A 72,089-nucleotide genomic window follows, 5' to 3' on the forward strand; every position below is an offset into this window, starting at 1 on the left:
TGCTACCTAAAAGGTATGACTTTTATTCATGAGTAAAAGCTTGTGTCCACCCACTCTTATATCATGTAGACCTGTATATTTGAAGTGCTAAAATCAGACTCTAGTACCTCTCAAACCCCATCGCTGGAAGTATCAAAGCCTTCCCACTGCTTGTAACCCCCTTCCCACCACAAGCACCCTCCTCTGGTACATTTCAGCACTCCCGTTGATGAAGATGTCATTGCTGGTTCCATCTCCCACAGACAAGGAGCTTGGTACGAACTCCCCAAAGCCAAGAGGTGACTTGAACTAGAAATAGACAGCAAATAACTGTGTTCACCCGGGATCATCCTCTCACTCTGTGTTTCCACCCTGGAAGCCTTCAGGGGAGTTGTGAAGACAGAAACACCCCGGGCTGCTTACCTACCAAGGATTTCAGGTTCTTGTGGGTTGGAAGAGAGTGTGGTGATGAAATACAGCGTCAGATTCTTCTCCGAGCAACAACAGACATAACAAGGCTCTCGGGTAGGTAGACATGACCATCTTCCAACTGTCTCCCATTTCATTTTCTGCCAGCTGAGATGTATCACAGGTAGGGAGTGATACTTAGTATTTATGTGGTGACTTTCTCCTGAACAGAACAGGGCCTGTCATGCCGACGCCTTGCACAGGGAATGTGCAGTGTGGACAGGGAAGTGGGTCTCCAAGAGACACGCTGTGAAGTGATTCTCATACCATTTGGGGCAGGCACTACGGAGAACGAGGCGTTGCTCTGTGTGTAATGAGGCAAAGCTGCTTCGGGTGGGGAAAGGGATAATCAGACAGAATGGAGGAACCAAATGCCACATTTTCCATCCTTCCCAATTTCCTCAAAGAGCAATCCCAGACCATGAGACGCAGAGTGCAGGAAACGGTCCTGACGTCAGCAGCAGTGTGGGGACAGGGGAGCAGCCCCTGTTGGCAGGAGCTGCACACCGTCTGCAGTTCCCCCGTGTGAGCAAGAACTTTCTGACTGCTCCCCTAGGAGTGGTGGACCTCGGCTGTAGGACCCGTGTCAGTCCTCGCACGTGGAGACACAGAAGGGGGTGCAGCTGTAGTGAGGTAACTATGGGAGAGTGCTCCATTTAACCTCTCTCCCTCTCCCTCTTTCTCTCTTTCTTCTCTGTCTCTGTCTTGCTCTGTCTCTCTCGTACACACACACACACACACACACACACATGCACATGCACTTGTGTATATGTCAATCAACCAGCCCCCACACAGCAACATCCCCCACTCACGGACACCCCTGTGTCACACACACAGCAATTACAAAAGAAAAATCCAGGCAACCCAGGGATACTCTTTTTTCTCTCTCTTCTCTCTCATTTTTTCCCCTAAAAAAGGCCTTCTTAAAAAATATATTAAACCAGGTAAATTTTTACTCAGATATTCAGGTGGCTGGAGAAGATTGACAAGGAAAACAATCACAAAATAAATAATTTTGTTTTCTTTTTTTAAAAAAAGAACATTTTCCTACACAGTGTCTCTCTCTAACTTGACAGAGCTGCTTTCTTGGACAGGTGGCTGCTGTCGGAAGAGGAGCCCTGAATGGACTGCAAGGGGAACTTGGAACAAGCCGGGGCCCTGGGACCCGGAGACCAGGGGAGCTGGGGGTGGAGAGGGAGAGTGAGGAGGGTGCGAGGAGGCGGCTGCCTGCCCCTGGTGCCTGCCCTGCTGGCTGAGCTGCTCGGGGTGGATTCCACGTTCCCCAGGGGGGGCTCCAGGCACAGTCAGCATGCAGTGCATGGGGTGCACAGAGGGGGCTGTGTACAAAAGTAAGAACCAACGTGGAGATTCACAAAACAAGGGCGTTTTAAGAAATCTGGTTAAAAAGAATACAAAAGTGACCCCACCGAGGGGGAGGAAGAGCTCCCACCCCTCCCACTTTTGTCCCCTCTTGTTTTCTTGAATGATAAGAATCACTTTTGAGGATTTTTGTTTGTTTCATGGTTTGGCTGGTTCTTTTCCTTAATCTCTTCCTGGGCTCCTCTCCTTCACCTCCATGCATTTCACAAAGCACCGACTTTACAACCTGGGGCTGCTGAGTCGTAGCCTCCCCGTGCAACTGTGTGTGTGTGTGTGTGTGTGTGTGTGTGTGTGTGTGCGCACAACGGTGCGCATGTGCAGTGGCTGATTCTTTCTCTCCTGCCTGCTTCAGTCCAAGCCTCGAGGTCCCATCTGCTGGGTGGGGCAAGTCTCATGGGAGTACCCTGTTGGCACTAAAGTGAGGGCTTGGATTATCCTTGTACCTCAGGTCCATGGGCCCCCTCTCTGCCCAGAGCTGGAGCAGGACGCCCATTAGCTACAGAGTTTGCCCGTCTCATACTCCACAGGGTTTGGCAGCTTAGAATTGAAAGCCCTCAGGGAGGACTGGATCCTGCCCACCTCATTGTTGGCCAGCTTGAGCCGATGCCGGAGCAAGCAGGAGAAAAGGTCAAGACGGACTTTGCCAGGTGGAGAAAGCTGGTTCACCCGGTCCCTGAGCTCAATGAGCTGCAAGAGTGCAGAGTCCTGGGAACCTTGAGTATATGGGTAGTCCAACTGCAGAATTAAGTCCCGGATAGCATCTGGGTCAAAGGGCAGGCTGTACCCAAACACCTGCAAGGTGTTGATTTTCATGTAGCCCAAATTCTTGGAGGGATCAGTAATTTCCAGGGGCTCATAGTAGATTGTCTCATTGGAGCTGTCATCCAGGGACTTGATTCGGCTCCGAAGGTAAACATGGACTGTTTCAAAGAAGGTCTTCCACCTGTTCCCCAAGGTGATAGTCCAGTTTTGGCACTGGGCAGCTGCATCCACGTTAGTCCTTTCCCAGTCAGGGAAGCTGCCCTCGTTTACGGGCATGAACCAGCTCTCGGAGTGGCTTCCCCCAAAGGGGTTGACGTAGATGGCCATGACAGGCTCCAGGGTGCTATTCTTGGTGAGGCAGATCTGCAAGGACAAAGCCAGCATCACATGCACCAGCCCAGGCTTGTACTTGTTGCTCTTCAGGGTGAGAAGCATGCGCTTCCTCCAGGAAGGGTCAAACCAGCTGCCCAAACGCATGTCGTTGCTGATGAAGATGGAGTGTACCTCAATGCGGCTGTCCCACTTCTGCAGCAGGTACTTCAGCTCCAGGTCCTGCAGGTCTGTCTCCAGCCCAAGAAAGTTCTCCAGGGACTCGGCCACCTCTGGCCGGCACAGCCCTTGGGCCAGCACATAGCCTGGGTTGCAGCTCCCACAGCGCGTGCTGTTGTCTGGAGCACAGTGGGCACACGCAGGCCCTTCACCCAAGGCACATGGGATGGGGCCCTGGCAGGAAGACTGGTCATAGGGGCAGGTGCAGCTGTGGGTCTGTTCCAGGAAGGTGCCAGGGAAGGTGCTTTCTCCACAGTAGAGAAGGGACTGGATTCGGTTCCACCAGTAGGACAAGGACCTTGCAGAGGGGAGATAAAAATGAAGCAAGAGTCAAAGGAAGCCACATACTGTCATCATCCCTAAGGGATGCAGGATATTGACTAATAGGCAGGGAAGGCAGTGAGGAAGACAAAAGCCCCAAGTTCTCAAACCCTACTGTGCCACTTTGGCCTGATGGCGCAAAGCCCGAAGCTCTGTCTGATGGATCAGCACCAGAAACATTTGACCATCAAATTTGTACTTGAAGCAGCCAGGCTCATCTCTTCCAAGTAGTGCCTCATTTCCTTATATTCAAAAGCCTACAGAGAATCTCCAACATCCCTTGTATCAAATCCAAGTTTTTGGCCTTCTAAATAAGTTGCCTTTCTAAACATTCCAACTTCTTGCCAATTTTATTTCTACCTCAAGGTCTCCACGTCCTTTCTATTCTCTCTGCTTCCATCACTCCTCCCTCAAGAGTAGTGTATGGTAAGCTTTTAAAAATTATGTATTGAAAGACAATAAATAAATCCCTGTCAAAAACCCCTGTAGGCCTGTCCTGTCCTCTCCACTCCTGCTTCCCTTCTTCCCCAGGCCTCAGTTAGAGCCACACCTCTGGGTTGCTGTGAGAGCAGCTCCCCTTGCCCAGAATACTGTCCCCCCTGTGTGGACCAGGCCACTTCCATCCCTTGCTGCACAGTCTGGCCAGGATGTCTTTCTGCAAGGAAGCCATCCTCTCAGGTCTTTGCCTCTGGGAGACTATGGCTTTGATCTATGACCGCCACCATGAACTTAAGTGGCTGCCACATAGTTATCATGTTCCAGTTTTTATGTTTTTGTATGTTTGTTACATCTTTCCAATCTACTAATATCTCCTATAGCTTAATAGTAGAGCATACGATAGAGACTTAATACAAAAACTTGTTGAATACATAAATCAATGAGCGAGTGAACAAGGGGAAGCCTATGACAACACAGCCCCACTCTGACCCTAATGGGGTGGGGTCTCAGCGTTCACCTCCTGTGATTCAGAGCACTCGTTTGATACAATCTAATGGGTGTATTTCTCATCATAGGCAATTGGTGTATGAGCTTTAACACCATCTCTTTCTTTTCTAAAAGGCTTATTAAAATGGAAATGAGTAAATGAGAATTAGAGTATTAGAATAGCACTTGAATCTACTATAATTTGGATAAAAGTAAATTAGCCTCTCTTTGTTTCTCTCTTTAGACTCAACTCACAATTGGGAATGACACATGTCAGTAGGTCAACATAACGGGAAGGCTACGTGCTGGTCACCACTCCAGATCCCAAACACTGGACGGAGGGTCCTCTGTGGCCTCAGCGGCTGTCAGGGGGCAGAGCTGAGCACTGGCTCTGTGTCTAGGGGTCTCACCTCTCCTTGGGCAGGCGGAACCGAGGCTGCCGGTGGCAGCGCTTGCACAGGTTGAAGAGCCGGCGGACAATCCGATGGGTCTTCTTGAATAGCACTTGCAGGCTGGCCCCCAGCTGCTGGTAGCGGTGCTGAAGGCTGGTGTCCACGGCCCAGAACTGGGAGATAGCTGTGGAGTTCAGGAACCGGTCCTCAGGCAGCCTTTTGAGCAGGGCCTGGAATTCTTCTGTGGAAAAGAACAGAAGGACTGAGCTAAGGGGCAGCTGCGCAGAGCCCTGGGAGAGGCCGGTGGGCCCTCCCCAGACCCAGGCCGTTCGAAGTTACTGCATGAGGAAGCAGCCTTCACATCCACTCTCCTGAGTTCCTTTTTTAATTAACAGCTTTATTGAAAAATAATTAACAGGTCATAAAATATGGCTTCAGGATTTTTTCCCATCCTTTCTATCCCTATTATGTTTCTGAATTTCAAAAGAGTTCTCTGCCACCATCAGAGGGTACAGAGGTCCTGCTTTTGCTAATGATCCTGGATGCATCTCTTTCCCCCATTATACCTCCTTCTAAGTCACCCATGGCACTGTCTCAAGGCCATCTGCTTCAATGGTAGCACAATAGCCTTCTGGAAGACATGAGGCTCTCGTGATGGCAGGTGTGCTCCCAGACTGGCAAATGTGGGCACAGAGAAGGAAGAGCACCCAGCTCAGAAATCTTTTCAGAAACCTTTCAGTCTCTGAGACCAGCATCTTCCCTTCACATGCTTTTCTCTGACTCTCTATGATACTCTCCCCCTCTTTTCACTTCAACTCTTGGCCCGATACCCATTCTTCTCTGTAGCTAATCTAGAAACAACAGAACAGTTTCCTGGTTCTGAGCTCCTGCTGTGTCTAAGTTCTCCTTGGTAGAATTTCTCCTTGGCACACCATTTTTCCTGAACTTGTGATCAGGTCTCTGTCCATTACTCTGCTTTTACTTGTGACCTGCAGCCACTCTGCCTCCTCGTGGGGGTCTGCACAGCCCTCATGCATTCATTGGCAGTAACTCACAGTGCTGATGGCCTGAAATCATGCTATGGAACATATCCCAACATCACAGTCCAAAGCATGGGGGTGGAGAGCTGGAATTGAAATTCTCGGTAGCTACTAAATATCTTGTCTAGCACTTACAATGGCACCCCCTGGGGACTCTGCCCATTTTGATTGCCCATGCACCTGGTTCCTCATCCCCTCAGAAGAGTGGACAATCATGCCTCTTGATGGCACTAACAACTAGCATGCGCATAGTTAAAATATGTAAGCATACAAAACAGTACAGAGAGCAAAAAGATAAACTCCCATGTGCCTGCCACCTAGCTTTTGCTCTTTTGCCATATTAGTTTCAGATTTTTTTTTCTCTTTTAAGAAATAAGGCAAACTAAATATACTGTACTTGAAGGCCCTAAACTTTCCTTCTTCTCTATCCAGATGTAACCACTCTCTTGGATGTTTTCTTTATATTATCACATATTTTCATGTTTTTTACAAATGTGTTTATCCATAAAAAATATTATGTTTTGGCAAGCATGTTTGTAAACATTATATAAATAGTATTAAATGTGTATTATATTTAATAAATTATTATTATAGTATTATATATAAACATATAAATAGGTATATAACACATAACCTTTTTCATCTTGCTTTGTTTTATCCAAAATTATGTTTTTGAGATATATCCCTGTAACTATCATTCATTTAGTACTGAAATATGTAAACATACCATGCAGAGTTCTTTATACATTAACTTCATCTACATCATCCCACGTGAGCCTTCCGTCCACCCATTGTTGTCACTTTCCCTCTTTAATAGATGAAGAAACCGAGGCATTGAGAAGCTGCATGGCTAATCCAAGGTCGTCAAGCTTGTCAGTAATAAGGCAAGGATGCAAAACTAGTTCCTCTGAATCTAGGTCTCAAGATAACATTGATATTAGTTATTACAGCAGCAAGCGACAACTAGCTTGTACTGGGTGCCATCCGGAGTTATTCCACAGACTTTATTTATTCAACAAATGTTTATTGTTCACCTTACGTGCAAGCATTGCACTTGGCACTGTGGAATCAGTAGCAAGACACTCAAGGTCTATGCCCTCAATTATGTTTATCTTAGCCTACTAAGTCCTTGAAACGTACCTCTTAGGTAGGTATTACGTCCATTTACATATATAAAAACCCCAAAGCTCTTGAGACTCAAGGTGTTGATATAACCTGCTTGAGGTCACAGAGACAGGAAGTGGCCAAGTCAGGATCCAAGTCGAGTTCCCCACCGTGTCCTTGCTCCTCTGCACCTCGCAGCCCTGCTCACTGACAGGAAGGAATTCTGGCCAGCTGGCTGCTCACCTGACTCCTCAAACTGCCGGTTGTGAGTGGCCCAGGAGTCCTGGATCTGCAGCAGGCTGTCCTCCATGGCCTGGACGTCGGCGTCGGGGCAGTTGCACTCCGGGAAGGTGGGGCTGCACTTGCACCAGCAGTCATTCTCCTTGCAGACAAGCTCACCCTCAGAGCTGCACGTGATATAGCTGAGTGCTGCAGCCACAAAGCGCTCACGCAGGTACTCGGGCAGCAGCACCTGCAGGCCTGGGGAAGGGATGTATCAAGGAATCACTGAGCAGAACCAGTGGAGACTCAGTTTCCCACACCCAAGGCTGCAGGGACCCCAGCTGGGGTTCTGCTGACTTGTGCATTCTGGGCCCAAGAAAGGTCACCCCAGAGCCTGAACCGGCTAAGCTGATGGGGAGAGAGGGCTACTGCTTCCCCAGTGACAGATGGGGGAGGATCTGAAAATGCAGACGAGGAACATCAAAGCCCAAGGCTTAGCCAAACCCCTCACATCAGCCAAATTGAGAGCATGCATCTCATAAGAACAGGCTTATTGGCTACACATCAGCATTTCTAGGATGGAAATGGGATGATGTTTCAGATAAAAGAGGAGCTTACAGCCCTCATGGGGGAGAAATCAAGGCTTGATGGGCTTTTTGCTCTGCCTCCTATAGCCATCCTGTTTCTAATTTAACTGAGATTAGCAGTAAGCATCCTAGGACATTACTGGATGCCGCCCTCCTTGGCCTCCCACACTAGCCCTGATGAACAAGGAAGCTGTCCTGGCTAGGAGGTAGGGACAGGTATTGTGGACACACAGTGATACGATTGTAAATAACACTCATGTGCATACTGGCATCCTTATCAGTAAGGAATTCCAAGCCCAAAGACCACAGTGACCTGCCCAAGTCACAGCATTCACAGAGTCTGCTTGGTGTCAGATCCTGTCCTTGTCCCATCAGGTCATAGTGTGTAACTGGGACTGGCTGCCCCATCTTAGTATTATTTAACTCTCAGCGAGATTTGAAGGTAGGATGGTGGTCAATGCCCCAAGATCAGTCATGCCTGGATAGACGTGAATGGCTCTCAGCTCTCTTTTCCAGCTAGCTTCTAATCTTGGATATAATGCACTAAATTGCTCCAAACTTCAGTTTTCTTACCCATTTGTGGCGACTATCAGGTTTACCTGTAGCAGAAATGTACTCCTAGTTGGTTTCACAATAAGGCAGCTGTTGGAGTCTTACCAAGGGCTGAACAAAGGACAGGCGTGCCTTTGGACACAATCTGGGCCTTGTTCGAGGTCAGCCCTGCAGGAGGCTCCCCAGTAGGTACCTAGTGAGACCTCATGCCAAGAGAGTGAGGAATATGAGGACTTCTAGATATGATGAGCTCCTCTTTCCTCAAATGTCTGCCAGCTCTTTATTTTTACACCCTTGACCTTGTCCTTGGCAGGAAATCAGAGAGCCCAAAGCGTATATCCTAGTCTTGTCAGACCTCAAAATATAACTTAAAATTGCCAGGAGCAGTGTGTGTTTGTTGATCTTGCTTGAGGTCTCCAATTCTGAACTGCTCCTAAATCTTCCTTTCTTGGCACTGTGCCCACCGTGGCCCTCGAGCAGCCCTCCCCACACCCTTTCACATGCTCGCTTTCAACACTCACCAAGTCCTTCCCTTCCTTTCCCCCACCAACTCCCCCTCCTCACTGGAACATCTCCCATTGCTATAAAGTAAGTGCCTGAGAAATGTCTGCACGAGTGATGGGCTATGAAATTAAATGGCACAAACTACTCCAAATGAACAACCAGACATTTTGAACTTCACTCATCTCTAATTTCCAGACACGAACCCAGCCCAACAAAGAATGTGGGAGAAGAGGGATGCTAATTGCCTTAGGTAGCTCTAAATAAAGGAGTTATTTACTCCTCTTTGTTATATATTTCTTGATTCCTAAAGTATTGATGGGTTGCATGGGAGTCAGGTTGCCTGGAATTTGTAATTGTAGATCCTGGATGTGGGCTATTGATTTTGTAATGCTGAGACAATAATATCTTAAACAGAGTCCAATTCAGTTGGCCTTAAGACAAAGTTTTCCCACTGAGTCAGTGTGTGCAGCCCGCCCCAGGATGCTCAGGGAACAGGGAGCAGGAGACGCACACCTCTCCTCAGTTCCCGACCTCCAAACCCCTCCCTTTCCTTTTTTTTTTTATTTCAGCTTATCATTGTGGGGGAACAAAAGTTCAGGCCACATGCACTGCCCGTGTCCCGCCCATACCCGTGAGTCAGAACTTCAAGAGTGTCCATTCCCCAGACAGTGCGCATTGCACTCATCATGTAGTTATACCCCCATCCCCTCCCCCCATCCTCCATCCCCCCGAGTCAGAACATTCAAGCATGACCATTGCTCAGATGGTGCGCAATGTACTTGCTTTCCCACTTTTGCTTGTTCTGTCTCCAATCAAAAGGCTCCCATTCTTCTCAAACTCACCTCCAGGCTTTAGCTCTCGCATGGAAGACCACAGACTAAGAACAGAAAGCAGGGGCCATGCTCAGGCTGTGGTTACGGTAACCAGTGGCCCCATAGTCTGTATAGCTCTTAACTGAGCTAGAGATGGTTGTCTTATAACCACTCTGCAAAAGTCAGCTATTCCTCAATGTGTCCTTAGGATAACGTAGATGGGTTTCTGCACAACAACGGAGTTCATTGAACTATGCCAAAGCTTATAAGGATGGATGTGCTGTTTCTTATAGAACAGTGACATAGATCTCAAGAAGGACTATGAAGTGGGAGGATTTAGGTGCCCAGTGGCATAAGCAATGGGTCTTGGGAGTAGGGAAAACCAGATCAGAAGTTTCACTGAAAGAATGATGGGGATTGTTCAATACATGTCCCAAAACTTGTGGTAGTTCTTATCTTAAGAAGGGTTACCCCAATGGGGCAGGCAGGATTTTTTTCCTGCTCTTTGGTGAACCAGGTTTTTCACCGGGTGTGAAAGGTGTGAAACCAGCACAATGCTGCTTACCTAGTAACTGCACTTTGTTCTCTGGGCTCTGCACCAGGACAGAGCTGACTGAGTCCAGATTATCATAGTTGCTGCAGCCCAGGGGACCAGTCCTGGTCTCTGTGACCTAGAGAAGGAAGAAGGGTGTGGACTTAGATAACAAGCAGAGGATTTCTCCTCTTACTTCCCTTCTCCAGTTGTCCAATCTCAGCCTCCATATGCTGTTTTCCTGTTTTTGATCAGCCAAAAAATGACACGTGCCTTTTCCTACCCCCAGAGCATAAAGTCACTTTTCTTCCTTGTCCTGAGATAGTTAGCATCTGTTATATGGGGTTGGCAGCAGCAGGTATACAGAAGTGGGAGGCCTTCAGAGAGGGCTAGAGGAAATTTATGTCTCAGAAGAGAAAATTCAGTGTGAGCAGAGAAACCTGGGGAAGGAACGAGACCTTTAAGCCAGAATCGCCCCTTCTCCTCCCCCAGAGGAAGGTGGGGGGGCCATCTGTGGCCCCCGTCAGCCTGCTCGAGAGCCCAGCTGCATCCACTCGATGTGGTGCTCACAGGCTTAGGGATCCTGGAGATGAAACACACTGGAGAAATATGAGTTATGAGTATTAGTATTAGTATTAAACATTTAGCTCCCACCTCGGCACTGAGACGTCCTTAGAGAAAATCAGCCATGGGCTTACTGCATATTTTAATAAGTATATTAAATATACATAAGCTCTTATAGCCATGTAATATTCCAAAACACCATAGAGTCATTTTAAAATATTATAAAGTTGGCCCATCAGTTTTCCCTGAAGTTTAAAGTATAAGATGAAAAATGGGAGCTTTAAATACACTGAAATAATTATGTACTAAGAATGATGGGGACCCGAGGCCCTTTCTTCTCAGGATCTCTGCAGGCTTTGCCAACAATCAATCAACCAATCAACAAGTATTTATTGAGCAGCCACTGTTCAATTCCATACAATCCATCAAACATTCATAGAGCGCCTTTCCCGGAGTTCCTCGGGGAAATCCACCCTGATACCTCTGACCTCCTTTTCTGGCTGCGGCACCTCTGCTTTGCAGCAGGCGCGGGAGCTGTAGTTTTACACCCTTTTCTGCAAGTACGCAATCTGTGTCTGGGCCCCACGCACCATGAGCTCAGAGAGCAAAGCTCATGTTTATCTTGCTCGCCATGTGGTTGGCAGCTGTCAGCACAGTGTCTGGCACATAGCAGGTGCCCGACAGTAGAAGAATGTGTGAACTATATGTTCCAGGCTCTGGCAGGTGGGAGGTATGCCCAAAGATGAGCAAGTCGTGCACTGCGTTCTCCAAGAAGAGGTCACAACCTGTGGGGAAGGCAGGCACATGCACATCTGCACCACAGACATCCAAGTCACAGCAGAGCCACGTGGCACAGTGAGCTCTGAGGAAGCACCACTTTAAACAAAGAGCAACAAGGGGGGAAGTAGCAGAGGAAGCACTCTCTGAGCCGGTCCCTTAGGAGAAGTATGGAGAAGGCAGGTGGGCAGGGAGGGAAATGTACATGAGGAAAAGAAGGGGCAGCGTGACCTGCAGCACAAGGGCTCGGAGGTGCACAGTGCATGTGGCCAGCACCCTGTACATTACCACGGTGAATGCCAAAGTGTAAGTGACAACTTTAAAGGGATTTTAGTAGACCTAGGCTTAAAAAACACACATGGAACAGCGTATTCAAGTGAGAGATGGTGTGGTGTGGGCCAAAGGCACAGTCAAGAGAGAGATGGGAGAGATCCTGGTAGCTTGAAATAGTCTGAGAAAGCTTTATGGACGAGGTAAGTCATGCACTGGTCTTGGAAGATGAGTAGGGGCTGGAGGGAAGGGGGAGGGTGTTGAAGAAAGAAAGGTAACTCCAAAGACCAAGGGCCAGTAACAGACACAGGGCTCAGCCTGAACAAAGAATGGGGATGAGACCACAACAGGTGCAGGAACAACTTCTCTCCAGACTTCCAAGTTCCTCCCCCACGATCATCCCCTTTAACCTTCACAGGTGTTCTCTGGGACAAATCTCATTACCGTCACTCTCCAAAGGAGGAAACCAAGGTTCACAGAATTACAGTGCCCGAGACCACAGAGCGTGGTGTGGCGGGAGCGGGACTTTAGCTTTGGAGTCCTCAGGCTTCAGTTCAGCACCTTTTTGTCTCCTTAGCCGGCAGGTCGAAGGCGTGCATCTCAACCCCTGCACGTGCCGCCACTCTTCAAGACAAGGATTCTAAGCAGACTGGTCCACCCAATGTATTTTAGGGATTTGTCCTCTCCTCAGAGTGTTGACATTGGGCAAAACAAATCCTATCCACTTGAGCTCAGTTCCATTATCCCATAATACAGACTAGGAAGCCAAGGCCCAGACAAGCTGAATGGCTCATTCAAGGCCACACAGCCAGCTGCAGGTTGGATTCAGTTGACTCGCTCATTGACTCTTTTTTTTCACTCATTCATTCATTTCACAAATATTCAAGGAGCATTCGCAGCTCACAGATGACTGAGACACAGTCATCACTAGTCAGGAGCTCACGGACAAGAGGAAATACGTTTGTGTGGCCCCACTGTTCTGCCTGTGACACCTGGGCCTGCCTCCCTCCACACGTGGACAGGCGTGCTGAGTGACGTGTCCTCACGGAGGGAGTGGGTGATTGGCTAGCTGTCAGATAGGACTGGGAAAGCAGAGCCAGCCTCATTTCAAGGTCAAGTCTTCTCTCTCATGTGCTGTGAAAGTCCCCGTAAGAAGCGCCACAGCCAAGAACTGGCCCAGCCGTTGTGCAGAAGCTTTCTCCTCTCGGATGAAGTGGGCTGAAGGGCAGAGGTGGGACAGTGGGGTATAGCATTTGGAGACTTTCTGGTCCCTGCCTATAGGTAAACTGCCCACCCCATTGTCACTTGGTGTTTCACTGCCTTTTCTATGCACTCATGCCTGACTTGGCCACTCACTAACCAGGTCCAGGCAGGCAGAGAGCTAACAGGCCTCACGTAGGAATAGGATGTGACCCAAAGAGGAGGACAGGCCAGAGGACAGCCACAGTAGGAGCTTTCCTTCCCTCCCCCCAGCCCCACCCCTATTCTCACTTCCCACCAATCCAGCTGCCTCCCTACCATCACCATCTTGTTCGTCATTCTGGGCTGTCTGTGATGCTATTTTCTGACATTCACTCTGCTGTTTCCAAAGGTTGGTTCCACAAAAGGACAATCAATTAGGTAAGTCATTGAAAGGGTGTGAGTAGCTTCACTTTGTTAATTGTGGCAAAAGGATGGGAGTGAGGACAGACAAAGACCGTGACCCCCATGTGCACCTCCTGTTAGAGGGAGGGACCCAGAGCCAGATGTCCACGAGTGAGGAAGGCTCACTCAGGTTTCAGCTGGTCGCAATGTCGTAGCTCTTTTCATTGGCATTGTGCTCTGAGACTCTCTCTCGCCTTCCTAGAGAAGTAAGGGGGTTGGGGGAGGAAAGAGTAGAAGGACCTGAACAGGGACCCCTTGCAGACATTGCCGAGTGCTGACTTGAGCAACCAGGATGGCCTGAGACACACCCCTCCCTTTGCCCCAACATGATGAAAGCCCCAGAGTCTCTGGAGGTTTCAAGAGAATCCCACGCCTTTTTCTGTAGAAGAGGCAGGCAGCTTCAGCAGATTATAAAGGGGGGTTATGGAGGTAACGGAAGTGCAGTTCGCTCCGGCACACACACACATTCAATGCCTCAGATAAGCTTTCAGAAAGGGAAAATAATTGTGTGCTAATTGGTCTGTTGACAGAGACCATCCTGCCTTCAGAAAACCCTGATGGATCTCAGGTTCATTAGCACATCCAATTTTCCATAAATACCAGATCATGCAAACCCTCATTCCAGCCAGCCTGCTCTCCTCCCCACCCACCCTCTACTTCCTTGTCCTACCTAAGGGGACACCTGCAACACTCAGAGTGGAGTAAAATGGGCTTCTAATTGTGAGCCACGGGGAGGGGTCTGGAGAGCAGAGCTGATGGTGTGTGCTTAAAAGAGCTGCAAATTGCATCCCTGGCTGCTACAGTAAGGAATCTGAACAAGTCGAAAGGATGCTTTATGAGAAACCTCTCTTTTGCCATCGTGGGGTCCACCTGAACTTTTGAGTGAGCTCCCTTCAGTCAGCTCGTGAGCATGTCCAGCCCTTGCCACCAAGCCCTTCCTCAGCCTCAGACTGAGTAGAGGGTGAGCTGTAACTAAGAACAGGCCCCTTCCTCCTCTGTGGCCCTGATCCCTTTTGGGAAACTATGGACAGGATGACAGGATGACTACATACACAAGCCTTCACAGCTGGCAGTGTTTTCGTGTGGACTATATCATCTTGTGGCACCCAACCCTATGGTGGAGTCAGGGGTGATACTCACAGTGTATGCCAGCAGGTAGAATAGGAGCACACTGACTCATCAGAGGAGATGCCAGCCTTAGTGCCAAGGCAGGGTTCTGAGGCCTCCTGAGGAGTGTTCACCCTTTCGCTGCTATCAAAGGACAGTCTGGGGACTCTGGGAGGAGCAAAGGTGGTTGGGGTCACACTGGGGTTGGAGTGAAGACTATTTACCAGCTGTATAGGAGTATTTCAACATTTTAAAAACTGGTGTCCGTATTTCAGCTGAATGTAAGCTCTGTGCACAGGTGAGTCAAATAGTTGGTAGCTCATGTCATGGCAGAGAGAAATGGAGTTCAATGACTTCTCAAGGTCAAAGAAATAGCAAGCAGCAAGGCTAAAACCCAACCCCAAGTCTTCTTCCTTGAGTAAGTTTGTTTCTCACTAACCCACATGGTCTGCCTCCACCTCTCAAGCATTTTATTGTCTCGCCACCTGCCAGATGCTCTAAAGGGACCTGGAGCTGTGTGTATGCTTCAGAGTCTCTACTGCTTTAAAATCTTCTGTCGTGGTGGGTGTGGGGAGCGGGGAAATAGGCATGTAAACAGCCACAGTGTGATATGACAAATCCTATAATAGAGGTGTGTGCTGATCAGGGCAAACCTTGTAACAGAGGGGGATGTTCAGTGGGGCCTTGGAGGAAGGTATTAGACAAACCAGAGGGGGCATACCTCCATGTTAGTGCAAGGAAGCTGCGCAGAAAGGGTTAAAAGTAAGCATGCAGCTGCTTACAGAAACAAGAAACAGGCAGATACGATGGAGGATTTTTTCTTTCACTAAGGTAGAGTAGGTGAGCAGAGCCCCCCACCCTACCCATCTCCATCAAGAGTAATGACTGTGTTCCTACCTAAGGGGACGCCTGCCACACCTGCAACACTAAGCTTGTACGTACTATACATACCTGCATGTACTTGCACATGCATTGAGCCGCAGCATCCAGCCTGTGTGGAAAATGCCATGTCCAGTGACTCATTCATTTGTTCACTCAACAGCCCTTCACTCATTACCTACAATGTGGCAAACTCTGTACTCTTATTGGGAATCACACTTGAAAAAGACTCGGTCTCTTCCACAAGGACCTCATGGTCTCATGTGGAGATCCTCATGTTAGCTGGCAATTATAATTCAAATAAGCCCTACAAAAAAGGTATATGCTTGAAACACTAAAGAGGGGCATTTAACTGCCCCAAGGGTTAGGAAAGGCTTCACAAAATAGTCACTTGTTTGAGCTAAGCAAAGAAGGGTGAGGAATAGCCGCTCAGGTGAACAGAAAAGCATCGCAAGTAAATCAAACAGCAAGTACCAGGAGGGTGAGATATGAGAACACGGCATATTTGGGTAGAGCCTGATATTTAGGTATGACTGGATTACACAATAGGAATGGCGGGTGAAAGGTGGACAGGGGACCATGGGGATGGGGACAAGTAGCAAAGGACTGTTTAGAGACGAAATTAGAAAGACAGCAGAGACAGACCTTCAACGGTAGTACAGCTTTGTTAAGAAGAGGCATTAGTCTTTTTCCAGCTCCAGTGGTGCCATGGTTCATCTATCTATACATTTCCTTAATAAACCTCATGGAAAACTTCAAGACATACATTGTTCTAACTGTTCAACAATTTTACGATGAGCAAACTGAAGTTCTGAAAAGTTTGGCAACTTGCTCAAAACCCCATTCATGAGTAGTGGCAGAGATCAGCCTCATGGGTTGCAGCCTGTGCTCTTTCCACTGCATCACATGCACTGCCACCCGGGCTGGGGGACAGTGGTGTGGGCTCTGTCCCATGTACAGTCTGGAGCCATTGGAGAATTTTAAGCAGGGAATGACACGATGTGATGATTTGAGCTTGTGGTAGCTGCACAGAGGGTGAATTGCGGGGAAGAGATGAGAATGGAAAATCAGGTAACAGTTGATGAAGTCCTAGATTAAGGGCATGGCGGGGGCGTGAAGAGGCAGTGACGGGCAGGTTGCAAACATATGCAAGAGAGTGATTATAGTGATGGATCAGGAGTTTAAGTTAGGCAAAGGGGAAATGAAGCCATTAAAGGGTGATAGAAGTGTAAAGTTAGTCATGTCGAGGGACAGGAAGGAACATTATTACTGGGATCTTTAAGTTGTTGATCCAATGTCTACCTTTCATTTCCTAATAAGACTAATTTTTCTCCAACTTTGACACAGCCCACTATAGTGCTGAATGGGGCCAGGGGCTTCCATGGAGTTCTATCTTCTTGACAAAACCTACTGCATGCTACTAATAGTGTTTTTCCATCATTTTAAGCTACCTAAGATACCAGTCTCCCAAATGTACCCTACATCCCTGTTAATGGAAAGTCATTCTCACCTCTCAGACGCTCACTCAGACCTGGTACATCCCCTAATCTCCTAATCTGATCTCTTCTCTTCAGCTGACTCCCACTGTGCTGTGTGGATATGATGATCAGTTCTCAGTAAAACCCCTGCAATCTCAACCTCTTCTCAAGATTCTACTTGGCCTTTTTGCTCAAACCACAACCCCACTGGCCCTGAGGACATAGTTTCCCCTGTAGCTGTCTCTAGCAATGGCTGTTTTCTTTTCCACAACTCATGCTCCTGGGCGTGGAAGTGACGTGGGTTCTCCACTGTGAAATCCTGGACACTGTTCCTCCTTCCTTTCTGACCATCTTTGGTTCCTTTGAAGCCAGAAGCCTGTCACCCATTACCCCTCCTCATTACAATTTATTTTTCATGTTACTTCCCCTCACTCACTGCCGCTAAGAGATTATAGAGGGAATGCAGTTACCAATAAAACTAGGTTGCAGGGCATAGCATTTCTTTATGGTCTCAATATCAACCATTATCCACTCATACTTGCCCTAGTCTCTTTCTTTTAATTAATCATCAAACTTTCTTAGACATCCAATCTTTGGACCTGACCAACTTTTCACTTTCTATCACCCCTCAACGGCCTCTTTTCACTCCTTGCCTGACTTAGATTCCCTGGTCTGTCACTACAATCACTCCTTTGTGTATATTCTCAACTCTCTTTCCTCTTTCTTCCATCTTGTACACACACACACACACACACACACACACACACACACACACTCACACAGCTTGGTTAAATCCAACTCTCCATCTGTTCCAAGACTGCCTGTATGCGAACTGCTAAATGTAGCTGATAAAACTTACAACTATGCTGACTGGTCTCATGTTATAATTATGACCATGAGTCTCAAGCAGGCCCTCAGTGCTACCCAGGGATCTACTACATTTATCTAGTCAACAGACACTCTGGGAAGCTTCATGCATGAATTCCCTGCATTCTTTTCTCAACAATTCCCTCATTATCCTTTTAGCCAAGGACTCTGCCTCTTGTTTCACCTAGAAAATAGAATTAATGGGGAGAGAACACTTGCATCTTCTTACTACCATGTCAACACCCTCCCACATTTGCCCTGTGCAAGTTGTGTTGCCTCCTGTTATGGGGCATGGAGTGCCCACGTGCCTATGTGGGAGCAGAGCCTCTGCTCATGCTGGAATACCAACCCCTCTCACTGCCCCAAGGGCTTTGCCCCAGCAACTGTTCCCTGTCTTTCCTGCATCACCACTTGCTCCCTCTCTACTAAATTATTTTAACCAACAGGCCAATATGCTGGAATATCTTCCATCTTAAAAACAAAAGCACAATCTCCCTTGACCCCACATCACTCTCCAGTTGTCACCCATTTTTCTGTTTGCCTTTATAGAAAAAGCACTATTTCTACTCATATCTGATTGTTCACTTTGCTTCCTCTCTTGAGTCTTCTCCACTCAGCCTTTTGTACCCTTCCTGCCATGGAACTACTCTTCTCCACGTTACCAGCTATGCCTACATTGCACAATAGAAGGTCCACTCTCAATCTTCACTTCCGGGACCTCTTCACAGCTTTTAACACAATTGCTGCTTTCTTCACACGGCTTTGTGATCCCACTTTGGTTCTCTTCATAACTTTCTGTTCTGTCTCAGTCTTCTTGGTTGTAACCTCCTCCTCTTCCCCACCTCTGAATACTAGGGTGGTTCACAGCTCAGCCCTAGGACCATTTTACCTTGAGTGATCTCACCTCATCCTTTCCCATAGTTTAAATACCAACTACACGTGTATATATTTGTATGCGAAATTTCTATCTTCAGTCATGACCTTTCTCTTGAAATCCTGGTGTTTATGACCAATTGACTGCTAGATATCTCTACTTGGATGTCCAATAGGAATATTAAATTCAACACGTCTAAAACCAAATTCTTGATTTATTTCTTTCAGATCTGTACCTCCTCCCTGTGTTATCCTTCTCAGTAAACAGAATCACTGTTCATTCAGTTGCTCTGGCCAAAATACCTCACGATAAATCTTAGCTCCTTTCTTTCAATCCAGTACCTAATTTTGTAGGCTCTGCCATCAAAATATATTCTGAATCTGCCAACTTCTCACCACCTCCGTGTCATCAGCTTTGTCTAAGCCACCATTATGTCTCACCCTGACCACTGCAATAGCCACTGCACTGATCTCCAGGTCCCCTTTCTTCTCTACTCCGAATCAGGAAGGCCCTCATGCTCTGGCCCCTGCAGGCTCGGTAGCCTCACCTCTCACTTCACTCCTCTCTTGACTCCATGCCAGCGACACTACTTTCCTTGGTGTTCTTGTATCACACCAAGTACTCCTCCCCCTTAGGGCACTTGTGCTTGCTCTTCCCTCGTCTGGAATATTCTCACTCAAGATACCCACATGGTTCACTCCCTTACTTCATGCATGTCTCTGCTTAAGTGTCATTCCTTCAGACAGGTATTCCCTGAAGTCCATGTCCCCATTACTCCATATGCTCTTACTTGGATTCATTTCTCCAAAGTATTAATCACCACTTGACATTATACAGGCATACCTTGGAGACACTGTGGGTTAAGTTCCAGACCACTGCAATAAAGAGAATATCACAATAAAGTGAGTCACACAAATTTTTTGGATTTCCAGTGCCTATAAAAGTTATGTTTATACTACCCTGTTGTCTATTAAGTGTGCAACAGCATTATGTCTAGAAAAAAAACAATGCACATACCTTAATTAAAAGCATATGTTATTGCTAGAAAATGCTAACAATCATCTGAGCCTTCTGCAAGTCATCCCATTTTTGCTGATGGAGGGTCTTGTCTCAGTGCTGATGGCTACTGACTTATCAGAGTGGTGGTAGCTGAAGGTTGGGATGGCTGTGGCAATTTCTTAAAGTAAGACAACAATAAAGTTTGCTACATCAATTGACTCTTCCTTTCAAAGATCCCTCCATAGCATGCATGCTGTTTGATAGCATTTTACTCACAGTAGAACCTCTTTGAAAACTGGAGTTAATTCTCTCAAACCCTGCTACTGCTTTATCAACTAAGTTTAGGTAATATTCTAAATACTTTGTTGTCATTTCACCAATGCTCACAGCATCTTTCCTGGGAGCAGATTCCATCTTAAGAAACCACTTTCTTTGTTCATTCATAAGAAGCAACTCTTCATCCATCCAAGTTTAAACATAAGATTGCAGCAATTCAGCCACATCTTCAGGCTCCACTTGTAATTCTACTTCTCTTGCTATTTCCACCACATCTGCAGTGACTTCCTCCACTGAAGTTTTGAACCCCTCAAAGTCATCCATGAGGGTTGGAATCAACCTCTTCCAAACTCCTGTTAATGTTGATATTTGATCTCCTCCTATGAATCACAATATTCTTAGTGGCATCTAGAATGGTGAATCCTTTCCAGAAGGTTTTCAATTTACTTTTCCCAGATCCATTAGAGAAATCACTATCTATGGCAGCTATAGTTATGCAAAATATATTTCTTAAATAATATTTCAAAGTCAAAACTTCTCCTTGATCTATGGGCTACAGAGTGGATGTTGTATCAGCAGACATGAAGACAACACTCATTTCCTTGTACATCTTCACCAGAGCTCTTGGGTGCTCAGGAGCACTGTCAAAGTGCATTAATATTTTGAAAGGAGTCTTTTCTTCTGAGCAGTAGTTCTCAACAGTGGGCTTAAAATATTTAGTAAACCATGTTGTAAATAGATGTGCTGTCATCCTGGCTTTGTTGTTCCATTTGTAAAGCACAGGCAGAGTAGATTTAGCATAATTCCTCAGGTCCCTAGGATTTTCAGAATGATAAATGGGCATTGGCTTCCAACTTAAAGTCACCAGCTGCATTAACCTCTAACAAGAGAGTCAGCCGCTCCTTTGAAGCTCTGAAGGCAGGCATTGACTTCTCTCTCACCATAAAATTCTTAGTTGGCATCTGCTTCCAATAGAAGGCTATTGTGTCTACATTGAAAGTCTGTTGTTTAGTGTAGCCATCTTCATGGATGATCTTAGCTAGATCTGGCTAACTTGCCACAACTTCTACATCAGCACTTGCAGTGTCATCTTGCACTTTTATATTATGGAAATGACTTCTTTCCTTAAACTTCATGAACAACCAACCTCTGCTAGCATCAAAGTTTTTTTGTTTTTCTTTTCTGTAGCTTCCTCACCTCTCTCAGCCTTCACAGAACCGAAGAGAGTTAGGGCTTTGTTCTGAATTAGGCTTTGGCTTAAGGGAATGTTGTGGCTGGTTTGATCTTCTATTCAGACGACTGAAATTTTCCCCACTTCAGCAATAAGGACGTTTTGCTTTCTTACCATTCATATGTTCACTAGAGGAACACTTTTAATTCCTTTCAAGAGCTTTTCCTTTGCATTCAAAACTTAGCTGTTTATCACAGGAGGCCTTGCTTTTGGTCTGTCTTGGCTTTTGACACACCTTTCTCACTAAGCTTAATCATCTCTAGGTTTTGATTTAAATCAAGTGATGCACAACCTTCCTGTCACTTGAACACTTAAAGGCCATTGTAGGGTTATTAATGGGCCTAATTTCAATATTTTTGTGTCTCAAGAAATAGAGAGGCCTGAAGAGAGCAAGAGAGATGGGAGAATGGCTGATCAGTGCAATCAGAACACACATGACATTTGTCAATGAAGTTTGCTCTCTTATATGGGCATTGTTCACGGTGCCCCAAAACAATTGCAATAGTGACATCAAAGATCACTAATCATAGACCACCATAACAGATATAATAATAATGAAAAAGTTTGAAATATTACGAGAGTTACCAAAATGTGATACAGAGACACAAAGTGAGCACAGGCCATTGGTAAATGGTGCCAACAGACTTATTCAACTCAAGTTTGCCACAAACCTTCAATTTGTAAAAAACATAATATCTGCAAAGCACAATGAAGCAAGTACAAAAAATGAGGTATTCCTATATATGTATTTAATTATGTCTCTGCTATTTGAATTTAAGCTTCATGAGGGCAGGGACTTTATGTTTTGTTTGCTCTTATATTCTCAGGACCCAAAACAGTGCCTGACACATAGCAGGTGCTCAATAAATATTTATTGAATGAATGAATAAATACACAGAATTTCCTTATGAGTTTCAGATGAGAAAAAAGCAGGACATAAGACAAATTTGGTATCTGTTCACAACCTTAACTTTATACTTAGAATTTTTTAAAAAACTGCATTCTCAAGTACAGTACTTTCACTAGTATTCCCTAAAACAATATGAACTCTACCAGAAATCTCCTCGATGTAAGTAGAGAAGATATGATTAAGGTTATACTTATTTAAGTCATAATAACTATTGATCTTTTAAAAACACACATAAGATCATGTCACTCCCCTGGTAAAACTCTCCAGTGGTTTTTCATTGCACTTTGACTTATATTAAAATTCCTTTTCATGGCTATGTTATCTGGCTTCAGCCTATTTCCAAATCTCATCTTGTACCAATGTCTTTCTCACTCACTCTTCTCTGTGTTGCAATGAGGCACCAGCTGGTTCCTACCTCAGGGCCTTAGCACTTACCATTCCCTCTGCCTGAACACGCTTCGCCCAGTTCTACACATGGTTGGTTTCTTATCATTCAGACCTTGGCCTCGCAGTCTGAACTCCAGCGTGCCCTTCCCTAGCAATCTAACACGAGCTGCTCCCTCGCCGCACCCCAGGAGTCTGTACCTTATGACTGTCTTTTCTTTATAACATTATCAGAAACTATTTTGTCACTTTTCACTTGTTACCTTCATGCCCCCCTGGAGGCCAACATCTGTGAGAGCAGGGACATCATCTGCCACCCGCAGCCCAGCCCCTGCTGCAGCCCGCCTCAGAGTGGTTCTCCGCGAGTGTTTGCTGTGGGACGATGACCGGGCCGTGTCTGGGGACTGGCTGTGCCTCGGTCAGAAGCCCCGGAGCACGTTAAGGCTCCGCGCCGTTTCTCTTTGTCTGCCCCACCCCGTCCCTCTCAGGCCTACCTTGATGGCCCCCGTGGCTATCTGGATGTGGTGCAGCCGGCGAAGCGTGCTCTCTCTGTCGATGAAGTAGGAGGCCGCCAGCTGGTGCAGGGTCTCCAGGGACACGGCGGAGCTGTTTCCACTGCCCCCCGCTACAGAGGCAGTCCCGGTTGTCTCTGTCTTTCTGCTCAGTCTCCGCTTGTCCACAAAAATAGTCAGGGACTCTTCTCCTGCGGCAAACAACACGGGTTCGTCGGTGAGGCTTTCTGCCCCCGAGTGCCCTACCAGCAAGAACACGAAACCTCCGCCCGGGCAGACAGAGAGGAGAGGGGGCGCGGTCCCTGCTGCCAACCTCTTCTCCCCATCCTTGGCACAGCCTCATCCGACGGTGCCAGGGCCAACAGGCCTCGCTGCCTGAGAGCCCCTCCTTTCTCTTAGCTCTTTAAATCTCTCAAAGCTCACTCCCTGCCCCCGTGTATCCATTTAACATCCTACTGATCTCTGTCTCGAGCAGTCTACCTCCGTGGGGGAGATAAAATTTTCTCTCAAGTTGTTCACGGTAAGTCGCCATGGCTATTTCTGCTCCCTCAGAATGGGCAACAGCCTCGAAGCTCTACCTGCCTCCTCCCCGTCGAACACTCAGCATCTACCACATGCGGTAGCTGGCCTGCGCCCTTGGAGAGCTTCTTTTTTTGGCCATGGCACAGTGAGCTGAATGTCATAACGAATCCTGCCTCCTTCTCCCAGGGCAGAGAAAACTCTGCCTCCCAGAGCTGTTGGTTCTGCCTGGGTCCCGGCACGTGTTGCTCTCTGCCCGCGCCCACCGGCACCCCTGCTGGGATGAGTCACCAGCCCAGAATCACTGGCATCGTTTTAACCAGTTACCAGTCTTTACAGAGATGAAGCAGGGGTCAGGCACTCCAGGGACTTGTACCTCTTTGCCTGTGGGTCTGACCATTGAAGCCACAGCCAACAAAGGGGAGAAGCCTCGGGTTAGATGGCTCAGTCAAACGCAAATTGGGGGCGCCCCCTGCCGGCCCGTGCTTAGTAGGAGCCTGTCTGTCCGGCAACGTCCTTACTTAGGACTTTTAGCAAATAGAAAAGGGCTGGGGTGAACTGGGACGTCAGGAGACTACATTGTTCTCAAATGCACCAAAAAGAAAACATTTCTCAGGCAGCAAAAGGCCAGGAAGAACAAAAGATCCAGGCTGACTGTTGGAGCTATACTCAATGGATTTTAAAGCTGTTTTCAATGGTCTGGCAACCAATTAGCTTGGGACTGTGATGTTGCTTACCTCCAAGGGTGGCGGAAAGTAAGAAATGAGTGCCGTACTTTTTGATCAGGTTTTCGGTAACCTGTTGCAGGTTGGGTCTCCTTCCGAGAAGGCGGATGTTCCGGATAAACTCTGGGGCGAGAGGCAATGGCAAACTGAAGAAGTCTTTCCTTTCTAGAGCCAAGTTGTTCACTTTCCAACGGGCAAATTCCCTAGAGGAAAGCCAAGAGGTACAGAAAAGCTCACTGTATTTCAGAACAGGCATGAAATTTGAAGTAGGCAACGATCTTCTTCCACCTGCACCCCCTCATCTCCTCTCAGCCCACGTCTCCGGAGCTACAGGCCCCCACAGCCTGGAAAAGGCCACTTAGGCTCTTACCTGGCCTGTCATTCCCGGGCTGTGAGAAAGCCCCATCTCCACGGACCTCCATCACAGCCTCTCCCACCCACCTTTCTCACTGGGGAGCAGTTGATCAGCTTATTCACGTGAAGGTAGTCATGGTTAATGATGTAGAGCAGTAGAAAAAACAAACATTGAAACAGTGGTTTGCAGACCTGTGATCTAGTCACAATTGTCACACAGTAGATGAGTCATATCACCTTTTGTGGCCTCTGCTACCCATTCATAAAGTCAAGAAGATCGCTCTAGAACAACAGTCCTCAAACATTTTGATCTCAGATTCCTGTCACAATCTTAAAAATGATTGGATCCCCCATATTTGCTTATGTGACTTATATCTGCTGATATTTACTATTTTAGAAATTAACACTGAGAAAATTAATTTACTTATTATTTCATTTAAAGATAACAGTAATAAACCCATTATTATGACATAAATAATATTTTTATGACAACTATGTGTTCTGAAACAAAACAGATTTAGCAAGAAGAGTGGCATGGCTTTTTCTTTAATATCAGGCTTAGCAGAAGCGAGCTGAATTCTCATATTTGTTTCTTCATTCAATCTGTTGTCATGTTGTAGATTTTCATCTTTGGTACCACAATAAACTAAACAGGTGGTAGTTTCTTGAAGGTTTGTTACAGTATGGAATCTGAAACCATATCAATTAACTTTTTGTACTCTGTTACATTAAAACCCTGTGTTCTATATTATAATTTGAGTGGATCTTTTTAGCCTGCATGATTTTGAACATCATGTGTTGGTCATCTGGAAAATATCAGATCACTGAGTTATGCAGATCTTCCACATTTTGACACTTTTCATTATATAATATCAAAACATCACATGAGTTAATATCACCACCAATATCTTCAGAAAAGTCTTTAAATATTAGGAAGCTGTCAAACTCATGATGATGAATACAAGTTTTCCAAAATTCTAATTTTTGTTTGAAAGCTCTAGTTTCATTATTGGTAACAAATACTGTCAGTTATTTTCCTTGCAGAGGCTGGCTTAATTCATTTATTTTTTTGAGAAAATGTCTGCCAAACACTCAAGCCTGAATAACCATAGTTTGTCTGTTGCTTGTGCTCTCAAGAAAAATGGAGCTCCATGGAAAAAGTGGCTAGTTCAGCTGGCAACTCAATCAAGAAAGTATTTTTCCCTGAAACACCATAGTACTTCAGTAGCCTTACATGTACTTTATGTGTACTTCCCCTTTCCTCATATAGAACAAAAAGAGACATGTACTTAAGTGTCAAGATTCAATAAAATCAATAAATGTAACTGTTTTAAAGACATTCTTAAGTGAAATGTGTGTGTGTGTGTGTGTGTGTGTGTGTGTGTGTGTGTGTGTGTTAGGTGCAAGTGTATGACAGTAAAGAACACGTGACTACTAGTGTCATTCAGTGTGACTCCCTTTATTCAAATTAAGATGCCAGCAATTTTATTCATCGTTGCTTTTACACTTTCAGCACAAATGTCAACATGGACACTCTGAAAGGGACCAAGAGAACCCACATTTTAGGAAGCTCTATTCTAGAAGAGGGCAAAGTTGTCTCTTTCTAGTCCCAGTCAGGATTTTAATTTTCAAGCTTTGCTTCTCACTAAAATGTCTGCATTTTAAAGGGGACAGATTTCCAAGAGGGAACCTTTATCCTGGGATGAGATTTAAAAGATGGTATCCATTAAAAAAGGAGCATTCCATTGTCTCCCAAATTCTACTGGTAAGGACCAGCTCAAATCCTTAGAAAGCAACAAAATATAAAGTCTTCACAACCTCCTCACCCTTCTCAACCCTTCTCATCATACAGTGCTAAACCTTGGTCTAACCTTCCTCAAAAATTCATGGAGTGCAAATGATAGGGCTGCATAAAAATTAAAAAATTAAAAATAAATAGATTTTCAACAGAGGTGCCAAGAACACATATTGGGGAAAGGTCAGTCTCTTCAATAAATGGTACTGGGAAAACTGGATATTCACATGCAGAAGAATGAAAAGTAGACCCCTATTTTCACCAAATACAAAAATAAATCCAAAATGGATTAATGAATTAAATGCAAGACTCTAAACTATAAAATCACTAGAAGAAAACACAGTAGAAATACTTCATGACATTGGTCTGGGCAAGAATTTTTTGGCTAAGACCACAAAAGCACAGGAAACAAAAGCAAAAATAGACAAGTAGAATTACATCAAACTAAAAAGCTTATGCACAGCAAAACAAACACTCGACACAGCAAGGAAACAGCCTAGAGAGTGGAAAAAAATATTTGCAACTGTTCATCCAACAAATGGTTAATATCTAGAATATATAAGAAACCCAAATAACTCAATAGCTAAAAAAAACACAGACAAAAAAATAAATAAAAAATGAGCAAATGACTTCAATAGACATTTCTGCAACGAAGACATAGAAATGGCCAGCAGGTATATAACAAAATGCTCAATATCACTAATTGTCAAGGCAACGTAAATCAAATCCACAATGAGATATCATCTCACACCACACAATGATATAACATTTCACACCAGTTAGAATGGTTATTATCAAAAAGACAAAAAATAACAAATGCTGGTGAAGATGCTGTTGGTGGGAACATAAATTAGTACAGACATTATAGAAAACAGTATGCAGGTTCCTCAAAAAATTAAAAATAGAACTACCATATGACTCAGAAATCCCACTACTTGGTGTATATACAAAAGAATTGAAATCAGTGTGTCAAAGAGACGTCTGCATTCCCATGTTCACTGCAGCACTAGTCACAACAGCCAAGACATGGAATCAACCTAAACATCCACCCACAGACAAATGGATAAAGGAAGAGTGGTATGTATACACAAATGGAATACTATTCAGCTATAAAACAGAATGAAACCTGTCATTTGTGGCAACATGGATGAACCTGAAGGACATGTGTTAAATGAAATAAGCCAGGCATAGAAAGACAAATACCACATGATCTTATTCATATATGAAATCTAAAAAAGTTGATCTCATAGAATTAGAAAGTAGAACAATGGTTACCAGAGGCCAGGGAAAGGAGCAAGGAGGGGAGATGGGAAGAGCTTGGGCAATGGATACGAAATTACAATCAGGAAGAACAACTATTAGTGTTCTATCATATGGTAGAGTGACTTTACCTAATAACAGTGTATTATGGATTTCAAGATAGCTGTAAAAGAGAGTCTTTAAAGTTATTACCACAAAAAAATGATCAATGTTTGAGGTGATGAATATGCTAACCACCCTGATTTCATCATTATACAGTGATACACATGTTGAATCATCACACTATACCAATAAAGAAGTACAATTATGTGTAAATTATAAACAAAATTTTAAAAATTAAAATTAAAAATTAAAAAATAAATAAAAATCCATGCCCAATTTGAGGCAATAGAATCCCACCATCTAACTCTAGAGACTAGGACAGGGAGGATGAGCATGTGCCAAACATTACTAGGGGCACAAAGGAAAATGAGTGACTAATGATTCGTGGTTCCAATAAAATCTTTAAAAATTTCCACTGTATGGCTTTATTTATCTAAACAGGTAAGTTCATAATAATACATTATAAGTTATTTTCTTTGTGCAGGAAATGCTAAACTTTAATTTAAAGTACAGGGTATTTGTTGAAAGCATTTTCTATCCCAAATTCCACTACAAGGTAAAGAACAGTTGCTTGATTCATTTCCACTTAGCTGGATAGGAACTTCTATCTTCTCGTTAACTAATTGATAATTACATAAAGTCAGATTACTAAAAATAGAAACAAAGATAAACTTAGGGTCATCAAATCCAGCCCCCCCCTGCTTTGGGGTAGAGCACACCTAGACTTCATTAGTAATTTCTATCCTATTATTTTTTTATTATTTTATTATTTTTCTAAATTGCTAGGGGAAGAAAGGCATTCTTTCATTTTCTGTAATTTTTTACAATGGTCAAACCACCTCACTGAAAGGAAATGCCACCTTAGCATAGTGGGCCCCACCTTAATTAAGTCTAATAAATAAAATTTGGTACTCACATGGCTTGCCCAGTCACTTCATTTAGGACTGCCAAATATTATATCCTCTGAGAAGCTTTCCCTGACTGTCCTATGCCAAAGAACATCTTCCCTCACTCTTGCCTCTGCTCTGTGTTTCTTTTGAGTACTTATCACTACCTGATATAATCTATTTTTTATTCTCTTTCTCTCCCATTAGAACATAAGCTTTATGGGGGCAGAATTTTTGTGTCTCATTCAATCGGTACCTCCAGCAATAGAACAATGCTAGATGCTCTAACAACAGAACAATAGTAGACGTTCAACATATTTTTGTTGAATAATTGAATAAGAGATTCTCTAAGTCACTTATTTTGTGTCACAGCTCTCCTAATACTTCAGTTTTTTGAAAATTATTGACAACTTGATTAAAAAAAACAAGTTACAGAGTAAGAATACATGGATGCAACAACCAATTAGTGATTGATCTGAAATGAAATAAAGCATTCTAAGTGTGTATACATATCAATGAGAAAATTAGATTTGATTTATAAAGATGCAATAGGCATAATTTTGTACATTTTAAAAATATAAATCAAGGCAATGCTGACATATTCTTTTGCTTTGCTAAACTGAGTCTGGGTCCTCTTACATTGTCTTCAGTGGACATGGATAGCTTGCAATGACTGTACACACACTCCAAAGTCCATTGAGTAAAAAACACTTTTCATCAGCCTGCATGCTGCTTTATGCCCAAATGTTAATGATCAACATCTCCATTTCTCTAAAATGGATCTGACAATAATTTCTGTACACTCACTGCATTAAAGATTATCAAAAGAAGCAACAACCTTAAAGTTTTGCACTTTTACTTAGTCTTCATCTATGTCTGACATCAGACTTGGAAAATCACATATTTGATTCAAACCAAAAAGTAGTTTTGAGAATAGATACTTAAATGAGGAAATCAAAGTTCAGAGAGTTAAATAATTTGCTTGATGTCACACAACTACCAGGAAGAAAGACTGGGCTATTAGTACTGGAAGAAAATTAAAATAGTATTTGCCAGTATTTGCACATTATTGTGTATAGGGAAAGTGAAGCATTGGAGTAGATTAGGTTGCAATGGATGAGTCCGCTCAGACCAGAGGAGCCCAATGCAGGCAGCCCTGTCACCCCAGACCTTGCCCAGTTACCCCCAGGACTGAAGGCGTCAATATACAGACATACTGTAGTCCATTTGCAGCACACCTCCAGGTACCGGCATGCACACCGATTAAGAAGGTCTATTCTAACTCTGTCACGTAGGGGAAAACCATGACACAGAGAGTCAGGTGGTTTATATAAAGCAATATAACCAGCTGGTGGCAGAACATGAACAGAAAGCTAGTGTCCTGACCCTCCCTCAGTGCTACTAACAGTTATGATGATGATGACGATAGCAACAACTGAGACCCAAAGAGGCTAAGAAAGTAACTTGGATAAAGTTACACAGTAAGCAACTGTCAGAGTTGTGTTTAAAACCCAGGTCAGTAGCATATTGCTGTTTCTACAATACTGTTTTTCTTTGTGTAGATGAGGTTAAATGCATTTTATTGAATCTAATTCTTTTTAAATGTTTATTGTCTTTTAACACAAATATTTTCATTTCCCAGAACATTCCATTCCTTTAATTATCTACACAAGACATGAATTTACCATATATCCAAAACACAATGCAACGTTTACACCTCAGCAAAACCTTTCTGGATTAAGGTGGTTTTACTATGCCCAGGCAGAGAAATTGAGACCCTCCCCAACCCCCGACAAAAGTCAAATCCATACACAGGGTCCCACAGGAAGAATCAGAGATACGGGTCTGAATCCAGCTCCCACGCCTGCTCAGGAAACCATAACACAGAATAACAAATGACCTACAAAAATGAATGATACTGTCTTAGGAAGCTTTTTATGAGCAAACAATAAAAAATAATGGCTAACATTTAATGAATTTTTAGTATGTGCTGGGCATTCCAACCATCTTACAAGGATTAGCTAATATAATATTCAAAACATCCCTGTAAGGGGGAAAATATAATTATCTTCATTTTGTAGATGATGAAATTGAGGTACAAGTAAGCTAATTTGCCCAGTGGGTAACAGCCAACAGGTGGCAAGGTCAGCATTTAAACACAGGCTGGCTCCAGGAGGCACAGTCTTTACCACTAAGCTGTGCCACTGCCACCTGTGAAACTCAGAGGGACGATCGCCACACTGCCGGTGGAAGTCTGAGCATGTGGGGAGAGTTTCATTGGAGAAGGAAAGCATAAAGATAGGGACTATATTTGGAGAATGTCACTGGAGAAAGAACCCATAAGAATGCATATAAGAGCCTACTATTAACAAAAAATAAAAAAACAAAGCAAAATAAACGCCGCTTCCATAGAAAACTACAGTGGGGTGTCAGCTCTGAATTAGGCATAAGGCCTCAGCCATAGGAAGGTTCAGACTCCAAGAGCTCCAGTGGTTTTCTCTTCTACTCCAGTAAGTTTCTCCCCTGCCCTTTGGGGCCTTCATTGAATCAAAATAATGGGGAAACATCTGTGAATGGAGTTTGAGCCAGCAAGTGGTAAAAATGTACTTACAGAACTTATTAACATGGTTCTTTCCAACATCTGGAAACTTAGAAGCCAATACTGGTAGGCAGCCTGAGCTATTCTAAAGAAGAAATGTTCATTTCCGATTTTTCATTTAGCAGGGGTTTTTTTTTCCCAGTAATAAAATAATCAAGGCTCTTTTTTTCCCTAGGAAAAGGATGTTTTCTATATATCAATTATATTAACACATACTGCTTCAATTAAGCCATCATCTTTGTTTCAATTAAGACATCAAGTAAATCTCCATTTCAATTTAGCCATCTCTCTGAAAATCTTCTCCCACTGTGTTTGTTGCACAGTAAATAGTCTGAGAAAGCAAACATTTCCCACAGTGCTGCGCCCCCACGTAAAGTGCCTTTGGAGCAGCGGAGGCCGCTACACACAGGGCTCAGAGGTCGAGCCAAAGGACGCGCAGAGCTCTTCGTGCGACTTTGCCTGGAACAGGCATCCACACGGCGCTCGAGCTTCAGTAAGCTGCTCTCGTTGACAGAAGTTAGTTCATTTTCCATCTCCCTCTGGTATATTGTAGGTTATCCTAGACAGAACAATATGTGTTTCTGTCAAAGGGTTAACATACCCATAAAATCGTTAATAAAAACCAAAATGTCTAAGAAAGGGTTAACATACCCATAAAATCGTTAATAAAAACCAAAATGTCTAAGAAAGGTATTGCGTAACCCAGCTTGGAAGGCATAATCCAGTGCGTTACATCAGACGTACACACTAACAAGCAGCATATTTTGGAAATAAACATATCTAAATAATCAGTGCTGAAGTGATTGTGATTATCTTTGCCCCAAACTGCTTAGCACTAATGGTCCAGACTGCCAATAAATTATGCATCTGCTCGTACCTGCCTTTAGGGATTTCCCCAGAATTCAAGGGGCCCTGCAGGAGGAGAGCCGAACCACACAACGCCAACCCTCGGCAGCAGCGGCTTCGGCAGGATTGGGGCCTGGGGCAGCTCAGGGTCTGAAACAAAAGCGTCTAGCATGTGAACACCAAATGGCTACAAATTGCTCCTAATTCAAAAGAGGTAAATAAAAAGTGGTGCCTCCAAGTCACAGCTGCTGATTCTCCTCTCAGCAGCCATCCTGCAGCACTGTGTTCCACAACGTGGACAAGGAAGCTGCCAGCAAGAACGCCCCTGCAGGGTCTCACGGCTGAAGATGAAAGGCTCAGAAAGGGCACAGCTGGGGTCTTCCATCCCAGGTGCTGTTTCCAGCAGCTGCATGTGGAAGCACCACTTTTGGGGCTTATAAACTGAGAACATTGACCAGGCCCCCGTGAAGAGTCATTACCTATAAAGCCTCCTTCCCTATGGAGCTTTAAGAGAGAGAGTGTTTTTTAAAAAATACACACACACACACACACACACACACACACATATGCACACATAGCTATACCTCAGCAAAGCTGAAATTCAGTAGTACAGGTTGGGTATTCCTAATACAAAGATCTGAAATCTGAAATGCTCCAAAATCCAAAACTTTTTGAGCACCAACATGTCAAAGGAAATGCTCACTAGAGCATTTCAAATTTTGGATTTTCCGATTAGGAATGGTGATCCAGTATAATGCAAATATTCAAAAGTCTGCAAGAATCTGAAATCAGAAATACTTCTGGTCCCAAGCATTCTGGATAAGGGATACTGAACTTGTCCCGAATACTGAGGCCTACCATGTGGGTGGTTGTGCTGAGACCTCATGCTACCAGCCGAATTATTCTACTACCAGTTTTCTAATAGATCTTTCATCTCTCAGCTTCTGTGGGGGAAGCATATTCAGGCCCATTTCCAAGTCCACAGATACATTTGTCATTTGGAAAGTCACATCCCTGTATCCTGAGCATGCAGCTCTACCTAACCCCCTCCGCCGTGGCACCCCTGCAGGCTTGGCACCATCCTGTCCCTGAGTCAGTGTGCCCTGCATGCTAGGAGCCATTTGTTCCTCCTGACTTGGACTCCAGGCTGGGTTTACTGAGGAGACAATCAATGCTGTTTCCAGCAGAGCAGACCAATCACGGCCTGCTCGCTCAGCCAGCATTTCTCCAAATAGGATCTGGGCCTTCCTGGGAGGCTGGGGAGAGGTCTCATGCCCAAGATACCCAGCTGCAAGCACAACTTTGCAAACAGCCAGAGGAGTGGGCTGTCCTTTGGCTGGCCCTTCTGATCTGTTGCCAATAATCTCTTTGTGGAACAACCCCCTCCAACTTTTAGTGCTCAAAGGGACTGCAGTGCTGAAAGGGACTACACTAGTCACTCTCCAAACAGGGATGCCAGTTACTCACCCTGTGACTCAGCTAAGGCAGTTTCACGTCCTTTAGCCAGACACTTCAGGGGCTGAGCGATATGTGGTGCTTTGGCTCCTGCACAGAAGGCAGTATTTCTCGACACATCACATCATCAAGAGATTTCTATCTCAACAACAGATTACTGTAATATACTTGGCTGTTAGAGCCTTTACTGTTATAATGAATAAGACATGATTAATCTGAACTATAAAAAGAAATGATAATAAAAACCATAATCTCTTATATTGGTGTAGTGCTTTCCTTTAGGTTTTTCAAAAAAATTTGCACACAATTTTCACACCCGCTCAGTCACTTTATCTATACAGGGACCTTGGGAGAAAGGAAGAGAAAATATCATTAATCAACTATTAAGCTTTTACAGGTTAACAAATGAAGAAACAGAGAAGCTGAGAAAAGTGACATGCCTCAAGTCTCCGTTGACTACCGGTGGCGTTTTACTGGAATGCAGGCCATGCTACCAAGGACTTTCTGCCTGTGTCTGTGACCTGTGTGCAAGCTCAGGGATCACTGTCCACTCTTGTTGTACTTGCCAGGTCATTCTTCTGCCTTGTTTACTACGGTGGCTAGGAGAAATCCCCAGGCAGGAAAGCTTCAATCTAGGAGTCATTTGAGTAGGTAATTTCTCGGCCTGTGAAACTCTTGGAAGCATAGACGCAGAAATGAGGCCATGCCCCCCTGATGTCCTGATGCCCCCATCCTTCCCACTGTCTGGGAGAACTCAAGAAGCCTGGCATGGAGGTAATTTAGCAGCCTGCTGTGTTCTCAAACAACGGCCCATAAACAATGATTGGCCAATTTCATTCTAATCTTCCCAATTTTGCTCTAATTAAAATCAAGCTGCAGCTCTCAAACAGTTTAATTAAGGCTGATTGGGAGAAATGGGGAGGGGAGAGTCAAGCTTAGAGAAGAAGGAGATCACTGTTGGGCGAGTCTCACGCTGCCCCAGTGCGGCTTGGAGACTGGGAGAGGGCACTGAGTGGTGTGTTTGGAGAATCCACAGGAAATGCAACAGACACATTGGAATGAGAGACCAGTGAATCTATGACACAAGAAGGAACTTAAAATGGAGCTAAGAGCAGCACTTTCCAGGCACAAACCCTCAGCTCTTCCCTGACACCCCAAACTTTTCTTCAACAGCTCATCTGCTCAATTGTGGAGAACATGACTCTGCTCACCACTATTCACCTCCCATTGCACTGTCTTTGCTCAGCAGGCTGACAGCCCATGTCACACTTCTCCCCGTCAAATGTCTTCATGAGCTTCCTTCACCTACTTGACTCCAAGAGAATTCCCACAGACTGGCACTTCCTTCCATTACGCTGCAAGGTTATTCCTTTCATAGTGAGGTAGCTCTTCTAGTATTTAGGTGCATTTACTTTCTATATGGGCTATTCTTCTTTCTACCATATACTTTTAGTTCCTCCAACATAGTTTCCAGATGCCTAGGTGGTCATGCTCAACCTTCTCTGCTTGCAATCTAGCTTGTCAATGTATTTCTTTTTAAAGATGTTAACCAAAATTGAATGCAATCCAGTTTATGTGTTCTGAGCCACTGACAGTATACTAGGGTACAAGATCTGAATACATAATTATCACTATCATTATGACCATTATTAGTTTCAGTTTTTGCTAAGACCCTGTTTCCAGGAATGGGACATAGGATCTTGGTAATATATGAGACCCTATGTATTTTTGTATCATTTTAAATCATCACCACCATCTCACAAATATCAGTGTGGTAGACTGAATCATCATTATCACCTCTATTAGAATGCCCTTTGACATGTTACTTTGCAATGTCACTCGCTTATATGGGTGGAGCTTATTTCCCTCTCTCATTGATATTGGGCATGGCTATGACTTTGCTTTGGACAAAGAAATAAGGGCAGAGTGACTGTGGGCCAATTCTGAGCCAAGACCGCAAGTCACATTGCATGTTTCCACTCGCCCTCTTGCATCTCTGCCCTCATTGTGAGAATTGCTTCCCCCGGGTACTGCAAGTGCTGCCCCTGCAGCCTGAGCCCCAGAATAAACATCATTGCAAGAAAGACCTAATGTCCTCCTTGCAGACCTGCAGCCTGAAGCAAAGCCAACCCAGACAACCCACACAGGCATGAGTAAGAATAAATTATTTTAAGCTACTGAGTTTTGAGGGTTTTCTATATGCATAATTGTGGCAATATTTAAATAATACACACCACAAGCTTTAGTCCTATTTTATAGCTGAATTTGCTGAGGCTCAGATAATTTAGGACACACACAATGACACATAGCTAAGTAAGAAGTGAAGACAGTCTATGCTCTTGCTACTACATATATTTCCTTTATTAATGCACTTGAACATTGCATTCATTTTTAAAAGACAAAAAATATTCTTGACTAACAGTAATCATATGGTCAACCAGTATCCTATATTCCTTTTCAGTCCCAGATATTTTTTTTCGTAAGATCACAGCCAAGTCAGTCCTCTTATAACCTACTTGTGAAGTTGACATTTTTAACAAATTTAGGGCTTTACATTTCAGTCTCTTCTTGCACCCCCGTGGCAGAGACTGGAAAGTTGTTCTCTAAGCTGTTTTCCTCCTGGGCTCCCAGACGGACAATTCTCCCTCCAGCTTCCTCTGTACTTAAGTGTAGCCATGTGACCAAGTTCTGACCAATGGAATGTGAACCCATCAAACCTCCCATGAAATCCCCCATGCCTTCTCTTTCCTTGTCTACCAGAATTCAGAAGAGGACCCTAAGGTCAGCCATAGGGGATGGCAGAGTGACTAGGTAGAAGGACCCTTGGTCCTGAATGATTTTATGAAGCAATCTCCTTTTATTTCTCTGATAAATTGTGCTGGAGTGTGACATGAACAAAAACATAAGCTTGCATTAAGTCACTGAGATGTGGGGACTGTTTGTTTCAGCAGTTAGCCTACTTTGACTGAGACCACCTTGATTGTATCAATCCAGTATTCCAGCCTGGTGAAACAATTTTGCCTCTTGGTTTCTTCATCTTATTACCTATCTGGGTAAGGGCTCAATTGCCTATTTTTATTGTCCATGGGTCCAGCGGCCATGCTCCCATTAGTCCTCAGCTCAGTAACATTCCTGTATGGGTCTTTCTACTTCCTGCTTTCTGAGTCTAGATGGGAAATGGTGTTGGTCTTGAGGCCTTGTCTTTTATGCTGTGGGATCTTGGTGTATAAGTCGTGCCCAACAGAGAAAGCACCTGTCACTGTTAAGGATTTCTTTTGATCTGTAACTATAAAATCAATGGATAGAAGAACTCCGGCTACAGTTAGGAAGAGCAGTATATAGACTTTAAGTGATAAATTTGATTAATGTATGGAGTTCTATGCAGTAAAACAAGTTTGATAGAGTAAGGCTACCTATTCTTTCTTCTTTCTCAATTAATCTCACCTCGTGTTCCCTTCTCTAGATTTCCCACTCTACTACTTTGCACATTTACTCATAGGAGACCCCTCACACAAAGAATAAGCAATTAGCTTAAAATAAACTAAATATGTATTTTAGTTATCACCAAATAATTCCATAAAGAAAGTACTATTATTGTATCAATTGTACTAATGAGAAAAATGAGGCTCAGAGATGCAAAATAAGTTACAAAAGGTCACACAGCTAAAAGCAGCAAAACTGAAATTTAGACCCAATCTGATTTTAGAGCCTGTAGTCTCAACCTCTTGTTTACTGCTTCATCTAATTCAGTCTCAGAACATCCTACTCTTATTGAATGGTTTCACTCCCTTATTACAGCCTTACACATGGCAGAAATAGTGCTGGGGGCTGGAGTTATAAAGGTGAAATAAGATGTGTCCTTTGCCTGAAGGAGCTCGGAGCCAGGTGAAGAGCAAAGAGAGATAAACAAACAAGTGCACAAAATAAGTTCTATGGCAGAAATATGACGGATGCAGAGCCAGGTGGAAGTCACAACCGCTCTTGTAAGAATCAAAGGAGACTTCACAGGAGATGACACGTGCATGGATTTGTAAGGTGAAGGGAGCTCAGCAGGCAGAGAAGGGGGAAAGAGCTTTGCAGGAAGAGGGAATGGAATATGGCCAGACTCAGGGCATCAAAGGGGGACTTCTGTGTCTGGGCGAATCCAGAGGTGTTCACTGGGGCTGGAGCAGAGGGAAAGTGGGAGGAACCGGGGGTGGAGGGCATATCAGTGGCAAAGGGTCAGTACTCATTAACTGTTTACTGAAGGAGTGAATGGATGGATTTAGATGTGACTTTCATGCTAAGAAAATGGGCTTGGGTTTTATTCTTTGGGTACAGAGGGACCAACAGAGGACTTTAGGCAAGTTGCCTTGGAGAAGCGAGAGAAGTGCAACTGGTGAATGCCGCCGCCGCCAGGAGAAGAGTGAAGAGGCTGGATTTGAAAGATGATTCTGAGATGGAAGCCACACAACTCAGAGCGGGACAGGCTGGAAAAGAGGCGGGAGTTGCAGCAGCCGGGGGGCTGGGCATACCAGAGGGCTGGGCATCTCCTATATATACTCCTACATATAGGAGATATAAGAAGTATAGCAGGAAACGTGGAGTTCAGTTCTGGCTGTGATTTTTCACAGAAACTAAATCTAGGTTTACAAAATCAAACCAAATAGGAGGTAGATGCAATTCTTTGAGAAGCTGAGGAAAAACTCCAATTTTTTTTCCTACGTTTTCCTGCCTTAACTTGATTTAACCTTATTCTCTAGACACAACTCCAGCACATTCCCAGCCTTCTGCGAAGCACTGGGATTTCAATTCCAGAACGCAGTCCCCCCATCTCCTGAGGTGGGCCCGTGACCCTCAACCACCACTGCTAGTCTTTGAGAGCTGCACCGAATGCAAGAAGTTAAAGAAGTCTGTGGGGAGGGAAATGGCTGATCTGAGAGACTAAAATGGAAAACTGATATTGATCCATGACAAAATTCTTGAGTACTTTGAAATATGAGCAAGCAGACAAGCTCCCTAGGAGCCAGAACTGGTTTAGGAAGAAAACCTTATGTCAAAATAAATTTCATATATTTTCTTTATGAAGAAAGGTGGAAAAGGGAGAAGAAAAAAGAAACAAGACCAGCTTGTGAGCAACAATGTGAGAGGAGGAGAAAGAGAGAGAAAAGAACCTCCTGAGGGAAGTTATAAAGTGCTAACAAGTCAGGGAAAATAGTGACTGTTTTCAAATATCTAGAGAGCTTTTTGTGGCGAGAGACAGATGTACTCTAGAGAAATAAGGAGAAAGCAAAGTCAGGACCACTAAGTGGAAGTTATGGCAAGAAACACTGTGATTCAATTTCAGAATGATCTTCATAGCGTTTTAGGCTGTTTAAATAAAAATTGGCTTCAGTGAACACCTGCCATGGCTGGAAGTGTTCGAGGCACTCTGACCACCTTCCTGGTCTGTGCTGGGCGGGAAAGAGGTGATTTGAAAGTCTCTTTCCAGTTCACAGATTTGGGCATCACTTGGTTCTGATCTGCCATCCCATGTTGTCAGGCTTCCTTGCACACCCACACTCTGTCTTTGTAACTCTGGCCCTTGTCCCAAGCTCACAGCCCTGCAGTTCTCAGATTTCATCTCCTGGCGTGGCTGAGGTGGGCAGGCATCAACACGGACACATCTCTGCTTGGTGGCTGCAGAAAACAAAGTACTGTATTCTCAGGTCCCAGAGTCACATTTCTCCTGGAAGTCCCACGAGTGCATGAGTTTCTCAATGAACCAGGCTAACATTCAAGGACTCTCACACTCTCTATCCTTCTTTTTTGTTGTTGTTGTCTTTTATTTCTCGGAAGGTTTATTGAATTATAAATTTTTAAAATTTTTATTATTTTTAAATTGACACAATAATTGTACAATTTACAGGGTACGGTGTGGTATTCCAACACATGTACACAACTTGTGATGATCAAGTCAGACCAACGCCCTCTTTATCAGACTCACAATTCAGAACACACACAGAACCAGCCGAGCAAGAGGCTGGCTTCCCATGCTGAAGTTTACCTCTGTTACTAGTAAACCAACCAGGCAGCCCATGTCGAGGGATTATTAGGTGTTTCCATGCCACTGTGGATCCAGGAGAATTCACTCCCCAGAGAGTCTTCCTTCCTGTCCCTCCTTCGTCACTAGCATGTCCCCAGGCGAGTGACAGGCTCTCCTGGCACACAAGGAAAATGAGGATTCCCTCAGGCACCAGGGCTCATGACGAAGGCCTTGGTGCAGCGCTGGTTCTGGCCACCTCATTTTCCTCCCACCAGGCCTCCTGCCCGTCTGGGGAGACTTCTTGCTCACTCTGACTCATTCTGACATACAGAACTTGTTTGCTCTTTGTAGGGGGAGAGGGAAAGAGGCACACTTCTGGGCTCGGGGGACAGCCTGGCAGGGTGGCATAATTGTGGAGCATTAAAGAGGTGTAGAGGAGAAGACACACTAGGGAGCCCTACCAGATCCCTGCATTTTCTCCAAAACATGCCCTGGCTATAACAGCCCTAATCTGCCCACAACTATTCCTCTAAATTCTGAGATGAATTTAGGAGGCCCAAGCTTCTAGGTCTCTCCCACTGCTTCATTTGACTGCACGGTGTGTTTGGATGTGAAGGCAAGGGGGAGTGTCACAGCATATGTCAATCTTGTCACTGTAGGAAAATGCAAATTTACAAAGTAGCCCAATAGGCAGAGGTTATTTGCAGCACCAAAGGTTTCTTCTGGCTTTATGAAAATATTCCTGGAAATATAAGACATTTCCAAGTGGACATATGTGTTTATAAAGCAGTACCTGACTGATCCTGAAGTCAGGTGCTAGGGATTTCTTAACAGGGAATTTTTATAAGCCATTGCCAGGCAAGAAATAAGATACTGCATCTTGGAAATGGCATTAAGTGTCCCTCCAGTACAGGATTTGATTTACAGAAATTTGATTTACACTGCACCCTTGTAGATACACACAAGCAGTGCAAAGCCAACACATCCAGAATTTGCTGTGGGGGCATTGTTTCAGGAAGATCCGTGTCTGTAGCTTCCTCCCAGTCAGGGTTCCCCAGAGCCCAAGCACAGATGGGGAACTCTGGTGGGAAGAGAGGATTACAGAGTCTCTGGGTGGGAGGAGCCACCCTCCAGCTTCCTGAGGCCTGTCTTCGGCATCCCAAAGACCCACTGGGAGGCCCAAAGGAACAGGGACACACAGCACAGGCGGGTTCAACTGGAGATACAACTCCCAGAACATTAAGTTTCACAGGATCAGATGATTCATTTGATTAAATAATAATCATTTCATGGTCAGGTCCCCTATCTTATAGATTGAGTGTTAGCTGTTCCTCCTATCAGTTGTGTGACGCCCTCTGAAACTCAGTGTCCTCACCTATAATATGGGTGTACAAACAGCACACCCTCGTAGGGTTTTTATTAGGGTAATTTTAATTAATGTTTATAAAGCACTTAGTAAAATGCTGGGCATATGATGGGCACACAATATATTTCAGCAATTACTATGTGTTAATGCCATTAATATTTCATAGCATGGAGAGAATTCTTTGCTTTCTTTCCCTAAGTTAAAGAGAATTCGGCCAACTCTTTTTGCCCTCTAAGAACCCTCTATTTTCTTTGCCCCCTTACTTCTTTCTTCCCACGGGAAAACCAGAGAGGTTGGTGAGAGCCTGCTGTTTGGGTCCATGCTTCAAGACTGTGTACAGCCCACGCACAGAGACCGCTGTTCAGAGAGGGCTCAGGGACAACCCCTATGATCGTGCCCCGTCCTCGCAGCAGTCTGCTCACGTGGCAGAGCCCCCTCCTGCTCGCCCCGTCCACGTGATCCAGTGATGGTTTCTCCAGTTTGCTTCGCTTAGCACTGGACAAGTCAGTCAGGTGGACAAGCGAGATCCAGTTGGCCTTAATTTGAGGGAGGGGTGGGTTTGTAGGATTGGCAACCCTGTCTCAGCCTCGGGCCCAACTGTCACCTGCAGCCCAGCTTGCCTTCAGCTCCCTGCGGGCAGGCTCAGCCGCCCCTGCTCCTGGAGGGGAGGACGGTGACTGGCCTCTCATGCAGACCTTGCCCACTTCTAACCATTTGCTCCCAGTGGTGCCCCATGAGGGCAGAGCTCCCTGAGGCCATGGCCTTCACAGCTGTGTCCCTAGACCTCTTGGAGTGGCCAGCACACAATGCTCAATACACACACATGTGCTGAACGAGGACGTGCCTGCCACAGCCACGTGCACTCACTGCTCTAAGCTCCGTGTACTGAAATAATCTTCTTGTGGGAGATGTGGGAAGCCCTGAGGTGGGAGAAATGTGGCAGAAGCCGAATAAAGGAAAAAATATATACTGAGAATCCTTGACCCAGAAAAAGCTCTTCTCTTGAAGAGGGAAAAAAAAGTACCACATGACTAGCCAGTATCCCTGTCTGTCTGCATCTGTGTCGTGACGGTTTCCCGAGGAAGTCTACCTCACTCCTTTCTACGTACATACATCTCTAAGAAGCAATTCATTCATGAATACAATTAATTATTTCTCAAAGCAAAAATTAATCCTCTTTTTCTCTGCCTGACTGACTCAAGATCTCTCTACTAAATCTCATCTGAAAATAAAACTGATCTCGCCTTCTCCCCTTGGCCATCCTGGGTGCTCCCTTCATTTCATGAACATATTTATTTTCACCTTTTCTCTTCACAGACCATCTCTGCAACCTTATCTGGCGCCAGAGTGGCTAACCTGGATGTTAAAAGATGTGAGAAAAGGTGGGGCAAGAGTCACTGTGTCCTAGAGTAATTTTGGAGTGTCACCCCAAGAATCCATTGTGACACAGCATCCATGGACCGAATCTGTCCATCAGCCACTGAGAATGCGTTCAGTGTCTGCTCCCCAGCGCTTGAGGTGATGCATTCCAGTATGCTGTCCGGTGTGTGTGCTGGCACTCAAACCAGACTGCTGATCCCCCAGAAATCAGGAGGACTCTGTTAGCTGTATGTTTTGTATCCTGCTATAGTGCCCAGAATCATGCTTTGCACAAAGCAGATGCTCCACAAATACTTGTGAGAGGTCCGAGTGAGCAAACGCACAAGTTCTTAAGCATCAATGATGCTAAATTTTCATTTGAACCAGTAGTCTTATAGAACCTTAAAGCACTGATTAACATTTTCTCACTGATTATTCATACTCCGTTTTCCAAAGCAGAAATGGAAGGAATTGCCTTTGGTTCTACCTTCTCTAAACATGCAATTATTTTTACTTCACTTTATTTACTCCTAATGCTGGAAAATGGCATGCCCCTCCATAAGAGCATTTTTTGATACTGCGCCCTAGAAGAAATCAGTGTCTAAGAGACACTTTTAGCATTAGGAGGGACGAGGTATGGCAGAAGTCACCACTGTGGAAGAACAGGGAAAGGAGGGGCATAGTCATGTACTTTGTGGTGTTTATAGCAGACACATGGGACTGGCTGTCAGTTCCTCAGCCACATCTGGTACTTCCACACCTTTGGATGTCCTGCTCCTGTGCCCACAAGCCTCCACCTGGAGAGTCTCCAGTCATCTGTCAGGTTTTGCCTACACGTTACCTTTTATTCCAGCTTTCCTCGACCTTTCTCTGTGCTCCAGCACTTACTTCAAATGTACTTATCTGTAAGTTCCATCAGACCAAGAACAGTGTCCACCTTGTTCGTGGTTTATTAACAGAATCTAGTGGAATAATAAGCACAGAGTTGGCCCTCAGAAAGACATACTGAGTAAATGAATATGTCTCTAATTATGCTCTCGAGTCAGAGCTGTTTGCTGATGTCTTTCTCCTTGCTCTGAGACAGCAGAACTCTTTCTCATTTGGTGCTCCGTGTGCATGTAACAGGGGCTTCATATAGGTCTGTCACACTGGTGTGTCACATTTCCATGGCAGAGATGGGAATAGAATTCTGCACAAGGATGAGGACATGCTGGGGCTCATCACTCAGACGCTTCCGGAATGAAATTCCTTGGGCAAAGGTCTAAAACGCCCATGCAGGGTCTACAGTCTAGACTGGCTATTTGTATGGCAGAGAGGCTGTATGTTTAGCCGGTGCTGGCTCTTCATTAAAGCAACGTCTAAACATTTTGTTCTGTCCCTCTCCTACCTCCTCATCCCCAAGAACTGAGAAACAGTGTCCGTGACCAGAACTGCAGGCTCATCATTGTCACATCAGGCTCATCATTGTCACATCGCTTCTAATTTTGCTCTAATTTAAATCACAATACTGCTTTGTGCACCATTCCTTTCTCTCCTTCCATCTCCACAAACTCCCTTGTGGTCAAAATGTAGCTCAGTGAGAAGTTCAGAGACTACCCAGTTTACTCCGGGCCTGGTGCTTTCTCCAGTAGAGCTAGCCTCCCTCCTTGCTGGTCCCTCCCGCAGCCCTGCACCCCTGTGCTAATGCAGCTTCCCTCCCTCAGTAGCTGTGATGAATGCCTCGGAAATCACTGGGATTTACCTAGGTAGGCTGAGGTTGCCTTTGCTTGCCATTTATTTATGTGGACTGTGATCTCTTAATTGGAGATGGTGCCTCTCCCAGGGTTTGCTGTTTATCCAAATCAGTATTTGTTAGTCAATGAGACATGGCCCGGATGATAAATCAGCTCTGGAGCCCCTCCTGTGGCTGCTTCCACAGCTGCTACCCGCCTCCTCACCCCTTCTCCCGGGAGGCGCCCGCAGGCTGCTCCTGGGCCCTCTAGGCTTTTCTGCTGTTAGACTTTTTCTCCCAGCTGCTGTACATATTCTTATGAGTTCATGTGCCTTGGCACTAATAAATCCTAAATTTAACCCCCCTTGACTACTATTCTATTTCACTGGTAACATGTCCTGTAAATATTCTGACTGCCTCGAATGCATTGTGGGGGAAGCAGCCTTCCTGTTACACCTTCTCTGCTGCTCCACCCTGGTCATTTTTGTCCCTTCTCCATCTCCAGACACTTAGCGTGGTCAAATACAGCCCTCCTCAAGCTTCAGTGTCAGCCTTTCCACCCGGGCTTCCTATGACAATGCAGGCCGGAGTGGGCCGAGGCTCTGCGTAGCTGACAACTCTCAGGTGATGCTGACACAGCTGCACTTGAGCAGGAGGATCAAACACTTGGCTCTTCCTACTTCTCACTGCACATCTAAGCTATCGCCAAATCTTATTTTCACCCTGATTAGTTACAAACGGATTGTCTTTTCTTGGGGGTTGTTGCCCTGGTGCCTTGTCAGCTGCCATCATTCACATCACAGATTCTACCCCTGCCTGCCCTGCACCCTCTTGGTTTTCAGCTTTGTCCTACTTTGGGCCTAGAAATTTGCAAACTTTTTCCACAATATGAACAGAATATGGTGTCCCTTTTGTCAATGAAGATATCTATTTAAGTGTGTCTTGTTTTGTTTTCTTCCCCAAAGACTTCTAATGTAGCCCCAGACGCTTCCTTTCCCAAAGGAGGTGGGTGGAGATGGAGGTCACGAGGGCTAAGGTGGTGACTGGAATTCCGCGTGCTGTGCTCCCACGTGCCTCCCAGCACCACATCACACTCATTGCTCCACAGCATTTCTAACTTCTCTCTTAATTTTAATTTATTCTTTCTGAGTTTTAAGTGTTTCATCATAGTGGCTTGGATTTTTTCCAATCCCATGATTATCTCTCTATTAAAACCTTAATGCAAAAAAGAAATAAAAAAAAAAAACCCAGACTGCTCATTACTTTGATTTGTAGCAAAGGGAGAATGAAACATTACCGCTAGAGTGTTTCGAGAAGCCATATTTACATTTGCATCAGTTCAAGTTAGGTGCCCTATTAGGTTGCATGTTACGATGAAGATGCACTTACCAGTCAAAGGAAAGTGGAGTGGTCCAGAGTAATGAGCAGGAGACTTCGAGTCAGGAGCCCTGAGTGCTGTTTCTGGCTATGACTGGCGACCTCTCTGACCTTGAACAATTGTGTCACTACCTTAGACACTAATACCCCCTTGTAGGGCTGCTGTGGGAGACTTGTCATGAGTGTTTATTGTAGTGGGGGCTATGGGATGGAGCAAGGAAAGGGGGATTTTGGAGGTCACATATGGAACTGGAGACAGGATCTCTGCTCTTCTAGTTCTTTCCACAAGCCTATTAAAAGACATGTCTGAGAAGTGGGCTGATTGCTCAGATCTTGGTCTAGCAGGGCTTCAAGACATACTGAGAGGTTGGTCAATGGAATTTACAAGATTGCCAAAAAGTGGTGAGATGCCCAAGCCCATCCTTTTGCCTAGGAGGACTTACCCAGAGTGCGTATTGTCTCTCTTCTCTTAACAGTGCCATCCTGAGACTGTGCATTTCATCCCTGGGACTAGGGAACCAGCAGCGACTGGCCTCTGAAGGACGACCCCAAGGAAGGCCTGCTCAGTTAGCAACCCCAGACTTTAGGAGCAAGAGCTCAGCCCATGACAACTCTAATATACGCTGGAAACCATCTTGTTCCCTCTGGTAGCCCACAGGCCAGTAACAGTGTGCCCCAGGGAAGATTCAATCAGTCTTCAGTTCCGTCCCTCACCTCCAGCAAAGAGCTGGATTGTAAAGGTTAATATGCTTTAAATGGGAAAGAAAGAGAACAATTTTTCCCCTTCTAATATAGGTTGTCGAATGCTAAGCCCTCAGCAGACATTATAGCAAAATAGCACCACCCATGGTTCTTATTACCATTCTTCATAAGCTAATATTTATTGAGGACAATCTAATAATAATAGCTAATATTTATAAAGCACTGTTCTAAGTGACTTACATCAATTAACTTATGTAATTGTGACATCAGTCCATTTGATGGATGCTATTATTGTCCACACTGTACAAATATGGAAAATGGGAACAAGAAAATTAAATATCTTGGCCAACACTATACAGCTAGTAAGCTTCAGCTCCAGGAATAGAATCCAGGCCCCCTGGTTCCAGAATCTTCACTCTTAAGCACCTACACCTACATGAATACAAATTGGTAACGAAGAGAGCAACAATTTCTGGGGGTCGATGGTTAGAGAGGCTAAAACTGTTCTAGAATGACTACTCACCTTCTCAAAGGGAGAACACCCTCTGCTATCCAAGTAAGAATAGGTAGAATTTGGAGTTTGATATTAGAACCTTGCTTTCCAATAGTTATGATCTGTTCAACAGCTAGAAGGGAAAGAAGGTCTACATGAGAGACCTTCAAGTGATTTTGTACCACACATTCCAGCCCCATTGGAAAGTCTCACTCTTCCCTTCACAGCCTATTCCCTTTCTTATATGGAAGGCGCACACGGGCACCATCTGATTTCCATGTCCTAAAGCTTTCTTAAAGAATGAAATGAGCCATTAGTTATGTTTGAGACCCCATATCTCCCCACAGAGATTTCTAATAGTCTCTGTAAGTCTTTTTCTCCCTCTGCCTTTCTGGATATTAGGAGAGAAATCTGGGGATGACTCTCAATGTGTGTTTTACCAGTTTTCTGTGACCTGCTTTAATCCGCGTAAGAAGGTCCTGAATTTTTCAGAGGAAATTGCCACTAGATACACAAGGAGAAAGGATAAGAGTGAATTCCCACTGGGATAATACAGAATCCTACCTGTGTCCATGATGCCTCCATTTTGCTTAATAGCTAATGGGAACACGCCCAGAGTGCTCCGGAAGCAGCGGGTGTGACCATTCTCTCTTTGCCCACCAAAGGGTCACAGATCAGAATATTACATTCCTGTCAGAATGACTGGTTACTGTTTCCCCAAGTACAGGTTCATGTGCAATAACTGACCCCAGAGAAGCAGAATGGCACAGTGTAAGAGCCTGTCACATTAAATGATCAGAAAACCATTACGAACTGATAGAACAGTTGATGGTGCAGAAATGATTACAGACACTCCCCATGGGCCAGCTCTGAGCTGCCGCCCAGGCGTTAAGTGGCTGCCAGGCTCTCCAGGCTTGGGACTAGGGCTTGATGAGAAGAAAATCTGCTGAGGGGAGGAGGAAACTGATGGTTTATGGTTTATTCCTTCTCATTCTTATCGCTCTTTGAAATGGAGAGTGCTGTTAGGATTCCTAGCCTGACTTCGGTCCCAAAACATGTTTTAAAAATTATTTCTGGCAATTACAATGCTTCTGTGAGATTTGGGATACATCGAAAAGTATAAGGTAAGTTAAGTCTTATTTTACTGGACTGGAGGGATTCTCTACTTAAATACATTCTAGAGTGGATGTTCTGCTTCTTCTTCTTTTTCTTTTCTTTTTTTTTTTTGGTAAAGATGAAAAAAGAAATTCTTTGATAAAGAGAAGTATCACTCTGAGTTTGCCTTATAGAAAATTTGTGGTGGCATGTGTCTAGATTCTCAGATAGCTACTGATGGTTGCATTAACACTCTGCTCTATACCTCTTCTACTCATCTTCTGTTAGCTGAGCAGATGTTAACATTGCCATTCCCCGCCTGAACTGGCTGTCTCTGCCTCTGTGACTCTGCGGGAATCTGCTGTAGTGTTGGGAAGATGGTGAGGACCAAAGCCACCGAAGCAGGGAGTGTGAACTGCAACCCCTTCCAGGACCAGACTGGACCTAAGCACAGTGCAGAGCAATGCTCAGAGAGGAGAGCAGGGCAGGGTACTCCTGAGAGCAGGAACTCATCTCTACATGCCTCTGTGCCCACAAAGTGCCAGCCCCTCAAACATCTGATCCTGCCCTTGGGTTGGCACCTCGGTGCGGGAATCATGACCAGGGTGGATGGCCTCTATAAATGGCTGCTGCCTCACCATTTTGGAATCTTCCAGTACTGCACTTGATACTCCTAAAACCCTATTTCTGAGACCCCTTACTAACCTTAACAGGTAACATGGTTACTGCAGATGTTAAAAAATTCCCAGAAAAAGAAAAATGTCCAAATATATTAATATTTTTAAGAACCTAGACTCTGGAGTCTGACCACTTAGGAACTATTTCTGGCTCCACCATTTACCAACTTCGTGCTCTTCAGCAAGTTGCTTAACTTCTCTGGGCCTCAATTTCCCCATCTGTAAAAAGGGGTGAAAATTCTTCCAACATAAGATTATTGGAAGGCTTAAACAGGGTCATTTACATAAGACATATAAAGTGCTAAATCTAGCAAGAGGTCCAAAAATATGAGTATGTTCACATGACTAGAAATGTATATGTCAAAATGTTCACAATAGCAACCTCTAGATGCTAAAAGAATAGGTGATTTTATGGGTTTTGTTTTTCTTTGTGCTTTTCCATGCCTTTTTCGCATTAGAAACTAATTTGTAATTAGAAAATGAATGTCTTTCTGAAAAGAAAAAAATTCAGTGAGGCTCCCAGCATTATCTAAATAAGCAGGTGAGGTGAGGAGAAAAAGAAAGATGACAAGGGGGGTGAGTGGGCACAGGGATCAAGGAAGTGTGGATTCAGGGACGCACCCGTGGGAGCCCTGAGGCTTGCTAAGTCAGCCCAGGTAAGGACTGGGAGGAACAGTCCACCTTTGAAGGCTGGTCCAGTAGCCGGGAACATGCGCCTGGCTTTCCCCATCTGGCGAAGGCTCAGGCAGGTCTCACGTTTTACTGCCAGCTGAGCCTGAGGTGTTGACAAGGGCGAGGGTGGGTTTGTCCCTGACCCTGCAGGGCTCCCCAGACCTTTAAGGCAGGAGCTGGAGCTGCCCTTCCTTCGTTTGTATGTCTAAGTAATTACAACTCACAAAATTATCTAACCCATTAGTTAAAACCTGGCCCCAGCATTTGACTCTGACCTCCTACGGCAGCACGGGCCACACGCTGATTCCGTGCTGCCTGATTTGTCCTCAATTTATAAGCAGCACAACCTATAAATAGAAAGCCTTTTGCTAAGTTCCCCAGGAGGCATCAGCAGGTTTTTCTAGCTTGGATGTGTTTTCTTCTTTCTTTTTTAAAACCAACATGGTAGGCTTCTATCCGCTGCCTGGTGTTCCTCCAGCTTTCACCTCTCGTGCAGCGCGAGGGCATCGCGGCTGGCTTAGCCTGCGCGGGCTGGGTGCTGGGGGAAGCCCCCGTCTTGGCGCAGGAGGCCCCCACTCACCTGTAGATCCTGTACCTGGTGGTGAAACCCTGGCGGTACCGCTCCATGAAGTCAGCGTACTCCTGCGCGCGGTGGAAGGGGCCCCGGTCTGTGAGCAGCCAGTCCAGGGGGCGCTGGCCGGCCGCGGAGGCATGCTGCTCGGGGACCGCCGCGGCTGCCGCGGCCGAGACAGCCAGCACCCAGCCGGGCAGGCCCAGCGCCAGCAGGGCTGTCCATGGGGCCGCCGCCCTCCGAAGCCCTCTAAACCGAGTGCCACGCTGCCACCTCATGCTTCCCCCGCGCGGTTGGTTTCTTCATTCTCTCGCCAGGCTCTTCCCCTCTGCGCTGCTCCTCCGGAACTCGGAGCTGGAAAAGTACAAAAGGCGATGTCACTGGAGCAGCCTGGTCTTACCCCTGGACCTGTGAGCATCAGACACATTGGGCAGGGCCCATTCTCGAAACCCTTTATCCTAGTAAACAGCTCGGTTCTAGGCATTCAGCTAAGTGCTCACTTCATTTAATCCTTAAAACAAACCTAGGAGGAAACGCTATTGACAACATTTTACAGTTGAGAAGATGAGGCTTACAGAGATTAAGAAAGTTGCTGAAGTCCACACAGCTATTCAGTGGGGAAGCCAGAATTTGAACTCTGGGGTTCTGACTCTTAACCCTTATTGACATTTGCTACCCTGCTTCCCAACTTGACACACTTGGCAACGTTCGTTTCTGTCTTCCTCTCTCACACATGTCCAATTTCTTGCTGTAATTGCCTCAGAAGCAATGCCTCTAAAAGCTTGATATAAGGCAAGTAGCAACCCTATTTTCCAGATGGAGATTTGTCAGGTTGAAAACTAGTGAAGTCCCATTGCTGCTATGAAGCTGGGTGAAGCTGGGCAGATCACCTCCCTCTCTGGGTTTAGGGTAGCTTCTAGTAAATAAAAAGGTGTGGCTAGTTAATATCTAAGACCTCTTCCAGCACTGAATATCTGATATGTTCTTATGCTGAAGGTCATGCAGAGATCGAGTTTGGGGAACTCAGACTGCTGTACTGCACTGTCAGAGTGGATCGTGCATGCAGGGGTACTCATGGTGCTCTCCTCACCACGCAGCATGACAGCACCACGGGGCAGGGCTGTGCCTGTCATGTCCCTCTATCCCGGCTCCTAAAACCGCAGAGCAGCTTTCAGATACCCTTCTTGAAGGGATCCATGAGTGCATGCCCTGCCCTTTCTGAGTCGGAGGGAAGTTGCCAGGAAAGAAGATTTTGGCCTTTAAAATTCCTGGCTCTGTTGTGACTCATCACAAACTTCTGATTTCCTGTGCCTGCACTTTGTCTAAGGATAGTTAGTCACCTTAATAAACCTCTGGGCAGATGCAAGGCACTATTCAGTACTGTGGAGCCTCTTGGAATTGTGATCGTTTCTTCAATCTGTAATTTCTAGCACATGCTGTCAGAATCTGCCCATGTCCTCTTGCCAGAACGTGCGTGAATGACCTCTAACCCCTAGCACCTGTAATTTGCAGCTTGAGAACTTTCTCTGACTGCCAAAGCCCAGAGATGGGCTAACCAGGCATGAGACAAAGGGTGTTAATTCCCTGGCACTCCTGTAAGGGGAGGCAACGTGGCCTTCAGACCTGTTTCATGCCCCTTGCCAGAACCCCCCTGCCCCAGTCACTCTGGACTGGTTCCAGCTCACAAAATCACCAGACTTCCCTTTGATCCGTGTGGGTCAAAGGGGCTGCACAGAGGGTGAAACCAAGCAGTAATCCTGAATGCCCCAGCCTAAAGGTCGGCCTGAGTCTGAGAGATCTGTGCCTCAGCACCCATACAGGGTGCTTTCCAAAGAGTTGCAGTCCCTGTGCAGGATAGGGAATGGAAGAATGAGTGACTGGATGTTCAGAGTCATTCCTCTACTCCAGCTAGTAGGTGTTGACCACCTACTATGTGCTGGGCGATTCTTAGAAGTTGCCTCAGTTCTCACAAGAAGCTTGTTATGCAGATGTTATTATTTTAAGCTTATATTTTATGAGATCCAGAGGAGTTGAGCTAGGAAAATGCAGAGGTAGAATATGATCCTAGATCTGTCTCCATGTCCAGACCGTGCCAAAGAATACCGCACTACCTAAGGCACTAGAGCAGGCAGAAAGACTCTCGCTTAATGAACTGGTTGAGAGAGGGGCTAAAAGAAGGCAGCTCCAGATCTTAAAGCATGATAAAATTCCCAAAATTAAAATCGTTGTTACAGGCACATAAATTGAACAGCAGAACAATGAAATAGAATAGAAAGCTCAGAAATAAACTTATATAAAAAAAGCATCACAGACTAATTGCATGGAGGATGGACTATTTTATACATAATATTGAGAAATTAGTTCCAGTTGGATTAAAAAATTAAATATAAAAAATAAAATCACAGAAAAAAAGGAAAATACCGAGTGCTTTATAATAAGCAAGCATTACCAGGAAAAAATGTGATTCAAAACTAAAAAGAGGAATCAGGCTTTCACTGAGAAGGGTAGGCATTTTTTATATGGATGTAATCTGATGAGGATGCCCAAAATATTTCTCATTTAATCACTCAACATATTCATTTATTGAAGAAACACAAATTGAGAACTCCTAAGTGCCAGACACTACGCTAAGCATTGACAATACAAATGCAAGTGCTCATTACATTACCTGAAACACAGCCATTAGTGATTAATTCCTTTCATAAAATATTGCTGTATTTATTTTTAGAGGCATATTGATGGAGGAAAAGGGAAGATGTTCATTTTGGAGAGTGCAGCTACTTGACACTAGAGGCCGAGGCAGCCAACACAAGGTAGAAATGCACGGACGTGGAGGGGAAGACACTGTGGAAAGTAGGACTCTCCCATGGCCCCCAAGATCCTCACATCCTTCTGTGTATGCCCTATATAATCCCCTTCCCTTAAGTGTGGGCAGGACCTGTGAGTATGGTGGGATTTCACTCCCACGATCAGGTTGCTAATGGGTTGACTTTGAGTTAAGATCTAATGAATGCAGAATGCATTGAAAGTCCAGAGGGCAGATAATAGCTAGATTATGGTGGTGGCAGTGAGGACAAAGACTTCCCGATAACTTTGAGCAGCATCCTGGGTGGGCCTGACCTAATCAGGTTAGCCTTTAGAAGAACGTGAAGTGTCAAAGAGACAAGCTCCAGCTGGTCTGGGAGACAGCAAACAGCCATTCTGCGAAGGGCCTCTGGGGCAGGGCCCATTCTGCAACAGGAATTGCAGGTGGACCCTGGGCGCTGAGGGCAACCCCCAGCAACAGCTAGCAAGGAAACATAGTCAACCTCAAGAAGACACATTCCGCCAACAACCACGTGAGCTGGAAGAGGACCCTGAGCCCTGGATGAGAACTGCTTCCCTAGCCAGCACCTGGATTTCCGTCCACTGAGAGCCTGAGCAAAGAACCCAGTTAACCTGGACCTGCATTTCTGACCCACAGAAACTGTGAAATAATAAATCTGTATTGTTTTATGTCAATACGTTTGTGGTGATTTATTACAGAGCAGTAGAGAAATAATACAGACACGTAAGAGACAATGTAGCCTCTCCCATTCTGCATGCAGCCTGGCCTGCTGAGGGTCCCCTCACTCCCCAGAGAAGACCAGCTGTTATTCTCTGTGTGAGAAGAAGCTAGAGTGGCAGTTTTTTGAGTAGAGTGATGACTCTGACCACCTGTCCTCACTCAGCTGGGTCACAGCACACCCTCCCTACCTAATCTATGGACCCCTCAAGGTCAGAGGCCGTGTTTTTGTTTCTGTAATCTCACCACTTGCACATGGTTGGTGCTCAAAAGTATTTGATGAATCATTTCCATGTATTTCATTGAGGGGTCATTGTGAGCTAGTGACAATGTGTGGCCTTGGCCCAGTTACGGAACATCTTGGAGTGTTGGCCTTCTGTGTTGTGATGCAACAGCAGCAGCCACCACCTTACCTGCTGGTAGAGGGGTTTCTAAGGACAGGTGACAGCACGTGTGAAAGAGCTGGGTGCTCTCTGAAAGGAGTGAGCTGTACTGAGTCAACCTGTGCATCTTGTCATTCCTGGTTTGTAATTAGGCTTTTTCAGAGCTCACAATGCACTAGAATCTGCCTGGTTACAGGAGGATCAGCTTTAGAATCAAACGGTTTTGATTGCCAGGCCAAGTCTGCTGAGCAAAGCAAGAATGCCTGATTCCAGTGCTGGCTGCTCCTCTGAAAAACCTGGCCTTGGAATCATATGGTTTCCGCTTCACTGGTTTTTTTCAGGATCTGAAGACATTTTGACTAAAAAAATCTCTTTTTAAGAAAGAGAAGTTTTAAACAGGTTTCAAAACTCTCTTAAAAAAAGAAACCCTAGAACATGTTCTTTCACCTTTAAAAAAAAAAGACAAAATAATTGCTGCATTGACAGTTGTGTGAAAATCAGGCTTTTTAAGGGGAACAGCTTTTGGCCATTTCCTGTTTATGATCCACAGATACTATCACTAGAAATTTTGTAACAGCAACCTGTTAAGCAAATTGTAACTGTCTAAAGCCTCATAGTATCTGGTCGAGCCACTAATCTGCAGCAGGATAAAACAATTAGCACCTTCCTCATCTGCTTCCATTTTCCTTCTTGTCCCGAAGCTGACTGTGTCAGTAACCTCTGTGTCAGACGGTGGGACATGAAAGTTATGGCTGAGCTAGCTCCTTGATGAAAAATATTATAAATTTACTGAGACCATACTTAAGACAGCTTTATACCTAAACAAATAATAAATTAGATTTGCACCAAAGGTACAGATAAAACAGGTCACGGGTTTTCCTTTGCTGAGTGCATTAGCTCAAATCTGTTATTTAAGCCATGAATTAAATGGGTCACAGTTTTGTTGACAGAAAATCAAGTATAGACAGGTCACATGAGAAGCAGCCAGTGCAATCTGCAAATGGTAGAGTGTCTAGGAATTGCGTCTCCACCACTCTCAGATTATTACCTAGCTGAGGCTATTTTCGTTATTCTTTTGCATCCTCCTGTTGTTTTTAATATCCATTTATGCTAGGCGTGTCAAAAGATAGGGTCATTAGGATGCGGGGCATCAGCTGGTAGTGTATTAAGTCTTGGCAAATAAGGTAGAAACAAAGGTTTCCTCATTGAAAATTATTGCAGAGGAGGGGTTATATCGTGCAGAAGTTAAGGATATGGCTAAGCTACGGTTATAGTCCTGGAAAAAAGGTAGAATAGGTGTGAGAGTATTATTATAATTAATAAAATTGTTAATGTTAATTATCATTAATAAACAACATATAACTCATTTCATATTTGTGCAGCAGTTAATGCTTAGAAAGCACAGATAATAAAATCACCCCTTTTAACAGATGAAAACACTGATGATAGAAATGGATGAGTGGATTGCATAGGGTCACATATTTCAGTGGCAGGTCCAGGTCAACCTACCCTAGATCCCATAGTATTCACACCTCCCTGCACCTGTTACATGACTTACAGCTATTGAAAAAACAGGCTTTACCACTCACAAATTGGCGCCCTTAGGCAAGTCACATCCCTCTGGGAGCCTCACTTTAGTCATCAGCAAAGTGATTTATGAGGTAAAATGATCCCCCTGATCCCGCCCAGTGCTGAGATTCCATAATTCTCTGCAAACATAACAGGCACATATAGAAGGGGAGAGGCATTAAGGCTTTCATCTTCTTTGGAAGGAAGCTTTGTGTTTCAGAAAGGGAGTGAAGCATAAGAAAAGTGAGGTACGAAGTAGAAATTTTTGCTTTCTGGAGTACTGACATTTCATAAAGTGATTAGGCAGTGACATTAAATAAGTTTTCAAGCCATTTAAGTGGTTAATTGGCCAACTCTATTGAAGAGATGTTTTCTTGAATAAATCTGAGGGTGTCAGTGGTTAAAAAAAATCACAGAAAGTGTTATTTGTTCTTGTCATCCACAACATCTTGATACAAAACCTCCTGTTTTTACAAGAAAGGGAGGGTAGACAGGAGAAGTGACAGGACATTGTTAAGGGCAAGGCTGAATGTGGGGGTGCTATCAACTTAGATTAATGCCTTTTATTCTTCCCTCTTGTTGGCACAATCTGCCAACCCCAGCGGAGACTGACCATGTCACCTTTGCCTTGACGATGTGCTCCTTGCTGTCCTTAGAGCTTCAGCAGCTCCCATAATCCCCCATTGGATCCCAGGCAGGGGTGACACCTCCATTGCCCCTGATAGGACCTTTAGCTTCACCCAAGGACTGGCATGGAACTGGCAAGCTACATTTGATGCATTTCCCCACTGCTAGTCAGGAAATAGCTTAAAATTGGTAAGGATATGGATATCCTCAACTTCGTGGAATCAGGTTAACAACATGAATGATTACTTATGCAAGGGCAAGAGCTAATCATAAAGACTGTTTACTAAATGTTCTTACATTAATATGTGGCCTTTAAGAAAGGAGGCTGGGAGAGGCAGAGGGACTTTCCAGAGGCCACTCCACAAGAAAGCAGAAGTGAAACTCAGGTATTCTGACTCTGAGACCTATAACTCAGCTCTCCTCATCCTCACTCACCTCTGTCCATCAAACAGTCAAGCAGCTATCAAGCACAAGGACCGTCCTGGGTGGTGGCAGTAAATCTGAAGAACAAGACAGACTCAACCTTTGCCCTGATGGCACAGGAGCAAAACATCAGACTTGAAGGTCCTGTAACAGGCTTTTAAAAAATCACACACATGACACTCACACCCAGAGATAGCTTTAGTGACATCAGGCCTTGCAGGCTCCATCCCCTCAAGGACCCAAATTTGTAGGTTTCTCTGTGTGATCACCAGCCTTCACTTAGCAAGGACAGATTCATCTGTCAGTGGCTGAGGCTCTGTACTTGCCTGCGGATGTCCTTGGCACTTTCCTTGGTAAGACAAGCTAGAGGAGGGGCTTGCCCAGGGCCTTAGGTAATAATGCCAGGGTCAGAGTGTGCAGAGCAGGACGGCCTCCTGCCCCAGAGCCTCCCTTCGGCTCAGGGGTTCCTCAGCTAAGAGAACGATACACTGCTGATCAAATGGAACCTCTCAATAAAAAAATTGCACATTCCAAAGCCTTGAAAACCTCACCTCCATGCAGCTCCACCTTCCGCAGAACCATTCCCATCCTCTTCCTTCTTCCACAAACTCCAGCAGCTCCTCGTTGCCCTGAGAACAAAACTGCCTTCCTCTTTCAGGCGCTGAGACCCACCCCCCATCCACTGTTGGAAAGCAGAGTGGTTATGAGAATAGGCTACGGAGCCCAGCTGCCTGGCTTCTACTTCGGCCCCACCACTTCTGACCAGGTTCCTCATGTGTTAAAAAATATACATATAAAAGGATGACAATAATAGTGCTACTTCATAGGGTTGTGGGGATAAAAGTGTTAATACTTGTAAAGCCCTTAAAAAGTGCCTGGCCCGTGCTGAGTGCAGGGTCAGTGTGCTCCCGATTGCTTTTTCCATTGCTCCAACATGGTTATTAGAGCCAGAAAGAGTCCAAAGGGTCCACAGACACCACCTCATCCAATCTGGGGATTTTTTTCTTCATTTGTTTGTTTTGTTGTTGTTATTTACAGATGAGAAAATTGAAGCCTGAGAAAATAAAGTTTTTGTCAAAAAATGTGCCCTCAGTAGTCTTTGGAGGTCCCCATAGGTCACTCCCAGTAGCCTCACTGGAGCCCCGCACCAGCTCTCCACAGTTAGTGGCTGCAGCGGTGGACTCGACCCAGGGCCCTTTCACCTTTGTCCTGTGGCCACCTGATTCCCGATTGTCCGGCTGTGAGTCCTGCCATTGCACTCACCCCTGCCTTTCCGCTCTGGGGGTCTACACCCATCTAGCACACCCTTTAGACTCACCTTCTCCAAGAAGCCTTTCAGAGCTATTCTGTGTGGTGATTACGTGGTTACTTTGCCTTCCTACAGCCTTTGGTCTCTGGTTAATTTCTACTTGATTATATCATGGAACCAGGAGGAAGAGGTGGGGCCCTGGAGATCACCTGGCCCAGAGGGTCTCAGTAGCCTAGAGCACATGCGGCAATGCATGTGGGCACGGTGTGGAGTGGAACGGAAATAGGGAGGGAAGGAAAGAGGGAAATAATGATATCTGGGGCTGGGGTATATTTTTATAATTTGGAATATTTTGAAACACCCTCCAGGAGATTTTGATACAACTCTCCAGTCCCCTTCACATTGCACAATAGGTGAGCAAACTTCTGGTCACCAAAGTGCAAAAAGATATTCAAGGTCTCACTGCTTATTCGGGGCAAAATTAGGACTTGAACTTGGGTCTCTCAACATTAAACTTAGAGCTTGTTCTCTATGTCACATGTGTCAGTGGTAAATTGAAATTTTCAAAATCTGAAACCCCGTGATTTCCAGAGCTGCCTTTATAATCATCAGTTATGAATAGATATTGGTTACTGTGTACCAGATGCTGATATAAACACTTCCTACTCATGAACTCATTCAATTCTCACAAAACCCTGTGAGGTTGACATTGTTATGCCCATTTTATAGATAAGAAAATTCAGGAATGGAGAAGCCAATAATGTTCTTCCAAGAAAGTCCTTATACTATCTAAATGACCTATAAACCAAAAAGCCACAGATTTAATAAAGGAGCTGCAGTCCCATGAGGTAAGCCTAGATTCCTCCAGGTCACTCCCACTTAAAAAATTGCTATGGATTGAAGAAAACTCTAAAATCCTGGAGTGCAAAACCAGGATTCACCTAAAATCATTTTCCCAGCTTGCATAAGGGCATTTAAGCCTCCTGCTTTTCTGGAAGCTGTGCGGCTCCTGTTTAGATGGCCTGTCAGCATAGCCTCCTGAGAAGATAGTGATATTTTACTTACGCTGTCTCAGAAACCACAGAGTCAGGCATATTCCTCTAACCTGGGGCAGCCCACAATTGCTGGTTTCCTGCAGGTTCTTGAGTTACAGTGTTGTTCCTTCAAATCCCCAAACCTAACTAAACCTGTGCCCCCAAGTTCCCTACCCTCCCACCTTATGCCCCATCTCAGTACATCCACCTAAGGTGTAAGGTGCTTGTACCCTCACTGGCTCCTGTGCCTCCTGCTCTCAGCTTCCCACTTCCTGTTGTAGGGAGACACACCTCCAAGAACTGCCTGCCCCTTTGCCTGCTTCTGAATTGCACCACCACCTAGAGTCCCTCTTTACGTATTCTGGCCAACGGGTTGTACCTCCTGTTGCCAAGGTTTCCTGAATCGTGCCATTTCACCCCTGTCCCTGGGCACAGCCAGCCACTATTCCTGGGTCCAGTTACGGAAGCTGCCTTAGTCATCTACTCCACACCCCTTGCTGACAGCTGATTCCATACTCCAAAGAGGACCCTTCTCTGTCCCTGCCTCCTACCAGCAGCCTGGCTTCCATTGCTTAAGCCCCAACTCACATCCCAGCAGAGCCTCTGTATACATGTAGGGCAGTTTAAGGCCTAAGAAGCCAAAATAAACCCAAGCCAATCACATAGAAATTTCTCATTGTTGTGTAGGCTGCAGAAAGGAGGTAAGGTTGAAAACAACCCTTCATTTTCACCTGCACCCCTCAGTGTTGCTCTTACTCTTGGCTTTCTGCCAGGGCTATCATTGACTCTGAACTTTTAGCCCAAGCTCTGCCCTATGTGGACTTTGGCACAGACCAGAATGTAAAATGATAATGCCCTGAGCTGTGCCAAACAGAACAGAGCTGAGCTGTTATAGATGCAGATGTGCCCAGCAAACACATTGTTTCTGGGACTGTGTTTGTAAATATATGAGTTGCCTGACAGCTTGTGGAATTAAATATAGATGCTACATCACAAACTCTAGCTAAAATAAACTATGTGCTGCTCAATGAATGTCAATAAGTACACTGAGAAAGAATCATTATCCCTTTTTGTAGCACAGTCCAAGAAACCCATTCCTAAGTGCTTTGTTTGTTTGATAAAGGTGACTCTTCCCTGCCCTGCACCCACAGGCTTTTGACTGGTATTGGTGGGCGTCTGGGGGGAATGGTGGGGTGAGGAGACAAAGGGGTACTACCAGTAAAGGTGCTGCATTGGGGAAGCAGGAGCCAGTTTTGAGGTTTACCAGGTAGACTTGGAGATCACAGTCAACCTTTTGGGATTGTCGGCCTCAAGGCACCATTTCTAAAAGTCTGGTCCAAAGCCCACTGGTGATTTGCAAAGTCCTACTTATGGGGAGCAAGCCAGACCATCACTGCAAGTCCTGTCTTCATTGCTGGGCCAAATGATTCTCCTTCCCAAAGATTGAATTTTACAGATGACCAAGGCTTATATATTAGCAACCCATTAAATTACTAATGGCAAGTTCGAGTGACATTAGCAAGACGGCAGAAGAGGAAGTCCCAGGCTTCACTGCCAACACAAGGAGATCAACTAGCAACTATCCACAGACATAAAAACCTGGGCAAAAGCCCCAAAATGTGGGGACAAGGCTGAGTCACCCTTATGTTTCATGGAACTAAAAAAAAATTCACATGGAAAGGGCAGGAGAAACCTTTGACTGTGCTTCCCCTCCTATCTCCCAAGTCAGCATAGCACCACACAGAAAATTCCCCAGGGCCCATGGTTTCTACAGTGGGAAAAGAGAACTGAGAAAGCAAACATCAAACTTCCTTAGCATTCTGAGATGCTTCCCAGGAAACCCACCCCATTCTCAACTCATGGGATACAAGGAATATGGGGAAATTGCATGGCTAGACCACCTGGGGTCAGGTAAAACAAAGGAAGGAGATGAAGCCTATAGAGACCAGTGCAGAGATTTTGGTAAAAGCTCAGTGTACCTGCGAGCTGTGGCACTCAAGCAGAGGTAACCCAGAGCTAACAGTAGAGCTCATCTGCAAAGCTGAGCTGGTCACTCCCAGAAGGAGTGGGAATTGCTACCTGGCTTGAATTTCTAGATGACCAGCCTCAGACCCTACCTCAGGGCCCTGTTCAGGGTGGGAAAAGGCCCCCTACTTCCTCTACCCCCAAGCAAATTTCCACAATAAACAGGCTCTAGATCTGTCCTGCCCTAAGAACTTTTTTTTTTTTACTTCAGCATATTATGGGGGTACAAAAGTTTAGCTTATGTGTATTGCCCATGCCCCCCCGCCTGCCGAGTCAGAGCTTCAAGTGTGTCCATTCCCCAGATGATGCGCATCACACTCATTATGTATGTTTACACCCATCCCCTCCGCCCCCCCCACATCTGCCCAACACCCAATTGGTGTTATTCCCAAATGTGCACTTAGGTGATGATCAGGGAAACCAATTTGCTGGTGAGTACATGTGGTGCTTATTTTTCCATTCTTGGGATACTTCACTTAGTAGAATGGGTTCCAACTCTATCCAGGAGAACATAAGAGATTCTATATCACTGTTATTTCTTATAGCTGAGTAATACTCCATGGTATACATATACCACATTTTACTAATCCACTCATGCATTGATGGGCAGTTGGGTTGTTTCCACATCTTTGCGATTGTGAATTGTGCTGCTATAAACATTCGAGTGCAGATGTCTTTTTTATAGAATGTCTTTTGTTCTTTTGGGTAGATGCCCAATAATGGGATTGCTGGATCAAATGGTAGGTCTACTTGTATCTGTTGAAGGTATCTCCATATTGCTTTCCACAGGGGTTGCACTAGTTTGCAGTCCCACTAGCAGTGTATGAGTGTTCCTGTCTCTCCACATCCACGCCAACATGTATTGTTTTGGGACTTTTTGATAAAGTCCATTCTCACTGGAGTTAAGTGATATCTCATTGCAGTTTTGATTTGCCCTAAGAACTTAACTTGCATTTCCTGCAGCCTGAAAGCTTATCCCCAGGCCCTACCGAGGGAGAGAGATGACCACTGCACTGAATTTTGACAAGAAGAAGGCAATAGTTCTACCACATGTGGGAGTTTAATCTGCTCTTCTCTTGGTCTCAAACCCTACCCGGGGAGAGAGGCATATCTCAACTGTGCATATCTACTGAGCATAGCAGTTGGTCCATTCATCCCAATCCCTTAACCTTGGGGCCCCTTCAGCAACCCTGGCCAATGGCTAAATTCAAATAGTAGTACCTTCTGGCAGGGAATACACCCTGTGGCCCTGCCAGATCAGAGTCAATTGCAGTGTCTATACAGCAGCTCAGCCTGATAGCAGAGCCTAGCCAGCTGCCCCACCCAAATTCAGAGCAAAGGCAGCAGCCCAGCCATCTAAAGAATCTGAAAGTGAGCTCTGCCCACCCAGGATCACCACCGGCTGGCCGATCCAGAATAGTAGGTTAGACTAACTAGTGAAGGTCTATCACTACCAAAGAATTTTTGTGAAGGCCAGAAAAGATGGCTTAAATGTGCATAAAAACCAAAACAAGGACACAAGGATTACAAAGACTCAGGAAATAATGAAACCTCCAAAAAACAAACAAAGCTCCAAAATGGACACTTAAGAAAGGAAGAAAAGGAGATCTATGAAATGATGGAAAAGAATTCAGAATAATCTTCTTAAAAATGTTTAGTGAACTTCCAGAATATACAGATAAAAAAATTAAAATTTAGAATATAAAACACAAACAAAAAGAGAAGTTTGATAAAGAAATAGAAATAGTAGAAATCCTAGAGATGCAGATTACAATGTCTGAACTGAAAAATTCAATACAAAGCTTCAATGGATAACTCAGATGGCTCTATCAAGCTGAAGGAAAGAATCAGTAAACTTGACAACAGAACATTTGAAATTATCCAATCAAAGAAGCAAAAAGAAAAAAAATAAGGGAATGAGAAAGAATGAAGAAAGCCTATGGGAATTATGGGACATTATGAAGAGATCTAACATATGCATAATAGGCATTCTAGAAGAGGAATAAAGAGAAACGGGTCATAAAACATACTTAAAGAAATAATGGAAGGAAACTTCCCTAATCTGAGGAAAGAATCCAATATCCAGGCACAGGAAGTGCAGAGGTCGCCAATTAATTCAACCCAAAGAGGAGTTCACCAAGATATATAATAATCAAACTATTGAAATCAAAGACAAAGAAAAAAATTCTGAGACCAGCAAGAGATAATAAATACATCATATAAAAAGGATTCCCAATACAGCTATGAGCAAACTTTTCAGCAGAAATCCTGCAGGACAGGAGATGAAACAGAAGGCTGCAAATTAATAATATAAAACTTACAATAGTGCAAAACCTGATGATACAGTAATACAGAGCAAAATTCAGAATACTCTAGGACAGCAATAGTGGTGTGCAAAGTAATTTTATCCCTAGTATGAGGGTTAAATAACAAAATTATTAATAAAAACAACATCTAAAATAAGTTGTTAAGGTATATATATTTTAAAACGATGTAAATTCAGACATCAAGAACAAAAAATGTGGGAAGGGGAAATAAAAGTGTAAAGTTATTGTATGCAATCAAATTTAAGTTGTTATCAGACTGAAATAGACTGTTACAAGTGTAAAATGTTCTATGTTAGCCTGATGTCAACCAAAAAGAAAATATTTATAGGAGATGCACAAAACAAAAATAAAATGATTCAAAACATACCACTATGGAAAACCATCAAACCACAAAGTAAGACAGCAATGAAGAAGAAAGAAACAAAATATTTCTAAAACAACCAGAATACAGTTAACAAAATGGCAATAGTAAGTTCTTACCTATCAGTAATTACCTTGAAAGTAAATGGGTTAAATTCTCCAATCAAAAGACATAGTGTGAACAAATGGTTAAATAGACAAGACCCAACTATATGCTGTCTACAGAGACTCACTTCACTTTAAGGACACATACTAAAAGTAAAGGGATAAAAATAGATACTCCATGCAAATGGAAACCAAAAGAGAGCAGGGCTAGTGATACTTACATCAGACAAAATAAATTTTAAGATAAAACTGTAAAAATAAACAAAGAAGGTCTTTATATAATGATAAAGGGGTCAATTCATTAAGAAGATATAATAATTATAAACATATATTCACCCAGCAGTGGAGCACCTAAATATACGTGAAGCAAAATTTAAACCCTTTCCTCTAAGATCTGGAAGAAGACAAGGATGTCCAGTCTCATCATTCTATTCAACACGACATTGGAAGTCCTTGTCAGACCAATGAGGCAAGAGAAAGAAATAAAAGGCAACCAAATAAAAAAGGAAAAAGGAAAACTGTCACTTTTCATTGATGACATGATCATGTATATTGAAAACTCTTAGGAAGCCACCAAAAAACTGATAGAACTGATTAACAAATTTGGTAAAGTTGCAGGATACAAGTCAACATGCAAAAATTAGTGATGTATCTCTACACCAACAACAAACTTCTGAAAAACAAATCCAGAGAACAAATCCATTTACAATAGCCACAAAAAGGAGTAAATTTAATCAAGGAGGTGAAAGACCTGTACACAGAAACCTATAAAATATTAATGAAAGAAATTGAAGAAGACACAAATAAATGAAAAGATATCTCAGGTTCAGGGATTGAAAGAACAAATATTGTTAAAATGTCTATTCTTCCCAAAGTAATAGATGAATTCAATGAAATCCCTATTAGAATCCCAATGTCATTTTTTATAGATGTAGAAAAAGCAATCCTAAAATTCTTAAGAAACAACACAGAACCCCAACTAGACAAGGCAATTATGAGCAAAAAGAACAAAACTGACTATATCACACTACCAGATTTCAAACTATATTACAAAACTATAGTAATTAAAACAACATGGTACTGGCATAAAAACAGACACATTGACCAATGGAACAGAATAGAGAGCACAGAAATGAGCCCATGCATCTAGGGTTAATTGATTTGCAATAATAGAGGCCAAGAATATACAATGGGAAAAGGACAGTTTCTTCAATAAATAGTATTCAGAAACTGTATATCCATATGCAAAAGAATGAAATTGGACCTATGTTTCATACATACCTTGTTTCATATACAAAAATAAAATCAAAATGGATTAAATACTTAAACATAAAACCTGAAACCACAAAACTACTACAAGAAAACATAGTGGAAAAACTATGCAGCATTTATCTGGGCAATGATTTTTTTTGGATTTGACCACCAAACACAGAAAACAAAATCAAAAATAGACAAATGGGATTACATCAAACTAAAAAGCTTTTGCATAACTTAAAAAAATAATTAACAGAGTTAAGAGACAAGCTATAAGTTGGGAGAAAGTATTTGTAAGCCATACATCTGATAAGGGATTAATATCCAAAATGTATAAGGAATTCAAACAACATTGTAGGAAGAAAACAAATAATCAAATTAAGAAATGGGCAAAGGACTTGAATAGACATTTCTCAAAAGAATACATATAGATGACTAATAGATACATAGAAAAATGCTTGATATTAGTAATTATTAGGATGATGGATATTAAAATCATAATGAGATAACACCTCACACCTGTTAGAGTGGCAATTATCAAAACAATGAAAGACAAGTAGTGACAAGGATGTGGAAAAAGGGAACCCTTGTACACTGTTGGTGGAAATGTAAATTAGTACAGCCATTATAAAAAACTGTATGGAGGGTCCTCAAAAAACTAAAATTGTAATTACCATATGATCTAGCAATCCTACTTCTGAGCATATTACCAAAAGATTTAAAAGCAATATGTTGAAGAGATGTCTGCATTCCCATGTTCACTGCAACACTATGTGTAATAGACAAGTTATGGAATCAACCTAAGTGTCCATCAACAGATGAATGAAGAAAATGTAGCATACATACACAATGGAATACTATTCAGCCTTGCAAAAGGAAGAAATTCTGTCATTTGTGACAACATAGATGGAATTAGAGAACATTATGGTGGGCGACATAAGCCAAGCACAGAAAGACAAATGCTCCAAGTCCTTACTTACATGTGGAATCTGAAACAATTGAACTAGAAGCAGAGAGTAGAATGGGGGTTACCAGAGGCTAGCCCGTGGAGGAATGGGGAGATGATAATCCAAGGTACAAGTACTCAGTTAGAAGGAAGAAATAGTTTGATTGTTCTAGATCAATTGTACAGCATGCTGAATATAGTTAATAATTGGAATACTGTGCATTGCAATATTACTAAGAGAGCAAACTCAAATGTTCTCATCATAAAAATGTCTAATATTTAGGTGTTGGATAGATTAGTTTGATTTAATCATTCCACATTGTATTCAAAAATCATAACATCACTTTCTACCCCATAAATATATACAACTTTAATTTGCCAACAAGTAATTTTTAAAACCCTAAGAAATAATGAAAAGTTGATATTCATACACTAAAATCAGCACTGTGGAAGAGTTTACTGAGAAAACTCATTTAGTCTTCAGCTTGAAAAGGTTTATTGCCCTGCAGCCCTGGGTGTTGTGCAAACCACTACACTGCTCATATCACAGAAACACTGCCTCCTGGTGGTGCAAAAACAAAGGTGCTTTCAATTCAGGGAAACCAGTGTTGTCCGGAGGGTTAAGGTTTTCACCTGTGTTCAACATTTGGACTTTATGCAATGGCTACATTGTTCCAATTTTATTTATTTGTTTCTTGTTGTGTACTCTTCAATTCTTTGATACTAAGTTTTTTCTCTCCACTAGAATGTGGGACTATAGACTTAGATTGTGCAGAGATTTGGGCACAGTCTGGTGGTCCTTGTGCAAAAATGTTTAAGAGCCCCCAGTGGAAGAATTAGAGTAATTCTAAAGAAACTGGACTTAATTTTGGCCCAGACTGCTACCGACTTCCTAAACGATTTTTGACAAATGAAACCCTGTGTAAAATGTGGTAATAATTTTTCCACTTCTTTTCTTTCAGGAAAGTTAATAAATATCTAATCATGCATCAAATTAATGTTTATCAGACAAAGAACATTCCATTTAGCTAGAACATAAAATGTAAGAAGGGGAAAGTTGAGAGAAAAGGCTAGAAAATAATGCTTGGGTTTTTCTTTTTTAAAGAAAGCTGTGCAAAAGTTCTTGCTGATTTTCCTGTGGTGAGCGCTATGCCCGCAGTCACGCTGGGAAGGCCCTGCTGGCCAGGACCTGCACACATCCACACTCAGTGAGAACTGATGCTTGAGTCAGTGACTTCTGAATCCAAACCAAGATTAATTATTTTCAGCCTCATTTTGAATTGTATCAGTAGTTTTCAGTCAAAACTACTGATTTTAAATAGAATTAAGTCAAATAAAATTTTAAAAATTAAATCAAATGTTCTCTTTCTCAAACATGGTGAATAATACGGAATTTACTTAAAGCAGAACCAACCATTTACTCCAGTGATTCTCCACTGGGGAGGGAGAAGGAGTCACTTCACCCCCTGGGGACCTTTGGCAATATGTAGAGACATTTTTGGTTGTAATGAATGGGGCTGGGGTTCCATCTAGTGAGTTAAGGCCAGGCATACTTCTAAATAGCCTAGAATACACAGGACAGCTCCCCACAACAAACAACTCTCTCACTCCAAATGTTAGCAGTGCTGAAATTCAGAAACCCTGGCTTATGCCAAAAATTCTAATGAAGCCAGACTCATAAAACATGTCAGCAAAGTGTAAAACCAACATCACGGTAGCAAAGACCAAAGATTACTACTCCTTCTAGGCCTCCAATTTCATGCTTAATAGATCCTTGATAACAAGAACAACAACAAAATTAGTAGAAAAATTCTATTTATTGAACACTTATTTTCTCCTGGGAACTATGCTAAGTACTTTGCTTTCAATAAGGTAAGTATTTTTAATCCGTGAGGAATTATCAGAATGTAAGGAAAATGAGATTCTGAGAGATTAAGAAACTTGTACAACTAATCCATCCTTTCTTTGCTTCTTCCCACCCTTCCTCCCTCCCTCCTTCCTTCCTTCCTTCCTTCCTTCCTTCCTTCCTTCCTTCCTTCCTTCCTTCCTTCCTTCCTTCCTTCCTTTCTTCCTTCCTTCCTTGCTTCCTTCCTGTCCTAATTCAATCAACAGGCAGGCCTGTGTGACATGTGTGATGGGAGACAACCTAGTAAGGGTCTGGATCCATATCAGGGTAGGCCCTTGTGTGGGACAGCAGCCCAGTGGAGTCAGGAAACCAGTCACATACAGGGGTGAGGGCGGGAGATGGGGAGCTGATAAGTGAATATATTGAGGATAATGGGAGCCACGTTTCTCATGGTCAAAAAAGAGAGTTATAAATAAGGAAAGACAAAAGTTAGAATAAACTCTGCAGTGTGGCCTTGGAACTAGAGGCGTGAACTCATGGTTTTCAATATAGATAAAGAGATAGAAAGCTGGAGAAATGAGTAGTGGATGGATGGATAGATGGATGCATAGACTAGATAGGTAGATGTAGAGGTAAAATTGTATATTGTGTGCCCACACACTAAACACAATATGCTATTCTGGAACAGAGAAAGGATATTAGTGGGAAAACTGGTGAAATCCAAGTACAGTTTGTAGTTAGTTAATAGTATTGTTAATGTCTTAGTTTTGACAAATGGTTATGTAAAACTTAACATTAGGGGCAGCTGGGTAAAGGGGACACAGGAATACCATCCTCTTTCTAACTTTTCTGTCAATCTAAAATTATTTCAAAATAAAATGTTTATTTAAAATTACAATGTATGTATGCATATGTACACACACATACATGTATTTCCTAGTGTATGTGTATACAGGCAAACATATACATAAAATCTTTTCTAGTTCTTTCCACCCAGTAGTGTCTAGTAGCACTCACCTAGCATCAAGATCTTGGTTTCTAAGAGCCATTAAAAGGAATTAGTGCTCCTTAAAGAAATGAGTGATTATAGAACTGTGGCAGTTAGAGTATAACATGGGCCTGGAATGGTTTTTTGTGACAGAAACAGTGGTGTGCTGGTAAATTTTTAACAACCAGTTCTATGGGGAAAAAGCTCTGATTATAGCATTTGCCAATTTCTGTGATGTAAATACTCCACCATGCCTGATTCCAAGATAAGAACTTAATGGCAAAGGCTCAAAAATATCCTGAAAATTTTACAATGAGCTCTCACAAGCCAGTGTGACGCCAGCTCCAGAACGTCACTAAATAAAAAAACAAAACAAAACCCAAAGAATAATGGGTCCATGTTAAAAGGACACAGAGCCACCTTGAAAGGGATCCCCTCATGAACTCTTGGACAGTAGTAGTAGATTGTGTTTCACTGAATAAAATACTAATCCATGAGGCCATACTTTATCTATCTATCTGATTGTGTATGTACAGATACAGAGATGAGAGAGAGAGCGAGAGAAACATACACTCTGGAAGAAAAAAAATCTTTTTATTTACAGTAGAATGCCAAATAATACATGCACGAAAATGATGAAATTAGAGAATCATCATTTAGCAATCATCACAGTGATAATCCTATTCAGGCAAGAAACATCAATCACGATAAACCAGGGGTAAAAGTTGATGAAGAATGATATTATTTCATAGTTTCAAAGTATCTCCCTCAAAATACTTAATTATACAGAGAAAAAAATAACTTCACCACGGGCACACCTGACAGTCACCATCGTACTCGAGTGGTCTCAGTTAACATTGCTAGTAATAACACAGGCAAAAATTACATGCCAGCTGATAGGGCCCAGTGAGATCACAGGATCACGCCTATGATGGTCCTGCCAAAAATTCATAACTCGAGTCTCAGCTGAGGGAATATCAGACCCTAAATTGAGGGACATCCTACAAAACAACAATCCTGTAACCTTTAAAAATATTAAGGTCATGAAGGTCAATGAAGGACGAAGAAATCAATTGTTCCAGGTTGAAGGACACTGAAGAGACATGACAGGTATGTGCAATGTACGATTCTGCACTAGACGTTTTGTTATAAAGGATATTATTGGGTCAGTTACAAAACTTGAAAGGGGTCTCTGAGTGAAGGGCAGAAGAGAGTTCTTTACACTCTTGCATAACATTTCTGAAGGATTGAAATTATTAAAAAGTAGACAGGAAGAAAGAAAAAGAAAAAAAGAAAATCATGCATAGTTACACAGCGGATGGGGCCAATGTTGAAACCCTAGTTGTTCTAACTCCAACACCTATGTTTTTACCAATCCACTTTTCTAAAATCTGCATGTCTATTGAAATAAATGAAGGATGTCTAAAATACTGTCATAAGACAGATCCTCATCAGTTACAGCTTAGCAGATACCACTGAAGACTTGTGGTTTCATCAAGTGCTGTCCAATACAAATATAATGCAAACTACAGACATTTTAAATTCACTGGTACTGACATGAAAAAGAGAAAAAGAAATAGTTGCACTTAATTTTAATAATATTTTATTTAAACTAATGAATCCAAAATATTATCATCTGAACATGTAATTAGTGTAAGAAAATTACTACTGAGATTTTTTTCCCACTGAGCCTGAGATCTGGTGTGTATTTTGCACTTATAGCACATCTCAGTTTAGACAATAATTTTTCATCAGAAAGGCTTGATTCTCTATTTAGATTTCAAATAATTTACAGTTAAAAAATAGATTCACATACCCGAGTTAGTCCAAGAATACTTAAAAATTTTCTAATACCTGAATTGAGCATATGTTTTGAAATTTAATCAAAATTAAATAAAACTTTAAAAATTAGTTTCTTAGCTAGCAGCTACTATAATGGGCAGCACAGGGCAGGACAGGTCCGGAATCCATCTGTTTCTACGTATTCCTTATATTAATATCCACCTATGCATTTATAATTTTGCATGAACATTGCTCACCTCATTCCTCTATACAGATATGTACTACAACTTTATAAAGAGCAGTATACTCTTTTCATCTTGCTGCCTTAAGCATAAAGATTTTGAGTGAAGCATGGTTTTACACAAGTGAAAGAATCAGAGGTTCCAGCTCCTGGTTTTCAACCTCCTCCAACTAGTAGGTTAACTGCCCTGAAATCGTGGCTGTCTTTGCTTTAGAACTCAGGGGAGTAAATATGGAAAGTGCACAGCAGAATGGCACCACAAGGCAAAGTTTTTTATGACTGAAAAGCACTAGACAAGGGGTAATTATTCAGATTATTTTTATTATTAGGGGCCAGAAACAGAGGACAGAAGACATTGTCATCACAAATTTCTCTGACTTTGAACAAGTCAGTAAATTTGCTATTTGACTTCTCTCCCATAACAATAATAAAGGGATGTGCTATTCTGTTCCAGCAACACTCACACACCTGCGCTACAGAATGAACTGGAAAATGCCGACCAAATGCTGTGCTCTCCGGAGAGAAAAGTATTGCGAATGAATTTATATTAATAATTGTTGCCAAGCACTGTAATCATGGATAGTCTCTGTTATGATTTTATGTATTTCCAAATTTTCTACAAAACAATGTATTACTTTTGTAATCAGAACAAAAAGCCCTTTTTCTAATTTTAAAAAAAGTGTTAGCAGTACTCTTCTGTCTCCATTTTTCTCATCATCTGAGACGCCCTGAGTGAGACCTGAGTCTTAGCTGTTCTTACTAGAGAGCTTCAGCCACCGATCTGAACAGCTGGTCAGACCATCCTTTCATGTCCAAGGATCTCAGCATCTCACACTTGGTTGCTCCACTTGTGTGAGGCGGAGCTGGAGTTTAGTCTAAACAAACAGAAACAATTCATTACATTCATTCACAAACGTCGCTTCTTCAGCTATCGCCTGGCCCCACCATTCCTGAGGTTCTGCCAGCTCTACAGCCTTGTGCTTAGTCAGTCCTCGCTCGTCCAGGCAGCCGGGAGAACAGCCGGTGGGTCTTGGAACTGGCACTGGTGACTCAGCAGGATGGGGCTTTCTGTCTGGCCCCATGCATCCTCACTCTCTGCCCTAATGAGCTGCCCAAAGGCTGAACCTACCCTCCTGATGTCTCAGCTGCTGTGCTGGGCCTGCAGAGCCATTGCCCATATGCTTTCTGTGCCTGTTTTCCCCTGAAGTTTCAATTAAAGATACTCTCAGTTTTTCTTTGTTTGTTTTAATTACTGACTTAGAACCCTCCCTCTCCTACAGGGCCACTGCATACTGTGGTACAGATTGTCCTTGCACAACACCAAGAGGTACCATTCACACTGTAGTCTAAGTGAATGGCACCCTGTGTTGTTGAGCAGAACACAAACCGAGGGCCACACACAGAGCCCTGACACTTCCTGTGTTTTATCTCTTAACCCCCCAAATGACAATTAAGTCTCATCCTTGTTGATACAGCACAGTTATAAATGGGTAGGGAACATAGGCAAGAGAAGACCCAAGACACGCAAGAAAGTGTGTCTGACCATGTACGGGTATGCTTCTGGGTACCATCAACACGCCCAAAGTGTGAGGTCCCGAGGTGGCTTCCGAGGTCCAAACATCTGAGGCGAGGACCCAAATACAGAGCGCAGGGGAGGAGGGCGGAGGGTAACGCATCTCTGCAGGTTCCCGGGGAGGCTTTTCTCTGCGGAGCCTGAGCAGCTGGTGGGTCAAAATCATCACTCCCCAGTGGATGGGGGAGTTGGGGAAAGGTTAAATGAACTTCTTAAAATACAGTACTTTTCTTGTTGCTGTGATTGTCTTAGGGGTTTTCTTCATAAATTCTTTGCCTAGACCAATGTCTGTAAGAGTCTTTCCTACATTTTCTTCTAGAATTCTAATAGCTTCTTCCCTAAGG

General features: G+C 43.8%; 1 protein-coding gene across 1 annotated transcript; it reads right to left on the minus strand.

Annotated features, from left to right (window-relative positions):
* Positions 1-2,319: 2,319 nt before the first annotated feature.
* BRINP2 (BMP/retinoic acid inducible neural specific 2) lies at positions 2,320-49,747 on the minus strand. Its single transcript, XM_045546399.1, has 7 exons — positions 49,479-49,747; positions 24,157-24,347; positions 22,883-23,091; positions 10,162-10,267; positions 7,163-7,399; positions 4,794-5,016; positions 2,320-3,436 (listed from the first exon to the last, which is right to left on the minus strand). Exons 1-7 carry the CDS (start codon positions 49,745-49,747, stop codon positions 2,320-2,322), a joined length of 2,352 nt encoding a protein of 783 aa, XP_045402355.1.
* Between the last annotated feature and the right edge of the window lie 22,342 nt (positions 49,748-72,089).

Source organism: Lemur catta, chromosome 3 (genome assembly GCF_020740605.2).
Source record: "Lemur catta isolate mLemCat1 chromosome 3, mLemCat1.pri, whole genome shotgun sequence".
Lineage (NCBI taxonomy): Eukaryota > Metazoa > Chordata > Mammalia > Primates > Lemuridae > Lemur > Lemur catta.

Bases quoted from the DNA above. Each gene is read 5' to 3' on its own strand.
- BRINP2 (XM_045546399.1), bottom strand. From the start codon at position 49,747: ATGAGGTGGCAGCGTGGCACTCGGTTTAGAGGGCTTCGGAGGGCGGCG. The intron at 24,348-49,478 runs GTGAGTGGGGGC...GCTTTCCTCTAG, and splicing joins ACCAGGTACAGGATCTACAG to GGAATTTGCCCGTTGGAAAG. The intron at 23,092-24,156 runs GTAAGCAACATC...TGTTTGCCGCAG, and splicing joins ACTTTCCGCCACCCTTGGAG to GAGAAGAGTCCCTGACTATT.